This window comes from Rhamphochromis longiceps, linkage group LG1, assembly GCF_057381845.1.
Source record: "Rhamphochromis longiceps isolate RC_006_pf linkage group LG1, R_longiceps_female_GT1.1, whole genome shotgun sequence".
Taxonomy (NCBI): domain Eukaryota; kingdom Metazoa; phylum Chordata; class Actinopteri; order Cichliformes; family Cichlidae; genus Rhamphochromis; species Rhamphochromis longiceps.
Window position 1 is genome coordinate 32,777,746 of NC_140557.1, and position 72,089 is coordinate 32,849,834.

General features: G+C 40.4%; 1 protein-coding gene across 1 annotated transcript; it reads left to right on the forward strand.

The window, feature by feature from the left end:
* The first annotated feature begins 27,119 nt into the window (after positions 1-27,119).
* Positions 27,120-45,625, forward strand: lingo1b (leucine rich repeat and Ig domain containing 1b). The gene is made up of 2 exons (XM_085412000.1): positions 27,120-27,358; positions 42,132-45,625. Exons 1-2 carry the CDS (start codon positions 27,347-27,349, stop codon positions 43,989-43,991), a joined length of 1,872 nt encoding a protein of 623 aa, XP_085268126.1. The 5' UTR covers positions 27,120-27,346; the 3' UTR covers positions 43,992-45,625.
* Positions 45,626-72,089: the final 26,464 nt, after the last annotated feature.

The window sequence follows — 72,089 nt, forward strand, 5'->3', positions numbered from 1 at the left end:
GTACGGTACAAAAAAAGTCTTTTTATGTTGCCACAATGATTTCTTTATATTTGCAAACCACAAAATCACTCCTGACGCCAACCAATTTCGAGTGTTTTTCCTACAACCTGTGCTGCTTGGAATCCCGGGGATTCCAGCTGACTATGTTGCCTGAACTAAATAATTAAAAAGGTTACTGTGGAGCTCTGTAAGCCATGCAATATATTATTATAAGTGTATATTTTTCATCTTGCACTTTCTCCAATCTTGTAATATTGCCTACGTGCAAAATTCCAGTCATAAACACTCAGAGAGCAATATTGCAACACAAATCTTACACAAGCAAATTTAAAAATTCTGGCTACAAAGTAAAAGTAAATGTTAATATACCTCCGCCTCTTAATCCCACTGAGGTCACTGTTGAAATAATGATGAAAACTGGAATCTTTGAACTACTAATTGCTCAAAAATCAATGTGTGCTTTAGGTTTGTGTATCACTCTGTGAAACTTTTTAGACCTTCCTAGACGAAAGAATGAATGCTCAAACGTTTTCTGTGATTTGGCTAAAAGTTAAAGGAGTTATAGTTGGAAATAGAGTAAGACTATACTTAGGAGAAAATTCAGCCACAAATGCAAAGTGTTCTAGGTTTTGTTTTGTCTTTTTAAAATAAAAGCACTTTGAGCGGCAGACGTGTGTGAGTTTAGATCTTCAAATTAAACATAAAGTACAGGAAGACCTTATCTACCCACACCACTGAGCCTTGGGACTACGTCCTATTTAGCTGAATTCTGAGCAAATTGTTGAAAAATGCAACAGATTCTGTTAGACTAACCAGCTGAATGGGCAAATGGGTTAAGCTCCTTGCTAAAGAGCATTTAATGTTAATATTGGTTCTTCAGGGATTGCACATTATAATAGCTTTTTTAGGGGTCCACATTTCCCCCATCCAGAAACCCCATCCTTTTGCCTTCTGGTCACAAGCCTTATTCTTTACCTTCAGGCTACAGCAGTCCCAGCAGGCAGCATTTCCACTTGTCTTGCTATAACATATCCAAGGGCGGCGATATTGACTGACAGTTGCTTCAGTAAATCAAAATATCCCTCTTCTAAACTGGCTAAAATAATGGTCTGTCAGCAGTGCTGTTGCTTTTACTGAAGACTGTTTACTTTCTGAAGGAGTGCCTCGTTGCTCTTCTTCTCTCCCCACACATGAATATTAACCTCAAAAATACAAGTTAGCAAGTACTGCAATCTCCATAGTCCATTATGTATGTTTACAGAGAGTTTGCAACGAGGAGAGAGCAAAAAAATCAGCATTCCCTTGCATAAATTTCCATCCTCAACATCTACAGTGCCATTCAACATTTTGTGTGGAAAAGGAAAGAGAAAACAAAAAGAGAGAGAGGAGTCTGGCAGCAAAGCTGAAGCTTAAGGCAGTTCCCTGTCAGTTGGTTCTCTCTCTCAGTGCAGGAGTATGGAAATGTGCTTTCACAGAACTGGTGCTGAAATAAGTTCTGAACATCTTGTCTGAAATGTTTAGTTTGTCAGCACATGTTAACAACAAATGAATGGAGATAGCGGAATACACAGCCTTAATCTCAGTAAAGCCAAACAGCCATTGTTGGTTATACTACTAATAAACAAAAGGTAATACAGCTTCCTGTATGTTACAGTACAAAAAGCACCCAAACAAACAAACAAACAAACAAATAGAGCAGCGCTCTATTAACCCTTAACATCAAAATCCAAGAGGAGGATCAGAGAAGTTCCCGCTGTGTGTTGGATCTGAAGACTGAAGTATAAGGAAGAATAACATGTTGTAACTGATTACCGTGCCTTAGAAAATGCTGCAGAGAGCCTTGAGACTCTTTGTAGTTCTTGCTGTTTTTACATTCGGGTAAAATGACAAACGAAACAAGCCCAGTGTAGCCATTTGGTTTCTAAATGCTCCTGCAAGTTTCAGCTTGCTTTAAGTTTTTGAAGTTTTTCTCCACCTGTCTGCCTCAGCGTTTTTTGCTTCGTGCTAAGAAGCAAGAATAAAAAAATGTCTCCGTTTTCCAGGAAATTCTGCAGTGATTTCTTCAGAGACTTTCAGAGAGCCATGCTTCACAGGCCATTTGTATAGCGGACCAACATTTCAAAATCAGTTGACTGCCACTGTAAGAACAGCTCGTCGACAGCTTATAGTCAGAGTAGACTGGATGCAGACCTCTGAATCTAGCCACTCCAGTGAGTTGACTGATTTGTCTGGCATGTGACACGAAACAGCTGTTTGTCAGTTTAAAAAGCAAATGGCTCAGTGACTGCTCTAGCACTAAAGATTAGCCAATTGGAGCCATGGGCAGGACTAACACTGTTGTCAAGCTGTGCACCAAGAGAGATAACAAAAGAAAAAAAAGAAGACAGCATAGTTTACTTTTTCATTCTCCTAAAACAAAGACAAAACCAGTATGTTGGCAAGGCTTAAATTGACATTGGAACGAGGCGGATACGTTGGTCTACAGTGATTGTTTAAAAGAAATCAAATCCCCTCTCCTGCGGAAATCAAGTCAAGACAATGTCAGATTATAGATTGAATCAGAGTGTAATAAGTCTGATATCAGGCGGGAAAGAAGGAGACGAAAAAAATCTGCTGGCACAACCAGACGTAACACAATGCAACAACCACAACAATTTAATTATGTCAACATTTTTTCGGCCTTTTTAAGGAATATCTCAATTCATTTAAATGGCTGCTGCTGAGGAGAAAAGTAAAAATGCACAATGAGTATGAAAAGGAAATGAATCAGGTAGAAAAGGTAATGAATGCCAAGCAAGAGACGAATCAGGTTCTTAACGCACTAAGACTCCCCTCTGCAAAACAAACAAACACAGAGTATTAACCAATAAATATCTTATTTTTCAGGAAATCTCACAATATTTTGAAGATATTGTTTAAGCCAGTCAAAGATGCCAAGGCTGAGATACCAAACATGCCAACCTGAATCATAGTTTTCCCTATGACTCAGGTTGGCATGCCCCTACAAAATTTCTGATGCAATAAGGTAGCCCGTGCATCTTTGTTTTGAATATTTCAGTCAGTATGAAGGTTCTTGGAATAACCTACGGTAACATTTAGTGTATTATAAAGAAGCATGTTGGTTCAGACTGGTTCTCTTTAGACATATGAACCACTAGGGAATTATGGTCATTGGGTGTGAAGGTAACTGGATAAAGAAGCCTGGTGATGGGAGAAAAATGTCTGAGCTCTGTGTATTATTTCTCCAACTTTAGGATGTTGTCACTGAGGGGAAAATAGTCTTCGAGGCAACAGTCTCACAGCATCTGTGCTAATAGCTGCAGGACAGCTAAAGAGAGACAAACTGTCTATACAGGACACAAAACAGGCTACAAAAGTATAAAAACTGAAGTCAGTAGCAAGACACCCACCATCAACAGCAAGGCGCCAGAACAGCCACCCACATTTAAAGCTGGTAAACTGGCAGGACACCAACATGACACTGTAGCAAGATGCCAGGACACCCACTTTAAGCAGTAAGACAGTAGGACATTCATGTTTAGTAACAATGCAGCCACGGATTTGTATTACTGTACTGACAAAGGACAGGATATTTTAAAATCATGCACAATTCAAGCCAATAAGGAGAACCTTAGTTATTGTAGTCCAGCTTTGTTTGCTCCGGTGCTTTGTTTTGTTCCAGCAAGACCTCCCAGAGCAGAGCCTTGGCCTTAAACCATGGTGATGCTGCCACTGGAGAGGAGCATTTGTGGGGGGGATTGTGCCTTGGTTTATTGCGATTCTGCGAGGTTGTTAGCCAGAGAGCTGCTTACCCCGCATCCTCAGAGTGAAGGGAGAGGGGGAAAATGGCTAAAAGAATTTCCTTTAAATTATTCACCCATGTGATCATTGTGCGAAGACTATTATTAAGTTAATTAAGTATAATCAAGTATAATTAAGTACTGATTATACTTTACATTTTAGAGCTTTAGCTGATAATACTACTTTGAGCAGCAGCAGAACACTAACATCAGCACATTACATGCATTTAATTTTCAGTACTTGGTATAGTGTGGGCAAAACTTTATAATAATAATAGATGGAAGTAAAGTTAGCGCTGAAGGAAAGACTACGAGAAGAAATAAAAAGAACATTTTACTTGCATGCAGGAATGTTGTCATAAGATGGAATGAAAGAGACTGAGATGAGAGATATACAATTTGCATGTTTCAACTAAAACAGTACTCACTTTGTCCAAAGCCTTTTGGTCTTAGGAGTATATATATATATATATATATATATATATATATATATATATATATATATATATATATATATATATATATATATATATATATATATATATATATATATGGTTGGTTAGCACTGTTGCCGCACAGCAAGAAGGTCCTGAGTTCAATTCCAACATCAGGCCGGGGTCTTTCTGTGTGGAGTTTGCATGTTCTCCCCGTGTTTGCGTGGGTTCTCTCCGGGTACTCCGGCTTCCTCCCACCGTCCAAAGACATGCAGCTTGTGGGGATAGGTTAATTGGATAACCCAAATTGTCACTAGGTGTGAATGTGCAAATGAATGTGAGTGCGAACGGTTGTTTGTCCCTGTGTGTTAGCCTTGCGACAGACTGGCGACCTGTCCAGGGTGTACCCCGCCCCTCGCCCTATGACAGCTGGGATAGGCTCCAGCGCCCCCCGCGACTCTGAAAAGGATAAGCGGAAGTGAATGGATGGATATATATATATATATATATATATATATATATATATATATATCCCACTCCTGGCACCCCATAGAGGATCGCAAGTTCGATTCCTGCCTGGGGCGTCTGTATCCAGTAAGGGTCCTAAGGCTAGACCCCCTATGCTAAGCAAGCCTACCGCAGACATGAGCGAGACAGATAAATATGAAGGCATGCCGGCTCGGACGTCGCCCGGATCAACAAGGTCCGCGTCAGGTGTTGAGGAACCAGGGCACCCTGACGAAAAGTGGGCTACTGGAACAAGAAGGCATCGGTGGGCAAGGGACGAAAACAGGGCGTTGTTGGAATGCTACTACGCAAGTAACCCTGGCGGAAGGGGCTACATGAATAGGCTGAGGGACCTATGGATTCTTCGATACCCAACATCCACAATGACGGCGAAACAACTAGTAGCTCAGTGTTCCAACATTCGAAAGAAGGGACTGCTCTCACAGCTAGAGATTGACAAGGTACAACACAAATGCTACGGCAAGGAGGAGTCAGGACGCCAGGTCAGGGGGGCGATATCATCACCCCCACCCGAGATTGGGTACATAGCCCCAAGTGCGATAGGAGAAGGATCGTTAAGTGCGAGAGGAACTGACCTGAAAGATAGGATCATGGCCAAGCTTGAAACCTGGATCCCCCGTAGCCGGTTACCAAGATTACGTGAAGTACCCTCAGAAGGTCTGCTAGATGATGTTAATGCAGCACTACGGACGATACCTGTGGTGGCTAACCAACCGGACATCGTGGTGGTAGATAAACAGAAGAAGACGGCCGTAGTGATCGATGTAGCGGTTCCGAATGACAGCAATATCAGGAAGAAGGAACACGAGAAGCTGGAGAAATACCAAGGGCTCAGAGAAGAGCTCGAGAGGATGTGGAGGGTGAAGGTAACGGTGGTCCCCGTGGTAATCGGAGCACTAGGTGCGGTGACTCCCAAGCTAGGCGAGTGGCTCCAGCAGATCCCGGGAACAACATCGGAGATCTCTGTCCAGAAGAGCGCAGTCCTGGGAACAGCTAAGATACTGCGCAGGACCCTCAAGCTCCCAGGCCTCTGGTAGAGGACCCGAGCTTGAAGGATAAACCGCCCGCAGGGGCGTGCTGGGTGTTTTTTTTTTTTTTTTTTTTTTATATATATATATATCACTTTGGTGTACCGCTGGTCTGTTAAACGTGCTATACGTGCTATACAAATAAAGTTGTATTGTATATATATGCAGCTCTATAAATGTATCGATTTCTCAGTTGTGTAGCATTATCAGAGGTGTACTGTGTGAGTTTTATTTTGATTGGTTTTTTAGCATTACATGAACATTTCTGGGACTGATTTATTTGTCTACCATTTTACTATCTCTCATTCTCAGTGGAATAGACTCTGACCTTTACAAGAAGTCTAGACAAGACAAATATTGGGCTATAAAGGACTGTGTAGAATTAGTCTTCATGAACACCATTGGTTTGAAATGATTGTAATGTGTCGTCTGATTCTTGGAAGTGTGGTATAGTCATTATTTTTTGTGCAAAGTTTACAAAAACTACTGATCATCTCACATTCTTGATGAGTGTTAATCTCCAAAACTCATCACAATTTTTCCATTAATAAAAAAGCATCGCCCAGATTGTGTTTATTCCCCCATATTTCATGTAGATAAAAACCTTTCAGTTTGCACATAATGACAGCATTTTCAATTTCAAATTGAAAATAGGGGGGGGGGGGGGAAATCCCATCTGTCACACTCCAAAATATAAATTGGATACACAGAGAATTGTGCGAGATTGGATTTGTGAATGCATATGATATTGATTTGAACACCTAGTTTGTGATGAAATGAAATGTCCCTCTTGGTAGAGCTCTTGCTGTAAAAAAATAAAAACAATAAAATAAAATAAAATAATAACAAAACTTCACATTCCTTCTGAGTAATTGCGGTGATATCTTCACTCCACTGTGCCATCACATGGGTGGGTGTTCGTAATACACTACTCTGGAGAGGAGGGCACAGTGAAGTACAGGAATACAAACTGAGCTGTCTGGAGCGGAAGGATTAACGATGCTCATAATTCAGAGGCAAGCGGCTTTTTGAATTTACTGGTGGATTTTTACTGCCACCTTCAGGTCGAAGCTTTAACTGCAAATAATGCCTGGACTTGTACCTTAGAAAGAGTATTCAACTACCACTACAAAAAATGAGGGTGAAACTGTACAAATTTAAATAAAAATGGTAACAATATCAACCGTGCTATTTACTTTATTAATATTGCTCTTATTGTTTGTGCATTCTTGTTTATTTATTCATTTATTTATTAAAATACTGTGAGGCATCTTTAAGATTTCATGCAGTTGCTTCTGTTACACAGCTGCTGCCTGACCTGGATATACAAAATGCTGCAGAGTGCCCTATTAACACCATTTTGTTGTTATGTCAGCCATATTCAAAAATAAATTCAAGTTTGTTTTAAATGCTTATTTTGTAGTCTAATTATTTGCAAATTACAATCTATATCTATCTATCTATCTATCTATCTATCTATCTATCTATCTATCTATCTATCTATCTATCTATCTATCTATCTATCTATATATATATATATATATATATATATATATATATATATATATATATACATAAATGGTCTCATTTGCTTAAACACAAACTGATTAGATGCAATTTCGGACCACAGTCATGGAGCAACATGGACAGGAGGAATCATTGGGATTACACTTGAACGGCCTGTTTAAAGCCCATGCATACATAATGAGCAATGAAATGGGCAAATGAGAAAAGAAAGGGTCAAAAAATGTGACCCAACGGCTGTTGTCTGCAGGAAGAAAAGGTACCACAGGGGGACGCACAGCTAATAAAGGATTCACATAAATAACCGCAGGAAGAGCTCGGGCTGCAACATAAACACAGGCCTCCAGTCAGTCAACCGCAGCACTAGCCGGGAGGACATAAACATGCAGGTTTATCGGTGCATCTCTGAAGCAGCTGCACCACTTGACAAAATGATAAAGACTGACAAAGTGCAGCTGCGCCGCCAGTAGGGAAGATAAAAGACTCCGCCGATGGGAGCCAACAGTTATAACCAGCAGAACCGAGTTAATATGCTGAGGTGATTTTAACTTGTGATTGTTTTTGTCAGATTCTGTTGTTGATGGTAGCACGGGGGGAGCGCCGAGTGTGTCTACTGGGAGCTTTCTTCAAAGACAAACTGAAAGAAACCAAAACCACTGGGAACATGAAGGCTCTCTCCTGAATAAGTATTTCGACAGGTGATGGATGCTAAATGACCAGCAGCTTCTCGGGATGCATGAGAAATAGATTTTACAGTGTCTATCTGTATGTTTGTCCAGACTGAAAAAATGATGCCAAGTACTGCGTTTAATAACACACTTAATATCATTTCTTTACTTCAGCTGTTTTCAACCTTTTCTGGTAAAAATTAAAAGTGCTTTACAGATCTATCTATCTATCTATCTATCTATCTATCTATCTATCTATCTATCTATCTATCTATCTATCTATCTATCTATCTATCTATCTATCTATCTATCTATCTATCTATCTATCTATCTATCTACATATATATATATATATATATATATATATATATATATATGTGTGTGTGTGTGTGTGTATTTAATTACACAGGAACTACACTTATTTATGGGTCTTACGAGGCAAATAGTGAAAATACAACAGAGGGATTAAAAACATATTCACATAATGAATAAATGAAGGAGAAAAACACAAACAATTGCAGCAGCACAATTCATTTGCCACACCAATCGTCATGCTTCGGTACTAGAATGGCATGTAAACCAAATTCACATGTTTTTTTTGGTTATTTTGAGTATTATATTTATATAATCGACTCTGTATGACAAGGTTTGTTGCCACAGGCGAGAAGCTCGGATTTCTCATTAAAGAAAAGGAAAGGACACACCAACATAATTCTGACTGTTATCTGACTGTCTTGACAACCTACTGCTGTGTGGCTATGGCAGGTCTGACTAAATCTGGGCTTGGCCCTCCAGGGTCCCACATAGCTGAATTGTTCAGAAAGCATGCAGTTGCCTACCATGGTTCTCCTGAGGAATCACGGGCCCATTTTCTGATGTGGGGGGAGGAATACTTAGAGCAAGTATCCCAAAGCAGTTGTCACATAATTCAGTTGGTGTAAGATACTGATGGTGGCTTGCAGCTCTACCTCAACCATGCCTTTTTCAAGAGTGATGAAGCATTACAAAAGCCCTTCGTTCCAACTAAGTAGACAGAAAAGAAGTCAGCAGTCCTGTCCTACTTCATCAACGCACTCAGCTTTGTTAAATCTTGGTTTAGCTCATGGATCAGTAGTCACACCTTGCAGGGCATTTGAGGTGCCTTTTCTTACTACTACATGATTAAGCAGCGTGCTTTCTAAGACAAAGACTATAGTCATTTGAGCACAGTACTTTGTATTTTAGGTAGTACGAAGAAATATCCTCCTGAGAACCGAGGAAAAAAATCTTTGTGATTTGTGTGTCCGATAGGCTGTTTCTCAGGAGGAGTAAAAAACCTCTAATAATTAGCTTGAATTGATCAATTAATTTAATACAAAATATGATAAACATAAAAAGAAAAATTAAAAAATGAATGTACAATGTTTTTGGCAGACAGGATTTTTCAGGCTTCTTGGGGAACTTACCACAGTTTCTTTGCTGATTTAGACTGCCTCAACATCTTCTGTCTTCTCATGTCCATGATACTGAGATCAGCAACTATCCATGCCATCTGTTGCAGGACGCCTTGTTCTTCTTGTCACTGTAGTTCCTTAAGATTCTGGCTGTATGTTTTTTAGTTGTTATCGTGCTGCATAATTCATTTGAATAGATTAGATGTCTCCCTGATGGTACAGTGGTAAAACTAAGTCAATATGTGAAATGCCTCGAACACTTACACTGCCATACTATAATCTACTGGCTCTGTTTTGGTGGAAAAGATTTGTCACAAGTGTAGCCACCAACTCACTGTACATTCTCATTTATGTATTTAACATTATTTATTTATTTATTTTAGCTTAGCAGAGTGTACTTTTGTCCACACTGCAGTGTGATAAGAAGCTACTAACCAGATAAGGAGCATTTTGCAGATGCCATAGGTTTTCCTCTAGCACCTCCATTAGGTGGTCATTTGTAGTTTTAAGTGAAAAATATTCATAGATTTCAATCACATTATCAGCATAGAGCCTGAGAGCAAAACTGCAGCAATAACATGCTGACCTAAACTGGACACACCATATCCTGTCACTGCAGCAACCAAAACCATCCAGTTTAAACTACAAATATTTTGAAAAAGATATGAAGCAACAGTATGGAGCTCTTACAGTCCATATATAGCACATGCTACAATTCAGTAACAGGGCTTGACTTACACACCATATTATATACAACATGTATCTTGTGGATAATACCACCTTTTCCACTGCTGCAATGACGAAAACCAGCACATGCCTGTATTTTGAAAATGACAATGGCCATTTGGAGGGTGAAAGACAAAAGATATTTATGTAATTTTGCCTCTGTACGGCACTACACTGGATTTGAAATCAGACAAGATGTGACTGTGCTGTGTGATATGAAGTGTAGACTTTCAGCTCTTTTTGCATTAACTGCTAAAAAATTGCTGCCACAACTTCTGCCAATCAACAAGGTTTTGACAGTGAAAATATGATTACTTCTAAACAGTGTTGGTCAAGTTACTTGAAAAAAGTAATCAGTAACTAATTACTGATTTCTTCCCCCAAAAAGTAATCATGTTACTTTACTGATTACTTATTTTCATAAGTAATTAGTTACTTAGTTACTTTTTAAAAAAATGATTTACAACCTGAATAGGTAATAAAGCAATAGCTCTTTCAGCCCAATTCACTTTTTTCTACATAATCCATCATATAAAATGTAATCAAATGAAAAAGTCTTTTTTGAAACTAGCTTTATTAGTTTTAATCTTTTAACTTTATGCATGAAACAAACATTAAATTATATTCAACCGTCTCTGACTAGAAGAAATTTGTTTAACATTTAAACCTATTTTCTGCACATTCCTGCACATAAAATAAAATATTTTTTTGTGTTTACACTCACTCTTTCAAATAAATGCACATAAAACACAGCAGAAAATCAATAAAATCAAAGACTCAGTGGTCCTGTTGCTCTATTTTCACCTGTATAGCAGGAGTGGGGCAGGCGGGGGTTTGCCCTGGTGCAGGTTTGTCATAGCGGTCAGTGGAAGGATCTGGGAGTTTCACATTCCCGTGGCAGCGTGTCGGTGCTTGCTTGAAAGTTTAGGGGTTTTTTTGCTGTAAAAAGAAGTTTTCTTCCCACGCAGTGAACAGTGGATGCTAATGTTTTTGTCACTTTTTATGAAATCAAACTCAAAGTAAGTTCAGTACTTCCACGCGTTAAACACTGTGCGCTCATACTCTCACTCGTTATATTATCCGTTGTTGATCTGCACACAGCTGTTGCCAACGTCGCACTCGCTTACAGTTTTTCTCCATTGGTTTGGCTCGTTTCTTGAAACAGAAATTACATTCTCAAAACTCTAAGATCATTTGGCAAAACACTCTTACAGTTTAGCACAACACTATAGCTCACCTGCAAAAGCTCATATCTCTTCCAAAACTGTTCACTCAGGCTTCAATCTAAATCCCTTTCGCATTTAAACAGTCAGTGTCTCCAAAATGGCAAAGATCCTTCTCAATAGCTTTGGCTCATTTCTGGACACAGATCGGACATTCCCATCATTCGTGATGCTTTTGTCAAAATAAACCTGGATGGTTGATCACAACAACATGATCCACCTGCAAAAGCTCATATCTCTCCTAAAACAGTTCACTCGTGTCAAAACGACATTTCTTTCTAATCTGAATAGTCAGTGCCCCCAAAATGCATCGTCCCTTTGGCATTGTGTGAGTGCTGCCATACAAAATGTTTAGATGTTTTGTCACTATGGCAGAGGACCAACAATATACAACAGAAAAGAGTAGCCTCCAAGGTTTGACATCACAGATTGCACTCACACTACCAAGGAAATTATAACCATTTTTTATTCACAGGCAAAGAAAGTTTCATACATATGTAAAAAAACCTGGGACATCCACTGTGGCCAGGTGGCCAATAATATTACGGCCACGTCTTCGGCCCTTGACCAGGTTGAAGCCAGCTTCATCCACGAACACCAGGATGTGAGGGGTCTCATGTCCTTCCAATGACATTATTCTCTAAAATAGAGTAAAGACCATAAAATCAGTCATACAGAAGAGTCATATACTACAGTTAGACAATTACATGTTCTCCCCCACAGGTTCAATATACTACAGGCCACTACTCCAGTGGTTCTAAACTAGTGATAGGCCTATTTGATAGAAAGGGGAGTGGGAAATACTGATGACTTACTGAGATGTTACAGTGAAACCTACAGTATTAGATAGATTTGATTGGGAGACAATAAAATAAGGATTGTAATGAGAATTGTATCATACAGTAAACTGCAGTTTTCTGTTGAAATTGTTGAAGTCAGATGAAGCAAATACTGATTCTGAAATCAGGTAAAGGAGGTATTGAAACCAAATAAGTGAACTACTGCTTACTGTGATTACAGGTAAGGTTATAATGAGAGACAACCAGTAACTGACTTGCATTTACATACTGGTAGCGCAGCTCCTTCACTCTGTCAGAGTTCCTCTCATATGGTACCCTGTAGATTTGTTTCATTGTCATCTGATGCTTCTTCAAAACCCGGTTTATTGTGGAGATGCTTAATGTGTTTATATTCTGGAATATATGATTGTCCTGAAGGATGGCATCGCGGATCTGTCTCAATGTGATGGCATTATTTGCGGCCTCTTCCCCCTATTCCTCCACCACGCATTCTCAGTCCTCCTCTTCTTCTTCTTCCTCCTCTTCCTTGAGGAAGAACTTCCCCTTGTCCGTTTGCTTGGCCTTGTCTATCCATGTTCAGAGATCAGACTGGCTCTGGTCAAGCTCTATATATCTGTGTTTGGCAGCACACAATCATGGAACACACCTGTGTGTGACACTACCCCTTCGTTAGTCTAGTTTCACCTGACTGTCAACGACTGTCATCAATTTATCAAATATTCAAAGAAATTAATGGTATTATGTTCTTGACCAATTTTGACTATTGAACAGACAGTTGTGCATGCGAGTACTTATACAATGAAATCATGCTGACATGTTTTGGAGGGAATGATCATTAGACTGAGAATCAACTAATCAGTTTAGATCTACAAGATCTATTCATTTGGAAAATGCGCTAAATGTGGGCTAACTGTATAACTGTAGGCTACGTGTACTTAATCATTTGCAAAGATGCACTGAGACAATTGAGACATGTACTAAGGCATTTGCCATTTGATAAAATGAATGAGAAATGCCATTCTGTTATGAACATTTGCCAAGAGGTTTGGAGGTTTGTCCATGTTATTTTGAGAATGTAATTTCTGTTTCAAGAAATGAGCCAAACCAATGGAGAAAAACTGTAAATCATTGTCATGGGACACTCTCGCAAAAAAAATCACGGTTTTAGTAACGCAGTAACACAGCGTGCTTAGGGGAAAGTAACAGTAATCTAATTACCTTTTTTTACTTTACTCGTTACTTGAAAAAGGTAATCGGATTACAGTAACGCCCATCTCTGCTTATAAATAACCAATAGAAACACAGGAAATGGGAGCCTCAGCGAAAACAAACAAGAGAGTAAGGAGACCATGAAAAGCCACTCACTTAGATGCAGGTTTCCTCTAGTACTTTAATTTAGAAAACTAACTACTAGAAACAAATAACGGAAACATAGTGCACGTTCTGATGGAGGTGAGGGAGGAAGACACAGAGACTAAGTTGCCTATTCCCAGCCTCCATGCTCTGCCTTCCCTGGGTTTATATTTAATTCAGTTAATTTCACTTTTATTTGTATGGCACCAAATCAACAAAACAAAAGGTAAGTCCAACATTAAGAAACAAAACAGAGAATCTGAAAACAATAAAATGAATTAGTGCCTGACCAGTGTCAGGCGCTTTTAGATCGTTTAGATCAGCTAAATTCTAATCTGACCTTTCTGTTGTTACCTTGCTGTAATTACATCCACAAAGGTGCCTCTTGAGTGCAGACCTTGCCAGTGATACTCATACAGTATCATGTCAAGACTATCAATAGTGTTCTTGACATTCAATGAATAGGTGACCTCGCTGAATGCCAAGTAATACAGGTTTTTAATAGTGGCAATTTGCAGTTTTTGACGATATTATTTCATCTAGCTATCTATTTATTTTTGAATAGCATTTTCCACACACAAATGATATGCTATTGCTGATGTCACAGGCAACAAAAGCTAAATGGTAAATGGGCTGGTTCTACTCCGCGAGACCAATGCAAAGCTTGAGGTCACAGATTGCTCTGAATGTTCACATAATAGGCAAACAATGAAAGGATTATTTTTTAAAGATCATGCTCACCATATGGTGCTAGTGCTGTTCATGGCTTCCTATCTTTTACAAGCAAGTGAAGCAGTGAAGTCTCTGTTAAAGTCCCTGTGTTTGGATACTTCAGATGTAAAGGCAAAGGAGACCATGTTACAGTGGGGCAAAAAAGTATTTAGGCAACCACCTATTGTGCAAGTTCTCCCACTTAAAAAGATGAGAGAGGCCTATAATTTTCATCATAGATATGCCTCAGTGATGAGGGACAGAATGAGAAGAAAAACGTCCAGAAAATGACATTGTCTGATTTTTAAAGAATTTATTTGCAAATTATGGTGGAAAATAAGTATTTGGTAACCTACAAACAAGCAAGATTTCTGGCTCTACTGTTTGAACTCATCACTATAAAAGACACCTGTCCACAACCTCAACCAAGCTGGGAAGACTGAATCTGCAATAGGTAAGCACCTTGGTGTGAAGAAATCAAGGTGGGAGAAATTATTAGAAAATGGAAGACATACAAGACCACTGATAATCTCCCTCAAATTCAGGCTCTATGCAAGATCTCACCCTGTGGGGTCAAAATGATCACAAGAACGGTGAGCAAAAACCCCAGAACAACATGGAGGGGCCTAGTGAATGACCTGCAGAGAGCTGGGACCAAAGTAACAAAGGCTGCCATTAGTAACACACTACGCCGCCAGGGACTCAAGTCCTGCAGTGCTAGACGTGTCCTCCTGCTTAAGCCAGTACATGTCCAGGCCCATCTCAAGTTTGCTAGAGAGCATTTGGATGATCCAGAAGAATATTGGGAGAATATCATATGATCAGATGAAAACAAAATAGAACTTTTTGATAAAAACTCTTCTTGTCGTGTTTGGAGGGGAAAGAATGCCATACCTACTGTGAAGCATGGGGGTGAAAACATCATGCTTTGGGGCTGTTTTTCTGCAAAGGGACCAGGATGACCGATCCGTGGAAAGGAAAGAATGAATGGGGCCATGTATCGTGAGATTTTGAGTGAAAACCTTCCATCAGCAAGGGCATTGAAGATTAAACGTGGCTGGGTCTTTCAGCATGACAATGGAGTGACACATCAGTGTCCAATGTATTGGTTTATGTGCAAGTATACCATCAACACTGACACAAATACAAGAAAAGACCCTTTGAATAGCACACTATGCGTGAAGGGGTTAAAAATCAGACAGTTTGATTTTCTGGATTTTGTTTTTTCTCTTTTTGTCTCTCATAGTTGAGGTATACCTATAATGAAAGGCCTCTCTCATCTTTTTAAGTGGGAAAACTTGCACAGTTGGTGGCTGACTAAATACTTTTTTGCCCCACTGTATGTGGATGCAGGTTGAGTGAAGAGTTTATTCTGTTTTAGTTGGTGGTGGCAGATTAGTGGACATGAAGACTGGAGTAGTGTCAGAGGGAGGCAGAAATGCAAATAGGAAGGACCCTGCTGATTGGCAGACTCAAACTCTGAACCTTCCTGCTATGAAAGAATGGGTCCTGACCACTGCACCACTGGGCCTCCCAGTTTAAAGAGCCTGAGGAATCTAATTGGAGATGGCTTTTAGGTATGTAGACTGTTTGCCAAGTAAGTGAAGATGGTAGCTGTGTCATACAAAACTACTATTTCTTCAAAAGAAGAAAAAGAAGTCCTTACATAGATGGCAGAGCTCCTTAAGTCAGTTTAGGATTACATGAAAACAGAAACAATAGAAGACAAAAGCTATGGCAGTTTTTCCAAGTTGTTTTAAGACTACCTAACAAAACGTGACCGCATACCAAGCAGAATTGCATATTAATTTGATACTTGTACTTGCTGTTTCTGGACACTATGCAAAGGTTTCAGAAATAAAAAAGTTTAAAAAGTTCATTGCTAAGTTTGAAAGATTACCACATTTCCTTAAGAGCTAACAAAAGTCATTTAACACAGCAGCACAAAATGGACATTTTATTGTGTACACCAGCGGTCCCCAACCCCTGGGCCTCGGTCCGTGAGTCGTTTGGTACCGGGCCGCGAGAGTTGAGGCTCAGGTGTGAAATGTATGGTTTTCAGGGTTTTTATCGGTTTTCAGCGTTATTTTGTTATCGTTTTTATCGTTAACTCGGTTTTCCTGGGTCTTTTTACGTGTGTTATGAATAAATCTTCTTATTTTCGGTACCGATACTAGTTTTATTTTGTTGTATTTATCCGCGACACCTTAAAGGCCGGTCCGTGAAAATATTGTCGGGCATAAACCGGTCTGTGGCGCAAAAAAGGTTGGAGACCGCTGGTGTACACCAGCTCATGAAAACAAATATCTAATCATCCAATTGCATGGCAGCAACTTAGTGCATTAAGGCAGCGGTCCCCAACCTTTTTTGCGCCACGGACCGGTTTATGCCCGACAATATTTTCACGGACCGGCCTTTAAGGTGTCGCGGATAAATACAACAAAATAAAACTAGTACCGGTACCGAAAAAAAGAAGATTTATTCATAACACACGTGAAAAGACCCAGGAAAACCGAGTTAACGATAAAAACGATAACAAAATAACGCTGAAAACCGATAAAAACCTTGAAAACTATACATTTCACACCTGAGCCTCAACTCTCCCGGCCCGGTACCAAACGACTCACGGACTGGTACCGGTCCGAGGCCCGGGGGTTGGGGACCGCTGCATTAAGGCATGAAGGCATGGACTTACTTGCTGAAGGTCAGTTTAGAAGAAAGGTGATTTAAGTGACTTTGAATGTGGCATGTTTTTTGTGCCCGGTGGGCTGGTCTAAGTATTTCAGACACTGCTGATCTACTGGGATTTTCCCACATGGCCATTTCTAGGGCTTGCAGAGAATGGTCTGAAAAAAAAAGAAGAAAATATTCAGGGAGCGACAGTTTGCGGGAAAAAAAATGCCCTGTTGATGCCAGAGGCCAGAGGAGAATGGCCAGACTGCTTCAAGCTGATAGGAAGGATTAGAGTTCACACGGGCTCACCAAAATTGGACAATAAAACGTCATCTGATCTTATAAGACTCGACCTCTGCTGCGATATTCAGATGGTAGGGTCAGAATTTGGCATAAACAACATGAAAGCATGGATCCATCCTGCCATGTGTCAGCTGTTAAGGCTGGTGCTGGGCGTGTCATAGTGTGGGGATATCTTCATATCACACTGAGTGAGTATTGTTTCTGACATATATGAGTGGACAGCATTTATTTTTACGTTGTGACTAGTAATCTTTTTGTTTTTTACAACCTCTGTAATGAAGTGTTGTGATTCACCAGTTTGTAGAAATTTATAGAACATGAAGACATGAAAATATGGAACAACAAGGTAAACTTTCATAGCCCATCTTTGGGGGGAGTTGTACTATGACAACAGTAGCTAATGTTACCCAGCAGCCTAGTTTGTGCAGATGGATACTCTGAGCACAGCAGTTTTCTTTTCCTAAAGCTTTATGAAGTCTCCTTCATATCTTGACCTTGATGCTTTCCACTGATGTCAAAGAAAATGATTAGAAAAAGAAATAACAAAGTTGTTGGGGGGAGTTTTTTAGTGACTTTTTGACTGTAACCTTACACCACCTAAGTTAGCTTGTTGATTCACTCAGCATTCAAATGGTTTCCCGGCTCAGAGCGTAGGGGCACCTTCAAACCTGAAAACAATGAGCAGCATTTTTCTCTGTTTTCTGAATTGAAACAGTGTACACCAGTGTGCAACAGTATGCAGTTAGCTTAGAAGCAGGCTTTCACTTCTTTGGCAAGCTTTTCAGCAGTGTCATCCAATCCCCAGTAATGTGTACATAAATCTTGCAATATTTAAACGGCAGCGTGCACAGTGAATCAGCTGGCATCTGGGCAACACATGGCTAACATGACACAGTGTTCAATGCACCATGAACATACACATGCACAAAATACACGTAGTATGCAATTTCAATTGTCCTCACCTGCTTGATGAAACTAGATATAATGAAATTAATTAATAATTGCCCTTTGGGGATAAATAAAGTGTTTTTTAAATAATAATATATTGTATAGCAGTTTTCGAGACCCTCAAAGCACTTTACAATTCCACTATTCATTCACTCACTGGTGGAGGCAAGCAACAGTTGTAGCCACAGCTGACGTGGGGCAGACTGACAGAAGCGAGGCTGCCATATCGCACCATCGGCCCCTCTGGCCATCACCAGTAGGCGGTAGGTGAAGTGTTTTGCCCAAGGACACAATCACCAAGACAGACAGAGCTGGGGATCAAACCGGCAACCTTCCGGTTACAAGATGAGCTTCCCAACCCCCTGAACCACGGTCGCCCACGCGTATGAATTTGAAGTGTGAATATTACACTAACTGCTCCATAGTTATTTCATGTGTTATCACAAAGCAACTGCTGTTGACATTGTTGATTTTGGACATGATTTGGAGCGTATTCGAAGGAAAACAACTAGATGGTAGCCAAGATGCTTTGAGAACTGATACTGCACACTTAAAGATGTTTAGATTAAGGCCTCAGTTCCCCTGCAAAAATTCCTAACCTTACCTGTAAAAATGACAAACTGAGCATTTACCATACAGAAGGTGGCATTCCCAATCACCAATGTATTTCTGTTGATCTTTCCACAGTTTATCTAATCACAAAAAAACACTGTGCCGCTGCAGCACCTCATCTCCTCTATCTCGCGTAGACACCGACACATAGCTTCACACACTACAAACATCTCATCATCTGACTCTGTGTGAGAAGCTAAAACAGCATCCGCTCTCTGGAGAGTCCCATGTCAGCGCAACAAATTTGTATGCACAGCAAACAGTGAAGAAGACTGTGCCAAATCAATACAAATTATGTGTTTAATAATGTTTCTGTGAGCAAAACACATTAAAATAAATATACACGCTCATTAACATGTTAAAACCAGCTATTGCTTTTAAGCCGTGTTATTTATTCAGTATACAATGAATGCCTGAGTGAATGTGAGTGTGAATGGTTGTCTGTCCCTGTGTGTTAGCCCTGCGACAGACTGGCGACCTGTCCAGGGTGTACCCCGCCTCTCGCCCTATGACAGCTGGGATAGGCTCCAGCGCCCCCCGCGACCCTGAAAAGGATAAGCGGAAGCGAATGGATGGATATATATATATTTTGTCAAGTTTCTATTAATATATCTGCCCTCTCCTGGACAGTGACCTCACACATTGTACCTGAAGTCCTCTAAGGTCCTTCTCCCAGTTTTGGGGTTAAATTCCATAATGTTCCTTTTAGTTTTGTCTCTCATATAAAGATATTATTTTTTCACATCTGTTCCTGTTGTTCCTTCACTCTACAGAGGTACTTCTTCCCTCAGGGCACTGGCATTATCACATCTATCTGACGTGCCCTTTTCTTATCCTTGTCAACAACTGTTAGCTGGTTAGCCAGCTGCTTGTCTTGAGGTCCCACAGGATCTTAATTCTCCTGCTGAACTACTTTCAATGGTGTCTTCCATTGGGACTTAGGGAGTTCTAACCCATATTCCACACAGATGTTCCTGTACGCTATCCCAGCAACTCAGTTATGCTTGTCAGTATATGTTGTCCCAGCTTGCATCTTGCATTTAAACATAGAACCCACTTGAAAAAATAGAAAAAATAGTGAACTGAGAGCATAATTTTACTAGAGAAAACTAATACTAGAGAAATACGCTGAAGCTGTACATTTTCTTTCATGTTAAGCAAGGTCACAGGAAATGGTGCATGACTGTCAAGCATGGATGGAAGACTCAGTTCACTGCTTACACAGTTGCAGACACACAATCACGCCTGTGCTCACTGGCATTCTCTCTAATTCCAAGGACAGGTGCTCTTCTTTCTTCGTACTGCCTCGCTGTAGAAAATGAAAAACAAAAAAAACCAAATCTTCAGCAGATATGTCATGCTCATGCAGCACACACATAGGCTGTTCTTAGACATGATCCCACTGTAGTCAGCACCATGCCAGAGGAATTTGGCCTGTTTTTGCTGTTCTGAGGGTTATTCACTGAACAAAAGTGCACGTGTCCTGGCATACATTTCTTAGCTGTTATTATATCAGCAGCTTTTGTTTTTGTCTCCGGCTGTGCAGCTGGTATGATTGTTTCAAATGATAGGACTAACAATGACAAAGTCATTGCTGGATAAAATGTGTGAGTAACGCCCTCTGAATATCTTGTTATTAATGCGTATGCTAAGTACTTTCAGCGTTGTATTCATGTAAATACAAACAATAATGAATGGTGGACAGTAAGGGTCTCGGTTTTAGGTTGGAGACAGCTGCAGATAAACGGACTTATTCATAGAAACAAGCATCTACATGCACAAGAAAACATAAATGAGACACAAAATTAGAAAAAGCTGTTCTGTAATTGTCATTACTGCTGTGATCCACAATGTGGTGCTCTTTCATAAGGTGAAGCAGCTCATTACTTCTCTCAGTAGGATCCCCTTGATTTATAAAGGTACTGGCATTGTAATTTTTAAATATATACTCAGTTGTTTTCACAGCTAATGTTAGTTGAAAACAATTTTCTCAGCTAATCATACCTGAAAAAGAAACCCTGCTTATCTCCCATGATTATGGATATTACTTGTGTACACAAACCATTCATGCCCATCATATTAACATATTAAGAGCAATATGTTTTGGGATGTGGGTCGTTATATATGTCGTTATATAAAAAGACAAATGTCTTTTGGTTTTCATTTTAGTCCTTGTAGATGACTCATTGATTGTACCACTAACTTAATGAGAGGCTGCTATAAATTAAATCAAGCTGTGGCCTGTGTGATTTACAGTACCTTGTTTAGTGAGTCACTGTGGATTTTGCTATGATAATGGTTTGCACTTTATCATAATGATTTGATAAACCATAAAGAAAAAGCAGAAGGATAATGGGAAATATTGTTCCTGTGGGAAGATTCACATCAGCTGTGTTACTTGGATGCTTTAACCTGGACGCTCTCTGCCGTGATGCTTTCACAATCCCCACCCAGCTATTTATTCTGATCATTAGTCCTCAGTATATATGTTCCCCGATCAAAAATGCAAGCTAATGACAAATTTACTCTCATGGCCTTTGTGGCAACGCTGTGACAACCCTCATCAAACAGAAATGTGTCACATCCACTGAGTTCAAAATGCATCCATCTATGCAGACAAACTGTCAGAGCTAAAAAATGTTCTGCTGATCTTATAAAGACAACAGAATGTTTAATGCGCGCAAACCTTAAGTGATAAAGCGGACTCTTTATTGATCGTCACTTTGTATTTGACTGTCTTGAGAAACGCTTAATTGAACACTGGGAAACATTAGCCTCCTTACTTCATGCATATGTGACTGCCAATCATCCATCTTCCTTTTATAGTGGTGCATCGTTGCCATTCTTCACACATTCTTAGTCACCATCTGTCAAAAAATGAATAATTGAGCATAATATCTTCTGCTGTTTAACATTTGCTTTACTTGTAGACTGACATTCCTTCGAGGGGTTGTCCTTGTGGTTTTTTTTATCTGTGCTTTGATACTATTAATGAACCACAATGAGAGGAGCTGCACTGGTGTTGTAAGCAGGTCAGATTTGTGTTCTGCAATGAGCGTTTATGCACTGATTGAACAGTTAGTCCTACTCCTACTCTGCAGCTCTGCACTCATATGTTGGCACATGTCTGTTAACGACATTTTATTCACCAGCATTTACTTAGCAACCTGACTTGTTCTGCTGGGAAAATGTGACTTTCAAATTTATGTCCACTAGCATCATCGCTATCAGCTGCTGATTTCAGCATGTCACTATTCCAGTTTTGTAGAAAATAAACATGAATGTGATGATGAGGAATAACCTAAAACAACAAGATTCTCACAAAAAGTGTCAGGTTTCCTCTTCTGTAATTTCTTATGGCATGTGTTTAAAGATAACGGTGACTTTAATTCCAAGAATTAAAAGTAGGTAAGTAAGTAAATAAAGGTAAGTAATTATTAAAAGTAATTAAAGACATGTAATTAATCCATATTCTAAACTGCCCTTTAAAAGAATATTGGTATCACTTTAAAAATAAGTGTTTTGCCACATCTAACTTATGCTGAAAGATTTTGTTGATGACTAAAAAGCTCTGCATTACAAAACTGACATGATTGATGTGGTAATGGTGCAGAGCTGCTTATTTACACACCATCAAACATGAAACAAGAGTAGCATTCATTCTCAGTCATGCACCTGACCACTTAGCAAGTGCTGGCACCGTGTCCACTCGCTTCTAACGTTTTCTGTAGGGTAAGAATGATAGACGTTTATGTCAGCAGGATAAAATATCACCTTGCTAACGATACAGTCAATTAGCTTATCAAAGGTTAATAATGAGTTAAGAATTACCCCAGATTTTTTTTGGCAAACGGTTGAAGGCTTTTAATGGTCACGATGATGAGGATGGGGAAGCTAAATATGCCAAACTCTGACTGGCTCTCATTAAAGCTTGGGAGAAAGTCTTTGATGTTTTCAGACTCAGTCACTTCAGTCAATATTAGAAGTAAATATCCCTCCTGCTGTTTCTATTGGATGCTTCTTGTATATTAATTTGTGCGCGCACACACACACACACACACACAGATATATATATATATATATATATATATATATATATATATATATATATATATATATATATATATATATATATATATATATATATATATAAAATATATATAAACACAGCTTTAAAGCTGCAAACAGAGGATGCCTGTTTCTTCTCTCAGGCCTCACATTTAACTTCTTGTTCACTGAGGCTCAGCGTTTAACTCATGGCCTACCACTTTCTAATCATCATGACTGAACATGACATAAATGAGTCAGTGTGACTCTTAAGGCGTTCAGGCCTCCACATATGCGGCGCTGATTGCTAGCAGCAGAAGTCTCTTCACAGCTGACCACTCACGCTCTCTGAATAACTTGGTCCCTCGTTAGGATGTGATAGTTTTCCAGCAGAGGGAAACTTAGGGGCAAACTGCTGCATGCATTTGGAGACCTCGTTACGTAGGTCTAAAAATGCATCCGCACAGTCGTCATGATTTGGCATTAAATCCTCACTAATAAGTCTAATTGGAGAAAACTACCCTCAAACACTTTTAACACCAACCGACAGTTATTTTTTATTGCATTATGTCGTTGACTGGAGATGTAATAAAAATGTAGACTAAGTTATGTCACATTGACCTATTTCCAGTGATTGCTATAAATTTATAAACTACTTCAGCTCTTACAGGATGAAATTGGAAAAAAGAAATCCCCTCCTTCTTCATGTTGAAATGTGTTAACAAGATATTCCTCTTTTATGGCTGCTAAAAAAAAGAGACTTTGTGATATTAATATCAATGCAAATAGCAGCCCGGATTCCCAAAATGTTCCGCCACCTAAGTGTTGATGCAATGAAACTTAGCTACTCCTCTTAAATGAAACATTAACAATAATCCCAGATTTTTTTAAGGCTTTGTGGTATGGCTCAAGAGGAGGCAGTTAACTTGTAATTGGATGAGAAGTAGAAAGAGCCTTCCAGGTTGTATTTTCACCGTGTTTTGTAGATTTACCCATTCAACCGATCATGCATGTGTAATGTACTGACAAGTACTCGTCTTCACACGTAGCATAGTGTTACAAACAAATTGACAACAAATTGCTGCAGATGTGTGGAACTAGTTTTAAATGCAACTCAAGAATAATGTCTCTCATAAGTATTTTATTAACAAACTGACAATAGTCTCTCTAAGAGCATGTTTATGCAAATATAGTAGCATGAAAGCACAGATTTCATAGTTTTATTCAGTGATTCCCTTATTTGCAAAAACACATTATATCATTTTCTTATTGCCGCTGTAGCTTTTATGGTAAAGTCAACTATTTAACATGCTCATGCATAAACCCCAGAGCCCACAAAGCCTTGGTGCATGTGTTTACAAGCTTACAGCACAGCGGTTTTGTGTTTCTACGCAGTATTCACAGTTTGTGAATTAAATATGCAGGGTTAAAAAGCATCAGCTCATCACTTTGCAACAAGCCCTCAGAGACAGAGTCCTGCACTACTGTTGGTATTTTGGCCAAAATGTGAACTGTAGATCATCTAACACCTAGAAGAACACCTAAAGAAAAGAAGGTCAGTGACACTCATTACAAAAGTGAAAATCGCAAAACAGTGTGGGAAAGAAAATCCCGATCATCACACCGGTTTAAAAGCTAATCTTTGGACTCACTGCTCGCTGAAGGGTTATCCTAAAACAGCATCTGTCCAATCGGCAACCAAAGGCATAGCAGACCTGTACTTACACACATAGCAAACGGTGCTTCTTGTAGAAACAGCTTGAAAGGTGGTCTTTTTTCAGGTTTACCAAAAATAAAAGCACCAGAACAAAAGTGTACTATGGCAACACTGGTTGGTCCTCATAGTGCAGAAAAAGCTGTTTCTTTAGTAACACTGAAAGTGAAAGAATACTGTTCACAAGGTATCCAGGCTTCCAAGCTGCTGTTATGTTCATGGATGTTGACTTTTTGCCAGGAACCTGCAGCTTTGGCCTCAGTCTTTTAGCACAGCATTGTGCATACAGACATCCAACCATGTCAACACCCCAATTTTACTGGGTTAACAAATTCAGTTAGCTAAAGACCCTATTAAATTAAACAGCTAGCCGACTGTAGCAAATCAAGTCTACCATCAAGGCACTAAACATCCTGACAGTTATTGTCCTCCATTTGAAATAAAGAACCCATTTTTTTCTCTGCAAAAATATTAGTTTCAACTGTGCAATCTGCCACAGTTATCACTGTTAACTTAAGGTAACTTAAGGTAAAGCTTGAAAGATGTAGCAGTATTAAGGGTGGGGTTTAAGCAAATGGCCACTGGTTTATCCCTACCCTCCTTAGGGAACCGGCCAGTCTGCCAGGCAACACCACAGACAGACACTAATGCAACTGCAAGCTAAAGGAAAGCAATGGCAACATTTTTTCCTATGAAATTAATGTGCTGCCAACAGACGGTACTACAGCCAAGTAGCTTATACAGTAACTTTGTGTCCTGCACCCCTTTAGAAGGATATTGCATTTATACAGATATTAATTTGTGTAGCAGAATCCTCCACACACACATCTCTCTCTCTCTGTATATATATATATATATATATATATATATATATATATATATATATATATATATATATATATATATATATATATATATATATATATATATATATATATATATATATATATACATACATACACACACACAATTATTTTATTGTCTCAGGAACACTACTGTCTCTCACTAATTATAGACTGTGAGCAACACAGTTCTTCTGCTAGGAGACAAGAATTCATAGCAGCATTGAATAGAAATGCAGATGTCATCAATCAGCTGTCCAATCTTTTTTTAAGTGGCCATAGTGGATGTCACACTGATCAAACTATAAAAAAAAATGAAATTCATTCACCCTCCCTCCATGTCTGGTGGCTCTTATCCCAGATGTCATCCAAATTTCTTCAGCACCACCTTTCATTTGGTTTTATTTCTTATGTGGGACATAAGTCATTTCTTTTAGATTAGCTGCTAGTTGGCAAAATGAGCCATAAATTTATTTTATGTTGTATTGGTGCGGAGTGCGTCGCCTTTTCCAACTGTCTAAATAATTCTCTCTCCCTTCCGTATGCTTTATTGTACGGCCGAGATGTACCACCGTTGGCTGTCTACAGCTCCGTGTACTGCTGTTTGTCTAACAGATTTAAAGCAAAAGGGAGGTTGAGGCTCTGTTTTGAATCCACCGGCTGGCTAGGGTGGTGTCCTTGTGTGTGCATGGGCTCTCTTGGGTAATTTGCCTGCTTCCCACAGTCCAAAAACATGTTAGGGTTAACTGGTTGTTCTAAATCGGCCATAGGTGTGAATGTGAGTGCGAATCTCTGTGTTAGCACTTGCGACCTGTTCAGGATGTACAGTGACAGCTAGGATGGGCTCCAGCCTGACCCGAACAGAAAATTCAAGTATTTGAATGGAAACTATATCCTTTTCATACAGAATCAATGTATACAATAAATCATAAGTCTCCTTTTCTAACACTTACAGCATTTGTCACACGGTTCATTCAGTAGGAGCCCTTCATGTCCACCACCACTCCACTATATCCTGAGCCTTCTAATCTCCCGTAAACACTCCCTGACTGTGGAGCCTCCTTGGCACTGCCAGCATGTGTGTGCCAGCTCCATATACCCATTAGCACCGTTAAGCCGTTGCTTCTTACCCCCAACTCTCAGTGCTCACAGCAAAGGTGAGTTTGTCTGATGATTACCTCACTTTGCATTGTGGGTGGCAATAATCCTCGACTTTGGCAAGGAATCCTGAAAACAGAAACTTATCCATCCCTATCCTCAAAAGTCTTAAGTTGCCTGTCATTACAGGAGAGATTTGCATATACTGCTAAAAATGAACTCCTATGTCCCTGTATTTTCCCCCTCCTCCCCTTCATAACCAAAGCCTTCCTTTCCCCCCTTATTTTCATCCATATTTTTAAATATATATATTAACACTTCTCCCTCTCCAGCCTCCTCTTCTGTCACTACTACTCTGAATTTCTGCCTCTCACGCACCACCCTGTAATTCAGTTAACCAGATCATTCCGATCGTTCCATAAATAGGAAAAGTATGGTAAACAAAAATCAAAAGGAGATGCTGCCAGTGCAATCAGAGAACATTTCTCTCCATTTCTTTTCAACTCCCCTCACTGCCTGTGCTCTGAGCCTCTCATTCTCCCAGAGCACTGCAGCTCCTCCTTCCACCTCTCTCATCAGCTGCCCCTCCCTCTTCCTCTCTGTCTCTGCTAGGTGCAGCATGTATGTGAGCGTGTGTGAGCCAGCAGAGCTGCCTGTGTGTTTACATGTCAGCCTATCAGTGCTGCCGGATTTAGCGCATCTGGAGAGGACGGAGGCATTTTCTCAAATGCCCCTCAGACAAGGGATTCACATCTCGGCATATATCCCTCTTTGCCATTTGAATCTAGCCTGTCTTGAATCCTGCATCCCTGTCTCCATGCTTTTGGAGGCATTTTGAATTTCCTTGGCAACATGGAGCTGCCTGAATTAGAATTCTCTGCATGACAGTCCTGGTAAGTACTCTGTCTCTATGGTGGGCTTTGAGCACTGAGTCATTGGATCAGATTTATTATGGTGCAGTGGTGGGGCCAGAGGATCGCCAGGGAGCAAATTAATGTCAAGAATAAAACTGTGTATCATATGCAAATGTGGCGGGGGATATAAAGAATAAGAATTTTACTCTTAGGAGAACTCCAATTGTTATTTGTGCTTTGTCATTCAGATGGATTTCATTTTGCTGTTTTTCTGTTCAATCTGGGTTTGTACTGAGGGAACACACACACATATGGTGTGTGCTTATAACATCTCACTGTTCAATATGAAGCTCAGATATCTCCCATGGTGTGTGTATATGAATGTGTAGTGCACACTGAACACATTATACTCTGAGAGTTTGGATGGATCCATAAAAAAACAAAACCCCAAATCCAACTCATATATCCTGGCTTCCTGGCTCTTTAGAGCCCAAATAAAGGTGTGAATCTGAGCAATAGAGTGTGTGTTGTGCTCTGCCAGGTTGGTTTCTTGCTGCTTCCTAGTCTGCTCATTTGCATTCGTGTTCCTTCAAATGCCAATAAACTCATCCAGACTGACACTTACACATTCTCGGCAGCAGTTTGCTGTTGGCCATTTCCAGTGGCAAAAGAGGGATCCTATGCAGGTGCTTGATTTGCCACAGGTTACATTCAGCAGATGGATGGCGGGCAGTGTTGATGGAGAGGGTGGGCGTGGGATATGTGTGTGTGTGTGTGTGTGTGTGTGTGTGTGTGTGTGGGGGGGGGGGGGGGGGGGTGACTTTGTTTGATTATTTATGCAGGTCAAATGAACGATCGCTCAGTTTTAATTTTTATTGCCTGTTATATTTGCATCTTCGTAATCATGGCTGCAACGCTTCAGCAGGCAGACAGCAATGGTATGGGTGGGGGGGGGGGGGGGGGGGGACTCTTCCTCTCTGTTCTCAACAGTGCTAACAACCTCTCCAAGCCACAGACCCCCGACAATCTCTGAGTGATGGGCTGATAGGCTCTGCTCTTCACGTCAACATTTTATGAGCTAGACAAAGCTTTTAATTGGGTCCCTGTAATCAGGTTAGAGTGGCTGATTTGACTCTCTACTTTTGAGGTTGGGGGTGGGGGTTGATATTTATGCTTGTCACTGTGTGCACGTCCGCAGCTTCAAAGTATTCAAGCCTAATTTGATGAAGTGAAATAAGCGAGGCACGTTTAGGACTGAGATGTCTGATTATAGCTGGTGAACAGCTGGGTGATTGAATCTGTCACTGCTATTGTTCACACAGTTATTCAGCAATCCACGCCACATATTGTCAGTATCAGCTTGTTTTGTTTGCCAGAGTATGTAACTCTGTGTGACTGTGCTGTGAAATACACAGATTGCGTATCATATACGTTTACATTCTATCTGTATAGCAACACTTTAGTATTGTCCTGGATTCCAGTGAAATTAACAGTGATTGACAAATTTGCACATTTCAGAACTTTTTTGTAATACCTCAGTGCCTAAATTGTGAAGCCCAGATATGAAACAGCTGTAACTGTTAACTCTGTAGGCACCTGCGTGTGTCAGACTTGCTATTCAAACCATCTGAGTAATGGCCCAGGCTTTAATGAGAGACTCAATATTTCAGCCATAAAAAAATGGTAACACGACAAACCAGTGGAAGCCAGTCGCACTGAAATAATGTGTGGTTCATTTCATATTAGATGCTAGCTAAGCATCCAAAGCAACAGTTAAAGCAGAAAACAATTAGCTGCTTCCTTCGCTTTAGGAGTCTAAAAAGATAAGGCACCAGAAAGACATTTCCAGACAGTTTCCTTACTAAGTGAAAAAAAAGCTTTTATTTACTAGGATGGTGAAAATGGAAGGACTATGACGTGACTAAGAAAACAATACGACTGCAGGCAAACCTCTTTGTAACTAAATAATAAGGATTTGATGGTTGCAAGGGATAATAATGTGACACCAATCCTCAAATCAGTAACTATTTTAAGCATTGTTTACAGTGTAGCTGCCATTAACAGGTTGTATTGATCAGATCAGTCATTTCATTTAGTTGTTCATATTAACTGTAAACTACATTCCTGTCTCTGAGCGTTAAAGGCAGCGACAGAGTACCTGACAGACGTATGCATGCATATGACTTAATAGAAAAGACACATAGGCTCTGAGATGCTCGTCGCTCTATCACAGCCACAGGGAACTTGGACTTACTGAGCAGGGTACATTCAGTAGATATTTAAAATTATTGGTATGAGATCAAAAAATGTGGATAGAATTTTTGGATCTTCTTCTCAAACTTGCAATGTTACTCTGTGTATCAATACATGCACAGAATTGTTATAATTAAAACATGATGCATGCACAAAGAGGACTCTAAACTTGCTTTATGGTGACATCTCAATAAAAACACAATAAAGTGCTACCAAGAAACAATGCTTCTAAAATTCTCCAGCATTATCTGATTTACTTCTGGCAAAATAGCTGGCCGGATTCCTTTCAGGGGCGATGTTTTAGTGCGTGAATGAAGCACTACCACACTGGTCATGCAGAAGGGTGGATAGAGTAGATGGTGGAATCCAACACCTTGACTCCAGGGACCACGGTTTTGATTAGTTTTAGCCAACAAAGGCACTTTGGTTGCAGTGAAGTCAGAGGCAAACAAGCCAAAATAATCATTTAGACCTACAAGTTGGCATATTTTATTGGTAATATGTATAAATGTTTTCAGGGGAACATGTTACTGATCTGCAGCACCTCCTTAAAATTATGATCTCATACAAGTACACAGCTTCAAGGGAGAGATATCTTATGTTTGTTTGCGATCCACAACAAATACATGTGTAATGAGCATATTTTCTTCTTTTCCGACTATTTCTCCTTCCCAGGCAGCTACTGATATATTAGATTGGGCAGTACTGGCTACCCTTACAACCCCTAAAATTGCCTTAATAAAGACAAGAGCAGCACACATGCTACAATCTGCTCCATTCCAAACAAAATATAACCCAATAAGCACAATCAAAGAGACTCTGCTTTTTCACACTGCTTTGTTCCACGTTATCACATGTTTAATAATCTGCGATGTAGTCATGTGTATATAATCCTGAAAACAGCTATTTTTCTGACAGTAAGATCAAGAGCAGATCATCAAAGCTAAGCTGTTTGTTGTGTAGTGAATTTACAGTTTTCCCCATTTCAAATAAAATACTAAAGAAGCTGAGAAAACATATGTAGGATAAAGTTACAATTAAGCTATATTTGCAAGCACATTCAAAAGGGACCATTATGATTAAGTGAATGCCACAAATGGCCTCACACTTCGTGAATGGTTACATTTTTATTTAAAGCCTCTGTATGGTCACTGATGCCTCATTTCTTTCTGATCTTTGATACTGGGTTCAAACGAAAGCCTGTTTCACTACAGCTAAAATCAGGGCACTCCTCCACATAACAGTTCATTTGTGATGTCCCAGAAAACAGCCAGAAAACATCTAGGGTGTTACTATTAAAACATTTTCTAAAGCAAGATCCGTGGTGAATGAAGATGCTGCTGCATAATGAGCACCATCAGCTACACTGAAAACGAAATTGCAGAAGTGATTGGGGTGAAGACTGTCAGACTACGTGTTTATACAGTGTCTGCTGGATGGAGAGGTGACAGACAAAGGCAGATCTCTCACAGGATAGTCAAATTTGCGTTCTACAAATATATTCAGAAGGTCACAGTTCTGCTGCTCTGCAGCAGCCTTCTTCATTTAAATTTGATAATAACAGCTTTATGCAAAATATGAGCCAGTCAGGGGCCAGTAGGATGGAGAACGGAGGTTGTTTCATCTTCTTGCATATTGGCAGCCTCAAGCCCAAGTATAACATGGCTTACAACGATATGAAGTCGGAATTAATGGAATTGATCACAGAGAAAATCAGTTGTCTTTTTTCCTACATTGTAAACAGGACAGTGGATTACTGATCTATATTTCTGTAATCTTAGAATTGTAAGGACTAGGGCAGTGAACAGATAAGCCTCTGGAATCTTAAGGCACTCTAACTTCATATTTGTACTGTATCCACTTGCCCAAGTGATTTTGTGAGAAAATCTCTCAAAATCTCTCATTGTGCCTTCTATGATGGCCTATAAGAGGCTTGTCTGCTGTAAAATGCCTTTAGCATGGCACCTAGCCCTTTCTTTTCAGTTTCATCCCAAACATCTTATATTCCCAAATGGTGGGTAGGGGATAAAGGTTTGTGTAATTTCGAGCTCATGCTACTTGACTTTCAGGATGAATGGGTGTTAATGAAGAAAGAACCTCTTTTGTAGTACTACTGTTAGACTGCCGCTGAACCAAGAAACCCATCTGCATGGCAATACCATGTAATAGGTTAAGTATATTGTAGATTTCTTTCCTGGAAAGGATCTTTTTTTAAAGTCAGCCTTCGCTGTGGATCTCGCTGATTTTGCTATTAAGCCAGAAAAAGTCAAACAAGATGTGATTAGCTCTTAACGTTATTAAATAATCAGTTGTGAGACCAAAAATGAAATTAGCAATTAAAATAATGTGATAAAAAATATAAGGAAAATGTCTTTAAGTAGCAAATTAAATCTCTCTTAAATGACATTTTCCATATTAGCACAAAATCAAATGACACTGTAAAATGAGAACGAACAGCGCTGTATGCAGCTTTCATTCTCTTTCAGTTAATTGTATTGGTTCATCAGCCTGTCTGCCTGTGTCCCTCTGGCTCTCACTGGCCTGCCCATAAAGCTGTAGGCAGCTGTTCACAGCTCTAAAGCTTCTAGCACAGAAGTTCCCACACACTGATTTTAAGGTACCTGACCAGAGTATCATTTGGAGAGTAGAGTGCTAGGTAAAGCCAGTCAGACATATAGGTACCCAAAGACACTTATTAAAAAAGGGCAAGCCAACTCCAGAATGAAGGTACGTAATGGACCATTTAGAAGTAAAGAATCCAGATGCATACAGAATGAGTAAGTAACCATGGGTCAGCCTTGGGCAATGTGGTATTGGCTCACATTACTCATAGGAACACCAAAGTACTTGAAGGCTCTTGAGCTATGACTTTTTGTTTTCAAGTCTACTTTCTGAATCCAATGGCTGCTTCAGACAGCAGCTGTATTTATAACTGACCGTAAACTAGCAATTCTGCAAAACAGTTTTTTTGTTTTGTTTTGTTTTGTTTTTCCAACAAAGCAAAATTCAAATCAACCCCTCTAGCAATTGCAGTGTTGGAAGTTAATATATTACATTTCCGCCTGTTCTCATGGATATGGAGAAATGAGCTGTTACGTTTTTTGGTGTGCATGATTTTGTAAACAATCCATTTCAAAAGGAAACATTTCGCGACAGGACCATCAACACAGCATCATGAGTCAACATGCCAACCAAAAATACAAAGTTTTACAAAATGTGACAATTGCTGTATTTTAAGCCCTATTTTATTCTAAAACTAACCAAATGGTAATTTTTGATGTCTAACACTAACAACATGTGAAATGTTTGATTTGAACTTGGATTGTCTAAAGTCAAGAAAACTTGCTCCTCTATCATCAGCCTTCAGCATGCAAATCCATATTTTTTCTTGTCTTGTAATCAGTACACACTGCATGACGGTGGACTCATGAAAAATCATTTTTAAGGACACAATATAATGTAGGAAAATCAATAGATTAAAGGAACTCACAAACTGCTGTGAGACTAGGGTGTACAATAACAGTTGATTACAATTCTGTGTATTTATGATTGCCATCCCGATCTCATGTTTTATGTCTTTAATCAGCTATTTCAAATGAAATTCTAAATCTATATCATGTGTTTCAGCCAAGTCATTTTTTCCATAACCGATCATGACCCAGTTATTTTTAGTTTTCCTATAAACAGCCCTGCTCCCTTCTTGTACACACTCTAGTGTAGGAGTTTAACATTTTGGGAAATGTCTAATGGTAATATTTAAAAGCAAAGTCTGACACCACTGTTGCAATATCAGTCAGATTAATGCAAACCTTGAGGTTAACAGAAACCAAGACAGTAAAATTTAAGCTTTTATTCACACATACCTCAAATAAAAGTCATGCTTGAATAAAAGCATGAAAAAAAGCTTTTATTCAAGCATGACTGACACCCACATGTTTCAGCAGGAGTCTTCTTCAGGGTGTGACATGTAGGTGGAGGTTCAGAACTGAGCGCTTTAGATTTCCCTTTTTGCACATACCTCCAAGCCTGGACTCCAAACAGTAGCTCCTAAATGAAAATAAACAGAACTGAACTCTAATCATTAGTGCTTGTTACACTGTGATGTGTCAAAATGTGGTGTGTGGGGGGCTCAATTCATGTAATTTCATGGGTTCAAATCGGCATTAAGCCGAAAGTGGTTTTATATAAAAATTACCTGACTTGATTCATTATCAAGAAAATACTGGTACCAGTAGACAAAATAGTCTTTATCCGTGGGTGTTTAGCATAAAGAAAGGGTCCACTGAATAGGGTTCACTAAGATCAAAAGTGATAAGGTTAGTCTCGTCCACTGACCACACAGGAGATGACAGAGGCCTTATAGATGATTACTTCCAGACCTGCAGTGTAGTGGATGAACATTTGCAACAATGCAATTTATGCAAACTTGCTGCTGGCCATAACCCTTGGGGTGCCTTTGAGCATAGTGGTGGTCCTGATGAGGTGCTTCAAGGGGCATCCCTTGAAGCAGTAAAGCATACATGATCAAAAGCACCACGCATCAAAGTGAGCACTGTTAAAAGACTGCATGAATTATTGGTTTATTGTGCTGCAAATGGAAAGGTAAATGTTTGCTTTTAGTTTTAGGCTCTCATACTATGTCTGATTTGAGCCAAGTGATGACACAAACAGGATTTAGAAGTGCGCATGTATTAAATATATATTTATTGGCTTGCGACCACCACTACAAGCCACGGTCTGGATAAATTCTGTGTTGGTCAGAGTGTAGTAAAGGTACCCCACAATAGACAGAGTTGGATGGAAAGCCTAGACATCGTTATTTTCTGTTCTATTAGGCACAGTTGCCGGTAGAGAACATGCTGCTGTGATCGCTTTATGTCCCTTGCCATCTTTAAGGCCATTAATCTATAGTGTCACCTGTCAAACTGAAAATTACGGTATTCGTCATGAATGCTTAAGTGTCAGTCCCTGCTCGAATTTGCTGGAGAAACACATTTAGGTTTTAGACTAGTATCAAGGACCCAGAATATCCAAAATTCCACGAAAGTACTCCACGAAACCAGTTGGCTGAGAAAAAGTTCCAGGTGTTACTGTCATGGATTTTGCAGTTGTTTGAGTTCTTATTACTTGTTATGATGGATTATGGGGTAGATCTGGAGTGTAGGTCCCTTTGGAACTTTAAAGTATCACTGCAAGGACTTTTTGTCTCGGGTTTAGCAAGCCGTGGGTGATTTACTGTGCATTACAAAGACATAAAATTGGCTCAGGTTAATACATACTCTAAATACACTTTACTTTTTGCATGAACCGTTGCCTGGAAAAGTTTTGTGCATTTTGATGTCATGCTCAGTGATCACTTTAATTACCTAAACTCCTCCTGGGACAGTCTTTTACCAAAATTTAGCACAGGGGTGAACGTCTTCATTGAAGCAACTTCCGAGGCAAAAATGCCTTTCTGCATGAAAATCTGAGACTGAGAGTACACTTCTGTCAAATATAGAAAGCTCGAGTTTGCTGACCTAGGTGTGTTTCTGCATGTCAACAAGGGTAGTTCCCATGCACTGAACTATTTTGTCGTTCTTTAAGCATTTTTTCCTGGCATGGTGGATAATCAGGCTATGCAGTTTCTTTTTAGGTTTGCAGGGAGTGTTACCTTTGACTTTCTGTGGGGGATTTGTTTTCACAGGATATCTCGTATCTGACTCCTTCTGGAGGATGCTGATTATTTGGCAACATTTACTCTAAAATACTTTTGAGATGTTTATGCTCACCCAGCAAGTATTTCTTCTAATATTATTGCTGGTCAATGAATATCATGTCAGGCTCAGTGCTATCAGCGTATGCTTCCATTTAAACATTCCCATGCTAATCATGAATCACTGAACTTTGGGCTATGTGTAAACTGATTAATTACAATTAATTGTAATTCATTTTGATTTTGTTATTCAATTAATGACAGAAGAACCTTTGGTCTCGATAATTAAAGTATGCGACAGAACACAGAAGGTATCACAAACTGAACTGCAGGTGAAGTTCACAATCGTAAAATACGTCTCTGGATAGTCTAAAAGACATGTCTGCTTTTATCTCCCACAAACACTTCACTTCCACGTAGCCCATAAGCTTATCTTATTTATTTGATTTTTGGTGTCTAAATGTTTGCTTTCAATTTATTGTCAGTTGAACACAAACGCGCCAGTGGAGGCAATCTTTATTTCTTAATCCTATGTGTTTATTTTATTGCTTCTGAGCTGTAGCTTTTTCCTTTTATTCTTGCTGTTCTTTAAACAATTGCAGAATAGCAAAAGTTGTTTGGGATATGTTTGCCACTAAACAAGTTATATATAAAAAGGATGCTAATAAGCAGATTGTTCACAGCAGTAATAAGCAGAATCAAAGCTACAGGTCACCCAACAGTAAAACACTGTTAAGAACACGCACTGAAAAATGAGAGCTGAACAAGATAAATTATGTTTAATTTTAAAATAAACAAAAGTCTTTATTTGGCTTAACTAAATACAGTTTTACATGAGTATGGTTTGAATAAAAGTATATCAAACTTTCACAGAAGAGGACATTAACTCTAATTTAATCACAGTTTCAAACACTTCTACAAAAATGGATCAATAAACAGCACTTCTCTGCTATGTTGAAAATATAGACACGTCATCCGTGTCCATAATGCAGGTGCATCAATAAGTGCAAAAAGCAAAATCATCTATTATATTAAGGAATATAGTCTACAAACTCAAGCTGGTGATTCAAGATGGCAGAAAAAAAAGAAAGAAACTCGAGCAGTCCAAGACTGCAAACAGATCTTTCTTATAAGCGTATCCTTATGGATAAGTTAAGATAGCAGCGAGCTAGAGATAGCTAACCACCACCAAACCTGCATCCAGGTTAGTTAGAGATATTTTGTTGAGAATATACATACACAGACACACACACTCAGAGCCACTATCCAGGATGAAACGACAAAAATCCATGAGTACATCAGTAAGATGGCAACAACTGATCATGTGCTTAGTATCTCAGGCAGCAGAAACCTGAGAAAGAAGAGGAGCAAAAAGAGGAACCATCATGCAAGGAGAGGCCCCTACACAGCATGTACCAGTGGCAGATAGAAGAAGTGGCTGTTGTTAAAAATCCTACCAATAACACTGTCAGTCTGCCCCAGGGCAGCTGTGGCTACAACTGTAGCCTCCACCAGTGTGTGAATGTGAGAGTGACTGAATAGTGGAATTGTAAAGCGCTTTGAGGGCCCCGAAAAGCACTATATAAATGCAATCCATTATTATTATCATTATTATTAATAATACCAAAGTTAAAATGAAAGACATCAGAGAGGCACCGATTATGCATCCCAATATGGCAAAATGTCTCTCTAAAATGTGAAATGTACACAAATGCAGAAGTTGCAGTAAGCTGAAGTAACAACTGAGGGAGATATTTTATTTCAAGCCAACATAAGATATTTTGGGATAGCGTTTGAACAGACATTACTAACACATTTACATGTATATACATATTAGCCAACCAGCTTAATCGTTTCTGGCGATTAAGGACACTGGAATGTACTGTCTTTGTGGCTGTAAATATATTATCTCCCCCGATATCATATTCTGCATTCGTGTCCGTTTCACATTTTTAAGAGGCAAACTGTGAAATGGACATGGTGGACTGGCATGTCCATTACATAGTTTGCCGTGATACTGGGACAGAAGCATCATGGAAGCACAGAAACAAGCTCTAGGCACAAGAACGATAGCGGCTGTGGTCTACCACACCAACCTAATCTCAGGTGTAGGCTGTGCAAAAATGATCCTGAGACTATCCAGCATAAAACAGCAGGGTTTAAGGTGCTAGCAGGCCGGGCATAGATGGAACACCATGACCAAGTGGTTGGCATAGTATACAGGAAGATCTGTGCCGAGTATGCCCTGGAAGTCCTAGGCCTCCTAGGGTGGTTGAGCATGATCGAGCTAAGAGTTTGTGGGACTTCCAAATAGAGACAAACTGACCGGACATAGTAGTGCTGAACAAGCAGAGGAAGAAGGCTGTAGTGATAGATGCAGCTCCAGAAGAGTGCAGTCCTAGGAACAGCAAAGACACTCCACAGGATCCTCAAGCTCTCGTTGAAGACCCAAGCTTATATACTTAAGGATTAGAAACATGGAAACAAACTAGCAAATCTAGCCAAATACATTGATGCTACAACTGACAGTATTTTACCCACCTCTAAAGAAGAAAAAAAGTAGAACAGGTTTAATAACCGTTCTATTTAAAACACTGAAGCATCCTTTCAATGTAAATACTACAACAGACCTTCTAACATTATGCCACACAATAGGTACTTAACAATAACTAAAAACAGCTAAAGGGCATGTATGCACTGATGCATATAGGTCATTTGTCTGTATGCTACTTGGAGACATTCAGTGACCCATTAGCAGTGCACACATTTCTCTCAGTTTTCCCTATATCAAACCACACAGCACCACAAGAGAGGAGATGCAGCGATTCAAGGCAACAAGAGACTAATGGTGAGCCCAGACATGCTTTTGAGAGAAGACTGTGACAGGGTGAGAGGTCCGCAGAGAAAAATGCAAGCAGTCATAAAAGGGCAGAAGAGAAAAGGCTTGTCCACTCATATTCTCCTCCTACACAATGCTTTCAAAAAAAGAATGGAAATAATCAGGGTCACGACAAAGTGTATGTGAAATAGTAGATCAAGCGATAAAATTCTCTCAAAGGAGAGAGCATTTTTTTAAAGCTCACGCTAACATGTAAAGACTATAAACTACAAACAAGGATTGCAGATGAGAGTTTATTTCCCAGCTTTTGTTTCCAGAGTTCCAGCTCAAGGTCAAAACGAGGTGGTGATACAGTGAGTAGATATGGACTGTAAGGCCAGATTACACAGATAGTACCCTTGCCCTTACTACACGCTGAATCATAAATTATGCATGATACTCTGGTTAAAAAGTAAGAAAAAAAAAACACGGCTGCATTCAAGCTTGCTTGTTTTCGATCAGCAGCGACATCGGCATACCTCATCTTCATTCATATTCTCGACAAGATTAAACTCATATTTGGAGCCAAACAGATAATCGCGTTATGTCTTGATAATATTTCACTACAATCTGAGGTTTAGAAATTGACACAGTGGATCAAAGTTAAACATGTGCTTACATTATAAATGGGATTTGGGGGTTTAAATGCAGTGCACTGTAGCTTGTCCATATTAAAACATATTTTGCCAACGTTTTGTAAGAGGCTACGTGCAGTCAATTTGTAAATGCAAGTAATAAGTGTCCATTCTGTCTAGAGATTAACCTATTTTCATTTCATTTATTTATTTATTACTTACAGCTGTTACCAATATCAGTTTTTAGTAATTAAGACTAATAACTGATGTTTTTGCTGCAAAATATTACAGTCTTGTCAAAATGTTGAATAACAGAAAGCCCAAATTAATTCATTTTGACTTTATAGCAGAAACGAGACTAATAATGATTACTTCAGCTGGATATGTGCATGCTGTGCTAACCTGAAGAAGTGTCACTTTCAGCAAATTGCCACTCCTTATGTCCTTTTGTCTGTGCTTTTCTATGTTTTCTTCAAATATTTAGTCAGTTTATCAGCGATTTTAGCTGTGAATGATCATGTATGTTTAAAGCTTGCAAAATTCACATGATGGAACATGTAATGGAAGCGGTTATGTTAATTGATTTGTTCCGTGTCTCTTCCTAAATGACTAAACTATGGCAGAAGAAACGTGAGACTTCCAGTATAGAAGGCTTATCTCTTCTTATCTAGTGGAAACATTTGTTTTTCTTCTTGATCATTTACTGTTCTGACGCTTGTATTGCTCATTAACCACCATGTTTTAAAACAGCGGTCCCCAACCGTTTTTGCCCTACGGGCTGGTTTATGTCTGACAATATTTTCACGGACCAGCCTTTAAGGTGTCGCAGATAAATACAACAAAATAAAATCAGTACTGGTACCAAAATAAGGAAGATTTATTCATAACACATGGGAAGAGACCAAGGGAAACTGAGTTGACGATAAAAGATAATAATGATAAAAACTGATAAAAACCCTGACAACCATAACTTTCACACCCGAGCCTTAACTCTCATGGCCCGGTACCAAACGACTCATGGAGCCGGGCGATCGTGGCTCAAGAGTTGGGAGTTCGCTTGTAATCGTAAGGTTGCTGGTTCGAGCCCCGGCTTGGACAGTCTCGGTCGTTGTGTCCTTGGGCAAGACACTTCATCCGTTGCCTACTGGTGGTGGTCAGAGGGCCCGGTGACGCCAGTGTCTGGCAGCTTCGCCTCTGTCAGTGCGCCCCAGGGTGGCTGTGGCTACAATGTAGCTTGCCATCACCAGTGTGTGAATGGGTGGATGACTGGTTGTGTATGGAGCTTTGGGACTAGTAAAGCGCTATACAAATACAGGCCATTTACCATTTACAGGTCTGTGGCCCGGGGGTTGGGGACCGCTGTTTTAAACTAATTGTTGCACTGTTTTTGGCTAATAATTCTAGAAAAGCATGTTTATCTAAGGGATATCTTGTGCTAGCGTAGCAGCTAGCATAAGCATAGCATATAATATTCCATTATCTGCTTGTGTAGCCCACAAAAATAACAGAATTCCAGTGTGTTGTGCTTCTTGTTCAGTTTGTTTTAGATACCACCTAGAAAAAAACACACAAAAATAATACCACTCTTCATTCAATACTGCAACAACTCAAGTCTAAAAGCACAGATAACATCGTGCATATCTTTGTCATATCAGTGATCAAAATAACAGTATTTGATGCCCTGAGATGAGAATGCACTGCTATACCTGACATCTGCATCGCTATACTTGATGGCTACGTACATTTGTGAAGCCTACCTTCACTCGCTCTAGTCTGTGCTCTTTGCCCTTAGCCATCTGTAATGAAAGGCTATTATTTGGGATTCGTAACCAATCAAACAGAACACAGAGTGGTGACTGCAGAAAGAGGCGACTGCACGAAAGCCACTTTAAACGAATTCACTTTATCAAGAATAGTTTTTTAACAGCATAATAGTGGGAAAAAAATATGAATATCAGATCTGATAATTGGATGACCTCTATTTCTGACAGCATGTTTTTTCCCTCTTTTTTTTCTTTCTTTTTTTACAAATCCCCATACATGCTGGACTGGCGCCCATAGCGTCTGACATAAGCAGCCAGCAGAATGAACAATTCTGGAGGAAGTGAAAATGGAGGCTGCAATTATTTTCCCATTGGAACTACTCAGACCACAATCCAAGCCGCCTCAGATCCATGATTTTAATTAAATAAGAGGTGCAATTTGTATTGCTACGCTGAAAAAAGAGCTTCAATAAAAAGTTGAATTTTTTTTTTTTTTTTAAACTGTTACTGCCTGTTAAGCTAGTCGGGCAGGTCCCAAAATTCACTGCACAGAAAATCTGAAGCATTTTCATATTACATTGTTCTGTAGTAAGAACAGGATCTGGAACACTTATTCATCTTCCACATCTTATGACAACATGATGAATATTAAGACACAGACTATTAACCTCTCATAATGAACTATCATACTTTTGAGAAGGAAAAAACCTCACAAAGATATTTCTCTTTAATCATTTGATAATCATGTGAAATTTTATTTCCTACTTCAAATGTATTAGAGTATACTACTACTTTAGGCACTTAGATGCTTTTTCTTCCCCATTCAAATATAAGGGATTAATTATCAACCAAAACAGAGGTGAGGCCACCAATGAAATGAAATGACAAAATCACTTTGAATGAGGCTCTTTGAAGATTGTATCCCACAGATAGAGCTGTGACTTAAATTGTGTGATTGATGTGAGAAGTAGAGCTTGAAAGTTTTACCAAGTTAAAGTGCCCCTGAGTCAAAATCAAATAAGGGTTTAAAGTCCTCTGACAATCCTCCTCTCTCTATCTATCACCACTTGGCAGCAATCTCTGTTTTATATCACTTCAAGGTCAACAGCTTAGCAACAGCATGGGATGTTTGGGGGAGCCATTTAAAGATGTACCACAGCATTTTTGTCTGATTTAAAAAAAAATGTGTCTATGTGGAGAGACAACGTGTCACTAATATTTGCAGTAATTGTCTTCGGCGCACTCTGAAGACAGAAGCACAGCAGGATTGTTACACTGTGTGACCAAGCCCTTTTATTGATTGGATAATTCCATTACTTGTGAGGAAAGTCACTATAATGAAATTATACGCAAGGAAAAGGGGGTAGGCGGCTTATATCTTTGTGAAGCTGTGCAGATAAAATCATACAAGTGAAACTGTGATTTCCACTGACTTTGCAAAAAGGAGACAAAATATGCCCCACATAGTGTGAATGGGATTTCAACACTTCCTTTTCTATATAGGAAAACATTTCAGTGTTACTGTGCTTTCTTTATTTTTAATGAAAAGTTGATAATTACTATAAGACAAATGTAAACTTATGCAAATACACATACCTTTTAATTCCTAAAATCCATTCCCCCCCCCCCCCCTCCCATGTTTCTACAGGTAAGCAGTAGGATGGTGTTTGGAGAGGCAGGAGGGCACAGCTACTTGGTGGCGTGCTGGCAGCCCATCCTGTTCCTGATGCTGGGCACCGTCCTTTCTGGCTCCACCACTGGTTGCCCTTCCAGATGTGACTGCAACGCTCAGGAGCGTTCAGTCGTGTGCCATCGACGGAGACTAGCAAGTCTTCCTGAGGGCATCCCCACTGAAACAAAGCTGTTAGACCTCAGCAAGAACCGCCTGAAGACCCTGGGGCCTGAGGAGTTCATTAATTATCCTCAGCTGGAGGAACTGCAACTTAACGAAAACGCAATTTCTTCTATTGAGCCTGGGGCTTTTGGCAACCTCATGAACCTTCGGACGCTCGGTTTGCGCAACAATGAGCTAAAGCTTATTCAGCTTGGGGTGTTCACAGGCCTGAACAACCTCACCCAGCTGGATATAAGTGAGAACAAAATTGTCATTCTGCTCGATTATATGTTCCAGGAGTTGTACAACCTGAGGGCTTTGGAAGTTGGTGACAATGACCTGGTTTTTATCTCACCCCGATCATTTCACGGACTCAGCAACCTTGAAAGTCTCAATATTGAGGGATACAATCTGGCCTCAGTGCCCACTGATGCCCTTAGCCATTTGCATAACCTGTTGTCACTTCGATTACGCTATCTCAACGTCACTGTCATAAGGGATTACTCCTTTAAGAGGCTATATCGACTAAGAGTACTGGAGATATCTCACATGCCTTCTCTGGATACCATGACCCCAAAATGCTTGTTCGGACTCAATCTCACTTCACTATCCATCACAAATTGTAATCTTACCGTCATCCCCTACCAAGCTATCAGTCACCTGAGATATCTTCGTTTTCTCAATCTGTCTTTCAATCCCATTCGCACTGTGGAAGGGAACCAGCTGTTCAATCTACAGAAGCTCCAGGCTTTTCATTTGGCTGGTGGAAAATTAGTTGCCATTGAGCCCTACTCCTTCAAAGGCCTCAACCACCTCCGTGTACTCAATGTATCCAGCAATGCCTTGAGCACTCTGGAGGAGTCTGTTTTTCACTCAGTTGGAAACCTGGAGACACTGGCATTGTATGACAACCCACTGGCCTGCGACTGTCGTTTGCTCTGGGTCTTCCGTCGGCGATGGAGGCTAAACTTCAACAGGCAACAGCCCATGTGTGCTTCACCAGAGGTTGTGCAAGGAAAAGAGTTTAAGGATTTTCCAGACATACTCCCTCCTGACTACTTCAACTGCAAAAAATCAAAGATCGAGGATTACAAGGTTCAAGAAAGCCACGTAGACGAAGGAACTACAGTTAATTTTGCTTGCCAGGCCGAGGGTGATCCAGTTCCTGTGATAATGTGGCTGTCCCCGAAAAAGGAATACATCACTACCAAAACGATGAGGTCAAGACTTTCTGTCTCTAATGACGGTACTTTGGAGGTGCGTTACGCCCAAATCCAGGACAATGGCACTTATACGTGCATTGCAAGCAATGCGGCAGGCAACGACACCAAAGCTGCTCACCTTTTTGTGCATAGCTACTCCCCGAATTGGCCCCACCAACCAAACAAGACATTTGCCTTCATTTCCAACCAGCCTAGTGATGAAGGTGCTAATGTGACCCGGGCCACAGTTCCATTTCCATTTGATGTAAAGACACTTATTATTGCAACCACCATGGGATTTATCTCTTTCCTTGGAGTGGTCCTCTTCTGTCTTGTAATATTGTTCCTCTGGAGTAGAGGGAAAGACAATACAAAGTCAAGTATAGAGGCTGAATATGTGCCACGTAAAGAGGAAACAGAGGAGGCCAGCCCAACTGAGGCACCGGTGCAGTTCAACATGAAAATCATGTGAACCTCAAAAGGACATCATGTAAGCTTACAAACTGCAGTCGAGATGCATACTATACTTGCTTCAAATATGTACTCTCTTTATGAGTGATAGAAATTGCACAGCAGAAACGCATCTTGACTATATACCCTAGACTTTTTTCTTTTTTTTTACTTCAGGGACTGAATCTTTCAAAACAAAATACGTGTTGAATTTGAAATATTCTAATTTCTGTAAATTTGTATTGGCAATACGCAATCAGTATGTTAACATGCACTCATTAATTTTGTGTGTCTAACAAAATTGAGGCAATATTTTAAACAAAGCACATGGACTACAGTTTACAAGATAGAGGGATTACTATCTGGAAGGATTGGGAGATTAGCCTGCAGGTCCTTCTATCAGCAGAAAAAGGACTTGTTGTTAGCATCTTGCTCCTGTTTGTTGATTTCTGCTTTCATGGATAAACAAAGCACAGTAACCCATTATTAGAGCCCAGGTTCTCCTTCTTACAGGGCAAAGTTGAAAGCTGCTTCCTTTTGTCCCATCACTAGCAGCTGACAAGTAAGACGTGGATATTTTTAATTTTAGAGATCCAGAAAAAACAGAAGAAAGTGAGAATAGTTAACACTGCTAAATTTGACAGATAAAGAAGCAAGTCATTTTTACACACAGTAAGTATTAAAAAAATCAGAAGGTCATATCAGGACAAAGACGTTGTAGTTTTACCAGAAAGCACATTTTTATATCCTGTTTCTGTGAAATTTAAACATCATTAAGAATCAGTTGGCAGGTTAGAGACAGAGGAAGTAAGTGTTCTTCACCACCTGCTGTGTGTCAGTGAGCTGTGGCCTTTTAACTATTTTCCAAAATCATTAATTTGTGTTTTGAAGTTTTCCCTGTGTTCTCTGCTATGTTTTTCCTTTTAGAAGCCACGTCTAAACACTTCAAATGCTAGGCTGCGTCGCAATGAATTGTCACAGACAAGTCATTTTTGTGAACTGGCTCATTTTTACTGTGTCAGAAAGTTTCAATACCTGGTGTGTTTCCTTTACCAGGTGATGGTCAAATTAGAAGTGTGCATGTTAACACACTGAATAAGAAAAATAAGCCACAGTTTGTGCTCCTTTCAGCCAATAAAAGGAAGTTTGTCATTAAATGTATTGACTTGTTGCGGTATACATATTTTTTCCTGTATTTTATTCTTCCTTGTACATTACGCTATGGCACAATATGAATGCTTTTGATGGCTGGGTTTTGAACATATTAAAATCTAAAGAGCAGATTAAATAACCAGTTTTTAATTTAACTAAACTGAAAAAGAAGGGTATTTGACGACTGTCTTCACATTACTCTAATAACAATTTATCATCAAATGTTAAAAAGTTTATTGGTTTACATATTTGGCAGCTTAAGAGTCATGAACATTTGATCCAAGTCCTGAGATTTTATTGTCACCTTAGATATGAAAAGCGGTGGCATTATTAATTTGTTGCCTTAAGTACCCATTTTCCAGCATGCAGCTGAACAATATTCAGTATTTTGGTACAAAATGGAGCTTTGTGCCTCATAAGGATTTTACATTGTCTAATTACGTTCACAGTTGACGTCTGCTCTGAAGATAATGTGTTCATTAACTCTTAATATACTTGACTGAACAGATGGACAGATGGAAATTCTATTAAAATAAAGAACATTTTATACTATGGAGTGTTTATTTTATCCTCATGTACTATGAATGAATTCAAATGAGTTATATCCTATGCTACAAACAATCTTTACAGAGTCTCTGTAGGAGGCACACAGTAGAGCACTTTTAGATAACAGAATACAACTTCATTTTTAGGTGTTTGATGTTGGTGGGTGCCAAAAGCCCATAAAATCTTACAGTGCATTAAGAACTAGTGCCATATCATGGCCTATAAATTTCTAGTTTTCACAGACATGGTATATGTAATTGTGCACTGCTAATTAAAAGGCATGCCACAGCAAGATCATGTTTAAAATGGGATACCCTATTAAACCATGGTATTCAATTTCTGTCATCCCAGCTCACTCTCTTCAAGCAGACTTTTGCCTTTTTGAACTTCATGCTAAGGTTTACTGTTAGCATGACTATGCGGCAAAGTTCCAAGTCATACGATGCACAGCTACACGAAGCGCACTGAAGAAGTTTACTTTGATCAAAAGTCGCAGTTCTAAATGTTAAGCCGGTCATATTTTTTTCTTTGCATAAGCAGTCATGAGCAATTTTTGATGATTGATAGTCATCACAACAGATGCCCAAAACAGAAATTTATATGAGTGTCAGTTTGACAGAACAATAAAAAACTCAAAACCTGAAAACATCAAGTTTTGTCCGATCTGATCAAAATGACAACCACTTCAAAGTCCACGAGCATCTTTTGTTTGCTTGTGGAGGGGTTAGTAAAAAAATACAGTGGTTTAAATTGATAATGACATGAAATAAAAATTCCACTCATGTGATGCATCTTCAAAAATTTAAAGAGGGTATGTGCTTTATTCATTTATGATCATAATGATATCCAGGCAGATGGAAAAAGTTCAGACAAAGGTGCTAAAGGTTACTGAGTAGAGTGATATTTTCTGAAGAACTGAGAGTGGTAACAAACTGAACTCTAACTTTCATGGTTAAAAAATACAGATTACGCTTTGCCTTTGTAATGCTGATGAGGATAAAGAAGACTAAGGTTAAAATGAGGCTTTGGCAACACAACCATCAGCCCTGCTTGTTCCCTGTAGTGGCAGTGCTTTCCTTTTATGACATCTATGCATGTCACTGCAGCAGTTCCAGGGCAGTCGGGATTAAAATACTTAATAAGAAAGCATCTCAATAACTTCTCCTTCCATTACCACTTCTGTAAGGAGGGATTACGCTTGAAATAAAAGTGCAGCATTTCCTGAAGGCGCATATTTAAGATGATAATTCTTGTTGATAATCGTTGCCATTCGCACAGCAGTGCATATCATTAATGGGAACGTTACAGTGCTTTAAAAGCTTGTTATGAGATAAAAAATGAACATATATTTTTATGCTGCATCTGTGCAACAGATAATAAGCATTTGACTTGCTTCACGAAACTCAGCAATACCTGTTCGCTATAAGGCAGCAATACTCATAAAAGCAGAAAGGAATTTCAAGGACGCACAAAGCATCCCAAGATACAATAGCTTTGTTGAATTCCTCTTGATCTCAGCAGAACCCCCCCCCCTCCCCCCCCTCCCCCAAAAAAAAAAACCTCACTGTTCAACACCAGTTTAAAATAGTGTGTCTGTGATGGAGCCCATTTTCTTCATTTCTGATGGGCTGACACCAAAATTGGCCATCTACTATGATTGATGAAGATTTTATTCCACTTTCACAGTCTATTGCAGCTGCACTAGGAACATGACAGCTACTGGAAGCTGTCCAGTAGCTGGTTTGAAAGAGCGTTTAAAGGACAGAATTTTATTTATACCTCAATTTCAAGCAAGAGAAACTTGCAGGCCCGACTTTATAGAATTACAACTCCACTGTGGCTTATAAAGAGACAAGTAGTAAACAGGCAGACATTGCTGGACCAAGTAATCACTGAAACTTAAAATCGACTCACAAATTGTGGAGAAGCAGAGAAAAATGGATGATATGGCTGAGTAAACTGTGAATGAATGATTTAAAGAAAACAGTATTAGGGATGCACCAATCCAGTTCACTACACAAAGTTTTTCCAGTACTGACTGAAATAGCTGCAGCAGGTGGATATAGTCAATGTTATTCTATGCTTATTCTATAAACTGTCAGCGGGGCACTCGTACACTTGATAGAAGCAAAGCTAATATAGCAAGAAGAGAGCAAACAGAAAAGGGTCAACAAAGTGGAGGTATATATCGTGCTTGTTATGTCAAAAAGTTCTGCTTGCTTGCTTGCAATTGTTTGTTAAATTATCACAACACAAGTGCAAATAGAGGACCAAGCTAGCTGAGAATGATGGGAAAACGGTCTGCTATCTCTCTCGCTCATTGCTGCTTCTCTGTTACTCTCTCACTTTTGAATTTTAGGTTTATCACATGCTGGGAAGCTTTCATTGCACCTGCAGCAACATAATAAGTTGCTCCTCCATCATCTCAATTAACATAATCTACACTTCAGCTGTCGATCATCTGCTGTGCTCCTGGTGTGTGGGGAGGGATATAAATAGGGAAAAAAAAAAAACAGGGTGAAACAGAGAGCAGAGGAAGAGAAGAGGGAGCCTAGCAACTCTCAATGACAGCAAAACAACAAGAAAATCTTTTTTAATAAAAAGTTATTAGTTTACTATTTGAAGCCAGTGTTTAAGTCAAGCCTGATGTGACCTCACACACTAAACAACAGTCATTTCCTCCTCACGGTGATGAATACAGCTAATTAATTTAATACTGGTATTGAATTGGTACTTTGTGTGGTCGTGGTATAAGAATGTGCCGTACTCTGGAAAACAGGTCTAGTGAAATCTCAGAGTTTGTTATCCCTCGGATGAGGGGAAACTCAGAGTCAGTTATCTTAACAGAATGTGACCCTAACCTGGTGTCTCTCAGGTTTTCTTCAGCTAACTCTGACTCAGACTAACTCTGAAAATGTAAAGTTTGGATCTAAATCACCTAAATTATTCTTATTCTTTTTTTCTTTTGGCATCTGAACATCACGGCATACATACTGTCACACACATGTTCCTTGGTCCACTGGATTAAAATGCCATCTCTGCTTTTCATTTACCTCTTGCAATGGTCAATCAAGATATTGGAGCTCCATTCGTTCACACATAACTCTGGGTGAATGTACTCAGAGCTGACTGAACCAACTCTGATCAGCCTTTCTAAATCAAAAAACCCAGTGTGTCTCTGTTATTCCATTCAGAGTTTAAAATCAGCATCAAGTTTGATGAACTCACTTTCTATAACAGGGCTCTGGACTCTAAAAACTGCATGACTGAATGTCAGTTTATCATCAGTAATGTGAAACTTATGTGTATTTATTTTATAATCTTAATAAGTCATCCATATCTGAAGTAAACTCTAGATTAAAATCTAATCATTCTCAACCAACCCGATGTAAAAGTTTAGCGTTATGAAACCCTGTTTCTGGAGAAGTGTTGTGCTCATCGATGAAGGCTGCAGTTATGTAAAAGAAAAAAAAATGTCCCCATTGCTTGTAGGAGAGGAGATTAAGATTAATAACATATTCAACAAAATAACCTAAGGGGAGAAAAGTAAAGCCACTTCACACTGAATAAAAAAGGAAAAATGTACACAGTCACTGACAAAACATTTTAAATTTGACAGGTAAGAAGGGAGTTAAACCTGACGGGTGGTTATGAGCCTCCTAAAAACAAACTGCATTTAAAATAAACCTAAAATCAAGTCATGGTTATAAGGGATCTTTAATTTGTCATTCCTGTATCATTTAATAGTAATACTAATGTCCATTCAGCCTTGTGTCTAATTTCTGTATACAGTTACAATGAGCCATGACATAGTCATTACCTGCCAAATGTTCTGGATAACTCGTCCGAAAATCACAGCAAGTCACGTGGGAACGAGACAGGTGGAAGAACACATGGATACACAGAACAAAGCAAAACGTTCACTGGAACTTAGTAAAAGCTGGACAAAGGATAAAGGAAAGAGAAAACTACGCACACGCTGAGGGCTGATAGGGAACTAGACAGCTGGGGAGTGACCATAGCTAAAAACTATTACCACTGTTCCCTGTAAGCTGCACGCGTGCACAATTGCACACAACTGACATGTTCTCCACACACAGAAAGTCTGCGCTGCGTAAAAAAAAAAAAATCCAACCTGAATTGAAAATAAAATAAACACATAACAATTCATTATGTGCTATTTTGCAATGTGAGTCAGTGAGTGACCGGCGACTGGCTGCTCCAGCCAATGATGCGATTCGCATATGTATTAATGCAGCTAATCGACGTCATTGACAGGCTATGACAGCATCCTTATTCGCCGCAACCGGTGTTTTAGCTAGCAAAATAGTGTGGCCGATTAGGAGTGAAAAATAAGGTGAAATGTAAGTTCTTAATCCGATTTATGCTCATCGAGTGTCATTTATTTACAATTTTCATTGATCATTAAATACTGTCACTAGTTTGAGTAGTAGAGATGCAAATAATCATGTCATTATATACTGTATTTTGCAGAAAAGTGTTACAGGACTCTCTCCCAGACCACAGTAGTGCAAAGCCAGAGCTTCGCACACTGGCTCATACTCATAATACAAGTTTCAAAACTGGAGTTTATAGTTGGCTTGGTTTGGTTGGTAATTCATGTTTTGCCATAGTTAAAATTAAATATTTAGACTTCCAATAATGACCTACACAGATTTGTCATTTTTACTTTTTACTTAACTAAAAGTATTCTAACAGAAATTTAAATGCTGTAATTTGATTCTTTTGATAAACCATGTAACTTGGATAGATGCGATGCAGTGCTCACATCTGATGTTGCTCACAGTGGTCCAATCATAATAAATGCAAAACTAGAACAACAATGGAAACATAAACCAAAATGCAGTCTCAAAAAGTAACAACTTATTACTTGGAAAGCCATTAGGAAAAAAGTAATTGAATCAGAATCCAAAACTTCAAGCACAAGGCGAAAAAATCCAATCAGAAACCCTAATATATTTAACAACAACCCTACACTCAAATACACAAAACCCACAAAACCATGAAAAAGTGTGTATGTGTTGACGAGAAGAGCATTGGCTAGTAACAAAATATCTATTTCAAATAATTTGATATAGAGATTATTTCCAAAATAATGTGTAGCCACATATTGATGGCAAGATATTGTTAAAATATTGCGAGCACAATGAGCTGACTGCATTATTGACCATATTGTACCTTTTGCTTGATAAATGTTTAGCGACCACAGGTCTAGCCAACATAATTGGACAAATAAATTACTGATCAATTAAAACTGAGCAGAGACAATTTACTCTGCACACGATAAAATGATGTCTCTTTACAACAAATCTGAAGCAAAGGTTATCTGAGGAGAATTTACATCCCTCACACAGGCTGACTTAATAGCACAAAGATATCTCATTGGTTAATATTGTATACAGGGGTTGGCTGCACAGCTGGAATCCCAAGCTGCTTTGGAACCACAGAGCATGCATCCTGATAAACAACATCAGGAATTCAACTATTTGTCTGGAAACTTTTGCAACTTCTGAGATGTTTATAAATAAAGTAATAGTATGGTTTCTGCGCAGCCTACCAAAAATGTGCCAAATTCTGTACTGTGAAAAAGTCTTGAGCTAACCCTCATGTCTTTGTATTTTATCAGGAAATTTGAACATAGATGTGTCAGTTTGTTGAAATGTGCAAAGACACGTGGAATTACACAAGGAAAAAACCGTTTTTACAATCGTAACAATCCTTTGAATATTGACTGCCTTTTGTTTTATTTTCTGTCAAAATGATCTCACACTCCCTCAGTAATGTTGAGGTCCGGGCTCTGAGGAGGCCAATACATGACTCTAAGTGTTCAACTGTATGTTTTTCTTCTCGGGTAATCAAATGCTTTCCAGACAAAATCAAAATGATGATATGTACTGATGGTACTTTCTGAATTGATAACTCCATCAGTTCTGACAAGATCCTAACACCACTGTCTGAAATGACACCCCAAACCAAACTGTGACATAGCCTCCACCATGTTTTACAGATGGCTGTAGTCACACACTGTTATGCTGTTTTATCTTGATGATGATTTGAAGCAAAAAAAAATGTGATTCTTATTTTCTAAAATCTGCTGGCACTGATTTTCAGTCGAGTTTTTTTGTATAATTTGGCATACCCCAGTCTTTTCTCCTTGTTTTCAATCATTAAGAATGGTCTTTTGGCAGCCACCCTTCCACTGGGATCATTTCTGATGAGGCATCCCCAAACACCAGACGGATCAACTGAAGAGCCACACGCATCATTCAGGTCTTGTGTCATTTCTGGATCTTTTCCTATTTCTTAAGCAAATGACCTTCAGCTAAGGTTTGTCTGCTGTAGATTGTTGTTGGCCCTGACACTTATTTCATCCTATACTTCACTAGTATGCTAAAATGTTTTAATGACCCACCACACACCATGCTGAGATATGATATATTCAATTTCCAGCTAATACTCTTTGGAAATTACCTTGTTGGTGCAAAAAATACTATTTTTGCATGTCAAACTGTGTTAACTGTTAGAATTTTTCAAGTGTCCTAAGAAAAACTGGAAAAAGCAGCCAAAAGAATGTCCAAAGAAAGAAAAGGCCCAGAGGAATGTTGCCCAACATCAGTTTTAAAGATAAAGAAGAAAGTCTGGCTCCTTGCAAGCAAAATATAAAGAAATGAGGGGTGCCTCAAGGCTGTTACACAGTACTGTATGTGTATTTAATTATGCTAGTTCACAGTCCTTTAACTGTCTACTAAGAGTGTATTTAGAATGTATTGTTCATTTTACCTTACACAAAATAACAAAGGTAGGCTGTTGTGAGCCTTGAATGTTTAAGATGTACTTAGAGTGCGGTTGCTTTTTGTGGTCAATGCACTTTATTATATTCTCCACTCAAATATGCTCTTACTTCATCTAAGCACCCAGTGTGCTTAAAATGGCATCTACATTACCATATAGATAATATAATTTGAGACTTTGCCATCAGCCTGTGAATGCAGTGTGACAGCTTTGGATGGAATCCCATCTCAGCCAAAGGCATTTCGTTTTAATACAGAGGTGAATATATAACGCTCTTCTTTATTGGTGAAAGAAACAAAACCCATGCCAAAGCAGCATTAACCAGGTCAAATTATTATATATTTTTTTTCAGGAAGACTGAATATTTTAAAATGCACATTTTTTAAGGTTGAGGTTTTTCCACAGCTTTGCGTTTGCTTAAAAGCCAAGAAGTCCCCAAGCAAAAATCTGTGGCATATAAGACACCAAGGAATAAAAATTTGATCTGAGAGAAGCAGAGTGTGTGTGGGAGTTTGAGGAGGTTGGGCTGCATGTGGACTAATCTGTTATGACATAGGAATGGCCGACTCCGGTTACTTTCGTTTCACACCTCTTTCTGGTTTTAAAGCATAATATTTTGGCATAGGAGCAACATTTTTTAAGCAGTATGTTTTGTTTTCTGTATTTACTGACATAAACACGGCTGAAGCACTTTCCCACACAAGATAAATAAATACATAAATAAACTGATATATGAGTGCATGCTACTTATGGCACTACAGAGCCCACTGATGTGCCTTTGTTTATCTTCCGTTCACTTTATTAAATATGCTTTCTACTCATTAACTGACTGTCCTCTTGATGCATAGAGTCATAATGTGGCATTCATTTTTGCCATTTAGTGTCAGGTTGGTAAGATGCCCATATTTCATTCATCACTAAAGAATGGTTTAAGTGTTTTCTTTTGAACTCGGCATTTAATATGAGCAGGATATTTTTAATAAGTAATGTTGAAATATGAGACATATTGGTCATTGTTGTTTCATCTAATCATTCATGGGGTATGTGCTATAGAAAATAACATGGTATATAGTCAATGCAATGTCAAAAAAGCTAGAAGTGAACAGTGACATGTTTTTCAATGCTCAGATAAGAAACTAGCAGTTCAGGGTGACAGGGGACATGTTCTCTATTCAGTTGTGTTTTAATGCTTATTTGAAGATAAACACTGTAAAATTATAGTATTATAGTAATAACAGGAATCAATGTGTATCAGGATTCATAACAGAAAAAAATGTTAAAAATTATTGGATTGTTGCCATGTTAATCTTTGTGTGTGTGTGTGTACAGATCAAAATCTAATTAAAATTCAACTGCGGTAGAAGGTGGCCTTATAACTGTGTTTGACATTTCTGTAGGGCACTGATATTTTAAAGTTTTTTCGATTTCCAAACACATTTTTAGTTAAATCAGTGGTTGCTCAATGAGACTGAAATAATCCTGTTTTGGTCTCTATGTAACAAATGTGTTTACAATTCAATTTATTTCTTCTTCACACTGTGGAAATTATGTCACTATGACAAAACCTGCCTTTCTGTTAAGCAATTAAACCATGAGATATCTTGTGCATAACATGAATCATATATATCTATCTATATATGGGAGTGAGACAAAACATTATTTTGAGCATGCAGTTTACTTAAAACAACGCTTAAACTGAAATAGGCTGTTTTACACCTGCTCAAAATTTTTGTATTTTCTGCCATTTTTCAAGTGGTCTTAAACTTTTGAATTCAACCTGATCACATATATAACTTTGTCTGGCACTAATTACTTCTAACATTCTTGCTGCTCAGCAAGTAATTCTTTTATAATGAGCTTCCAGTCCAAGATCCACAGCCCTGTACGTGCAAATATGTTTTTCCAAAGTGTATCCAAGGTTGATGGGCTTCACTAGTGTGACTTAAGTCAAGTCAATAGCTGCTGAGGAATACTTTGGTATACAGAGGAGTTCAAATCAATGACTGTAAAGTGCCCGGGTACTGTGGAGGTTTCTTTTTGTTTAGGGAGGAACATATTTGTTGAATTATCATTGGACAACATATAGGCCAGTAATGATTGTGGATTTAAGCTTTCATTATTTAATATTGGGAACCTGACATTTATCTACTTATGTGTATTTTTATCTAAACAATTAGCAATGAGGGCTGTTGATCAGTTCAACAACAGTGCAGATCTTTTTTCTTTTGTCATGTAAGTTCTTCCCAAACGGGACACTCAAAGAACATTTTAAGTTAATTTTGCAGCAAGTCGACCAGGCTGGAGTTGACAGACTGCCTCTGTCTGTGTGACCATATTCCCAAAATCACAGTGATAGAATTCATTAATCATTAGCAGCCTGCAGGCATCTGACCCACACCCAATATGCCTACTGCGAAGCCTGTTAAACTGAGCCAGTCAGCTAGTGCTTTCACACATCAGTGCCGAGATTACTGGGTTACACAAATATAGATGTGCCAAAAGGAATAAAATGGTGTTATTAGGTTTTCAGGTTTGCTCATGTTGAACATCTTTTTTTCTCAGACTCACGGTTGCAGACCAATCCCTCACTTCCTCTTTGGCACATGGTGATGTGTGGCACAATTTGTAATATGAGTGGCCCATCTCAGAGCAGCAGAGCAAGGTCCGTTAGGGAGCAAACCATTTTTAATGGAACTAAAATGCCCTCAAGCAGGCTTTATAATTGAACAATTGGAGAATGATATAAATGATAACACTTAATAAAAGGAGAAACAGTTCTTTACATGTAAATACTATGTATATCTTTTAAGAGATGTTTGTTTGTGCACACATATATCATTTGACATTCCAGTTCCCTGTGTAAAAGGTTTAACAAAATCAAGAGTTATTACAGTGCAGGTAGATGCATACCTGCTTTTTGTTGCTATGATACTGAACTGTAGACACTGAGGAGACTGTCTTGCAAAAACATCTCTGGAGTTTTCAAACTAACTAAGTAACGTGTGTGTGTGTGTGTGTGTGTGTGTGTGTGTGTGTGTGTGTGTGTGTGTGTGTGTGTGTGTGTGTGTGGCATGAACAATGAGTTTAAAACTGTTACAGGATTGCAAGTTGTGGTTCCCAAACAAGATCAAAAACACTACTCTGGTACTGGGCAATTTTGGTTTTATTGCTTTAACGGCGCTGCCAGGATATGATAGGGTTATTGATCAATCCCTGTGAGTCAAAAATGGCTTCACTCAAAATCTCAGCTAGTGAAATATGTGTCTAAAAAAGTCTGTAGCGCTCTACAAAATGGTATCACATATAATCCTAAACCCAACAGTCATTCCTCATCATGAATAGTGAGCAGCATTGCAGGGTGTTAATAAATGTAAAGGATGTTTCATAATGTAAATATGTAAATGTTCAAGATCACAGGGAAGCTGGAGCGCATCTTTGTAGCATAAGCCTGCATGCTACCTAACCTACATTTATCTGGATTATGAGAGAAAATCAGAGCTACTAAAGAAAACAACACAAAGACTGACAGTTTAGCATTCAGTACTGCGAGGACCACAAGCTTCTGATAAGGAATGATTTAGTGAGAGCTACTTGCTTATATATGTTTACATAACTGACACTACCAGATTTTTAGCACTGAGACAAAAACACATTTTTTTATATAGTATGCTTGGGGATCATGGTATTACCTTACTTCCATACTTTAAATTTTTTGTAGGGCATTGCTGAAAAAGCCCATTTTGATAAAAACAAATAAACATATAGGAATTGTTCAAGCCAAGAAGGATAGTGGGCAGGCTTTGCAAACCTGAAAAATACAAGTGCCATACAAAAGAACTGATCAATAACAGATTAGTAATCAAACCGGCAAACTGATTTTCTCACACATGTATAAGAAGAAAGTTATTCTTCTTAAGGAGTGAAAGCTTTTTCAAAATATGACTTTGATCATTGTCCGGTTGCTACAAATTAATAATGATATTCATTGTCGTTATGTATATTTTTTTGTGCAGTTGGAGGACTGAAGTCAGTGACACCCACCTGTAAGATAAACTTGTAGATTCCACCAACTTTATGAATAGTTCATAATCATCTGTCTGCCTCTGGCTGTCTCTCCGTCCGTGATTTTATTTCTTTATAATTTTTTGCCATCAAACAAAGGTTTGCTTCCATCTACTATCTTTTTTTTTTGTATGTCATCAACAACTCAATGCAAAAAAAAAAAGTTCTGTTCAGTTTAGACAGGTTTGTCAATAAGCCCTGTACTTTTGCACTTGTAGTGTAGGTAACCTTGACTCTTAGCACTGATAAAGCTCAGCCCTAGGGGTGTAGATATATGTCACTACTGATAATGGCCATAGTACTTGAACATTACACAGTCATACAATGTTACACGTTACTCTTTGTATGATTTCTGTTTTTGTACATCAACATGGTCTCTCCACTTATTGTATTGTGTTTCGATTGTATTTCATTTGCCAAAAAACAGACAAAACACATAAAAAACCAAATATTTTTACCTCTGTTTTAAATGATCTAAAGGTGTTAGTGGTTTTTTTGGTCACAAAAATCATAACATGTAACAAAATTTTATATAGTGACACCCTTAACAACATATTGTCACGGTACTGGGTCTATTTCAGACTTGATTATATTATTTGATTATTGTTGTTCATAGTTTTGGTTTTCTTTAGTGATTGTAGTCCTTCCTCCCTTAGTAGTTATCTTAGCCTGTGTTTAGTCTCTGTTCTCATGTTTACTCTATGCTTTTCCTGTATCCCATGTTTCATGTCTAGTCACCCGTGTCGCTATGTTCCCAATGTCTCCCCAGTTACTGTGTTAAGCTTAGGTGTCCTGAGTCTGAGTTTCGGTCTGTGTGTTTCCTGTTTTATTTTGTTAGTCTTTGTCCAACATCAGTGTATCTAGTTTTGCTTTCCCTTGTCTCATTATGTCTGATTAGTCCCAGCTGGGTTCCTCCAGTTCCCCATCCTCTCATGATCCTTCCTGTGTATTTTAGTCCCCAGTCTTCCCCACACTTTTTGCCACGTCGTACCCTCTCCATGCTGTGTGTTGTCTCTGTGCTCCCTGTATCCTAGTAGTTTTCGTTTCCAACTTTGCTAATTTCCTAGCGTTAATTCTTAGTTTCCAGTTTTTCACAAGTTTCAGCAATAAAGTTGCTGTTTTAAGTTACGTTTACATGTTCGAGTCCTGCATTTTGGTCCTTTCTCCTGCCTGTCACACAGCAAATCATGATACATATATGGTTACCCTACAGAACTGGGAGTTAATTATTGACCTCTAATATTGTTAATACTGTCTGTCCCCAACTATTTATTCCTTTGGTGTCATGGTCCTGTGGCCATGACTCAGTGACTTTGTGTTTATGTTCTTTATTGTTATTACTTTCATTATTATTCGTGGCTGTTTTGGGATGGTTTGTGTTTGGGATTTTAGATACTGGGTTCTGGGTTTGTGCTCCCTCTATTGGTCCCTGGTGTTAGTGTTCCCCTGTCTCGTCAGGTTAATCAGGTCCAGCTGTTTCCCCCACCTGTGTGTGATTTCCCAGTGTCTCTCTGTGTACTTATAGTGTGTGTTTTCCTCTGCTCCTCGTCGCGTCATCTGTGTTCATACCCTGTGAAATCCCCTGCGTGCTCTCCCTGCTGTTCTCCCTTCATGTTCAGGTTTGCCACTCCTTTGTGTAGTTTCGCCCAGTTTAGTTCATCCTTAGTTCTGTTTTGCCATCTCCACTTTATGTTTGGTATTATCAATAAATCGCCTTCACATCTGAGTAAGTGCTGCATTTGAGTCCTCCTTTCCACTCTTCACACGGCCGCTGCCCCGGACCGTGACAGTACGACGCGACCACAAGATGGACCCAGCAGCGCTTAATCCGTCCAGGGAGCTACGGGAGAATCTCATCGATGCCACACAGGAGCTCATCGACCTGTGGCTGGAAAACCCGGGTGGCACGTCCCAGCGCGCTATAGAGAGGCGGCTACAGCGTCTGGTGACCGGTCTCCCATGGCTTCTGGGCTTGCTTTGTTCGTGGGAGCGGGAGTTTCTCCTTTTGGACCTTGGACTTCACCCCCCGTCTGCATTCACTTTCGAGCAGCCCGATGCGGTGAGTGAGCGGGAGGCATTGGCTTCCCCAGATTCCTGGACTTTGTTTTCTGGGGCTATTCAGAGCGGGATGGGAGACTGTACGGGTCGCTTACCTACTTTCGTGGTAACGGATCCTTCCCAAGTGGGCGTGTACAAACCCTCTGGAAAACCGACAGACTCTGTCTCTGCCGCTCCCTCCGAGCCAGGACTGTATCGCCATTCTCCGGCTCAGTTCTGTGTCCAGCCACAAGCTTCCAGGTCTGCAGCTCAACCGTTAGCCTCCCTACGGACACAATTACCTGTTCCGCCACCGCTCCAGTTAGCCACTCAGTCACCACCACCGCTAGCATCGCCGCAACCCATAGTTCAGTTAATGGCTGAGTCACAATTTTCACACTGCTTTTCCACCACTGTTTCTGAGCAGGGAGACAAACTGTTTCACAACGGACCTGTTCCTCAAAAGCTGGCAACATTAGAGACTGTTGCTCACTCCGGGGCTTCCCCAGAGGCTGGGTTACTGCCCTCAGCTTACTCTGGACCCCTGGAGGCCAAGATGCCAGCTGTGAACTGCACCGGGCTGTCAGAGGCCCACGTGCCTGCTGGTTTTGTTTCATGTGTGCCAGAGGCCCACGTGCCTACTGGTTTTGTTTCATGTGTGCCAGAGGCCCACGTGCCTGCTGGTTTTGTTTCATGTGTGCCAGAGGCCCACGTGCCTACTGGTTTTGTTTCATGTGTGCCAGAGGCCCACGTGCCTGCTGGTTTTGTTTCATGTGTGCCAGAGGCCCACGTGCCTACTGGTTTTGTTTCATGTGTGCCAGAGGCCCACGTGCCTACTGGTTTTGTTTTGTGTGTGCCGGGGTCCCCGGTGCCCGCTGGTTCTGCGGCTGTTTTCGCTGGGGGGCCCGAGGAGCCCGTCCAGCCTCCTGCTTCGCTCGCTGGGGGGCCCGAGGAGCCCGTCCGGCCTCCTGCTTCGCCTGCTGGGGGGCCCGAGGAGCCCGTCCAGCCTCCTGCTTCGCCTGCTTGGGGCCCGAGAAGCCCGTCCAGCCTCCTGCTTCGCCTGCTGGGGGGCCCGAGGAGCCCGTCCAGCCTCATGCCACACCGACTGCCACGTCGGCTGGGGGGCCCGAGGAGCCCGTCCGGCCTCATGCCACACCGGCTGCCACGTCGGCTGGGGGGCCCGAGGAGCCCGTCCGGCCTCATGCCACACCGGCTGCCACGTCGGCTGGGGGGCCCGAGGAGCCTGTCCGGCCTCCTGTGGCTGCTTCTCCACCTGTGGCTGCTTCTCCACCTGTGGCTGCAGTGCCGCCTCCTGCAGTACCACCACCGGCAGTGCTACCGCCTGCTACGGCCACACCTCAGCCTGAGGACGCATCCTCACCTGGCCCGGCTTCATCCTCGCCTGGCCCGGCTTCAGCTTCAGCCTCGCCTGGTCCGGCTTCATCCTCGCCTGGCCCGGCTTCAGCTTCGCCTGGTCCAGCTTCATCCTCAGCTTCAGCCTCACCTGGTCCAGCTTCATCCTCAGCTTCAGCCTCGCCTGGTCCAGCTTCATCCTCACCTGGCCCAGCTTCAGCGTCAGCTTCGCCTGGTCCAGCTTCATCCTCACCTGGCCCCGCTTCAGCTCCAGCGTCAGCCTCGCCTGGTCCAGTTTCAGCGTCAGCTTCAGCCTTGCCTGGTCCGGTTTTAGCGTCAGCTTCAGCCTCGCCTGGTCTGGCTTCAGCTTCTGCTTCAGCCTCGCCCGGTCCGGCTTCAGCTTCTGCTTCATCCTCGCCCGGCCCGGCTTCAGCTACAGCTTCATCCTCGCCCGGCCCAGCTTCACCCTCGTCTGGTCCAGCCTTCGTGTCTGCATCCTCGTCTGGTCCAGCCTTCGTGCCCGCATCCTCGTCTGGTCCAGCCTTCGTGCCCGCATCATCGCCTGCAGCAGCGTCTTCCGCATCATCGCCTGCAGCAGCGTCTTCATCATCTTCGCCTGCTGCAGCCCTGGCTTCCGTGCCTTCAGCCTCGCCTGGCCCGGCCTCGTTTGGGTCTGGAGCTAAACGGCCGTTTTCTAGACCGCTGGCTAGGCTACTGGCTGGGCGCCGTCGCCTGACTGGCCGCCGTTGCCTTCCGCACGGCCGACCCCCGGACCCTCTTCGCCTGCGTGGCCGCCGTTGCCTTCCGCACGGCCGGCCCCCGGATCGCCGTTGCCTTCTGCACGGCCGGCCTCCTGAACTGTCCCATCCTGGCCTCCTGTGTTATCGGGCCCCAGGCCGGCCACCTGAACTGTGTTTCGGACTCTGCTCCCCTGTGAGTTTTGTGTACCTTTTTTTGGGACTCTGGGGCCTCCATCTTTGGTCATGGCCCGGTCCCTCCGTCCTGGGCCCCCTGCCGCCCGCCCGGATCTGGTGGTGTGTTTCTGTGGCTGTTCTTTATTGTTATTACTTTCATTATTATTCGTGGCTGTTTTGGGATGGTTTGTGTTTGGGATTTTAGATACTGGGTTCTGGGTTTGTGCTCCCTCTATTGGTCCCTGGTGTTAGTGTTCCCCTGTCTCGTCAGGTTAATCAGGTCCAGCTGTTTCCCCCACCTGTGTGTGATTTCCCAGTGTCTCTCTGTGTACTTATAGTGTGTGTTTTCCTCTGCTCCTCGTCGCATCGTCTGTGTTCATACCCTGTGAAATCCCCTGCGTGCTCTCCCTGCTGTTCTCCCTTCATGTTCAGGTTTGCCACTCCTTTGTGTAGTTTCGCCCAGTTTAGTTCATCCTTAGTTCTGTTTTGCCATCTCCACTTTATGTTTGGTATTATCAATAAATCGCCTTCACATCTGAGTAAGTGCTGCATTTGAGTCCTCCTTTCCACTCTTCACACGGCCGCTGCCAAACAGTCTTTCCAGGTGTGACGTTAGACATACTCAAAGCAAGTAGTAATACAAATTGCAAAATAAACAGGAAATGCAATGTTTACTATAGAGTTCAACAGCTTGCATAGCCAGGTACTTGAATCGAGGTTTGTAGTTAGATAGGATGCATTAAGAATTAAAAGCCCTGAATTGTTTTTTCCCAGTGACTTCAACAACAGATGGTGGGGAATATGGAATCACCTTGACATGACAGGTTTTTTTTGGACTGAAAACATCTGTCAAACGGCCCAACAGTGATCCTCTCTTAAACGAAACAACTTGAGGAACAGCCTACTAAGCTTGAAATTAAAATAATAAATCTCGCTTTTAAATAGGGCAAGGCTGCCTTGGAAAGTTAACAGCAACTTCTGACTACGAGTCCCTGGGTATTTTATTAAAGGTTTGGCAGGAAGCAGGAAGCTAATGGACCAAATTCATTGAATTAATGGTTTATCCCTAACCCCCAAAATTTCTAGATTGTGCCTGGCTCTTTTAGAAAGCTGGAACTGCCAGGCAAGATATGCCGTTGAGAGCAGAAAGACAGTGTGATAAATTTGCACTCATGACAAAGGAAATACTCAGCAGTATATCTATTACAGTTTCACAAGACTCTTTGCTACCAAGATTATTGACTGCCAAATTTTCATACTTAAAAATGGAAATTCACCGTTTATATATTATCAGTAGATAAGGAATGGGAAAAAAAAGATTCTCGTCACCAACATTTTTATCAGTGCACATATGCAAGTACTATTCAAATCTGTTATTTGACTGTGTTGAAGGGGGATTTGGCTGGTGAGAAACCTTATGATCTGTGACGGACTGGACACCTGCTTAGGACCTACCATGCCTTTTGCCATATGACAGTTGAGACATACTAAATCGGAAAAGCGATTAAGAAAATGGATGGATGGATTGATGGATGGATAGGAAACCTGGGATCTGTAGCAGTGCAGTAGAGGGAAATGACTCATTTAGACATACGTCACAAAAAACTGTGCTGCTTGCTCTGAGGTTTACTGGTCTTTGTGGATTTCTCTAACAGCCTTCTGCAATATATAGGCAGATGTTTCATGAGCTATCATGGCTGATTTCCAACATCCATTCAGTATAAATGTAGTATAGCAATAACAGCAGGTGATACTAAAGTGCATCATAAGTCTGCCCTGCATCACTCCAGCAGTTTGCTACTGTAAACATTTCCATAGTACTTCAAATTATCCTGTTGTTGTTCAAACTGTCAAGTAGCCTAGATAGATAGATAGATAGATAGATAGATAGATAGATAGATAGATAGATAGATAGATAGATAGATAGATAGATAGATAGATAGATAGATAGATAGATAGATAGATAGATAGATTTAAACAGTTGAAGTGACAAATGTTTCGCTCGCCACCTTCTATAGCATACAGCCCCAACTTCACCAACATCTTCACACATAGATCATTAAGGTAATGAGAAGAATAAAAGGGACGTGACTAAATAGACAGGTAGAACCATATATTGCTTTCTAATTATTTTCTAGTTCTCAGTGGCTTCAGCTAACAGGAATGAGATGCTTTAGCACACACAAAAAAAAACCCCTCACTTTATTACAGCTGCCTATAAGATTTAATTATTCATTGGTTTATGTTGCCAGAATGTCTTTGCAAAGCTTGCTTATTTGTCAAAAATGTCACCAACTCTAAATTGCTTTAATGCCCTCACAATATTTTGCCACTTGGAGGATTTCTTTCATTGAGCTTTTAGTGCACTTGGAGGGAAATATCAATTTTTACCACAAAGTCACTTCTTTGAAAGTTACAGAAGATAACACACTAAAAATGTCTGCAGCAAATTTCTTCCAGTTCATGTTCATGTTTCATTTCCAAAACAATGCTTCACAGCAAGAAGGTCCTGGGTTAAAATCCCACCTGGGGCCTGAGTTTGCATTTTTCAGTTCTCTCTCTTGCTTTTACAGTCCAATTTAGAAACACCAATTAGATTAAATGGCAAGTCTAATCTGACCGTAGGTGGGGATGAGAGTAATTCATAATTCTGTATTGAATATATCAGAAGAAAATGGATGTTGGATGATGGAAAATGGAGCTATATTCACACTGTCTCTACTTCTTGACAGAAAATGCCAAAGTGCTACATGAAGATAATGATTATCAGACATCTAACAATACATGTAAATTGATATTTTACATGATGTCTTGGTCAACACCTTTTTATGGTCTGTATGTTGTCCTAATGCCTTTTTACATCCCTTGGACAGCTTTGTAAATTGCCTTGTTAACAGGTACTATGCATTTAAAGCCGCGTTGCACTAAGCGATCTAAAACCAATGCAACAATAATCTCGGCTTGTTTGTTTGTGTTTTGTTTGTTTAAACCACTCACGGTAGTGAGTAGACTTATTAACAACTTCTCATTTACACATCCAGTTTCAGAGCAGCACTTATTCATTTACAGTTCTACAGCTAGGTGAATATAATCTTCTCTCTCTCTCTCTTACGCTATGTTTTTGGTCTCCACTGTTTCCCCAGGGAAATCTTGGTCTCTTTAGCTGCTAAATGCTCCACTATGTTCACCAGCTCATCACCGCCTGCATCTGTCTGCTTCTTGGTGCTGAGTAAGTGCTGTGCAGTGGGGGGTTTTTAAGCTTTGTTGCCAAAAAAACAGCTGCTTGAAAACAATACAATTAAAGGAGGGAGAGTCAAAAAATAGAGAAGCAGGCTGGACACCTCAGTGGTAAGCTAAAACTTACTGTGAAGACTAGGGAGGACATCTTTTATTAATTTATGCCGTGGTGACACATTGTTAGCTTTAGTTTTACCATAAAATTTTAAGTATTTCTCTTTTTTTGTAAATGGTTATGAAAATAAACATTCAGTTTAAAATTATACAGTTGTACTCTGATTATGATGACAGTTCTGCAGTGGAAATGTGCAATGCCTTACCATTTTCATGTCTTTATGTTAACAATTTCTTAATTAGAACACTAGCTGAGTTACTGATTATTGATATGATGATGTTATTGTTTGTTACGGTGGGGTTTTGCACAGTGTGAAATTAAGACGCGTGAGATATGTGCTTCTGTTTTCTCAAAAAAACAGCAACAAAGAAACAAGAACAGCAAAACATTGCTAGCAGTAAGAAACAGTATAATCACTACTACAAAGAAGCTGTCACCATGTCATTGTAGTCCCTTCTTCCTACTTTGAGATTTGCCAGTCAAAGACTTTAATAACCGTAGCATCAACTGACAACAAAATAAAAAAAATGAAGCTATATTATTTAGTAATATCACAATCCAGAGCATTAGACAGATACTGGAAAACAAAAGTCTTGGAGGAACTGGAGGAAAGTCCTGAAAATATTTTCTGCCTTACTAGTAAAACATGAAATAAGGTCAAACAAATTTTGTAAGGTTATCCTGTTAACAGGTGCTGTGCCATCACCCTTATTTACATAAGAGTAGGTGTGCGAAAACAATGCCATTATAATCAAATGACAAAAAGAAAGAAAAGAAAAGAAAAAAGAAGAAGTTAAGTTAACCAAACTAAATTAAACTTCAAGAGAAAAGAGGAAAAAAAATGCTGCAACCTCACAGCAAGCTGCCACATCCCTTCTCCTTCTATACAATGGGTGCTTTTCATTATGCTGACATGTCTCCTCACTTCCCCCACTCATGTCTCTTCCTCATGTCTTAGCTGCTCCCTGTGAGGATGTGAGGGATCCATTAAAAAGACAAAAGGAGAAATCCCTGGATTGTCTTCAGTTTTATGTATAGATCACTGTTAAATGTTCTGATTATTTAGAGCATTAATTTAATTCTTGTTAATTCTGAGTGTGTTAATTGTATAAAAAAGAACACAAAATAAAAAATATAACTGCTGCTTGTTGTGATGCTGTGATTAATACATTTTCCAAAATATTAAACACGCAATGTATCTACTATAATAAATAAAATGGGATTATAATGCATGCCACCATTGAACTGCATTCGCTTATACTTTCTGTGCCTTCCTATTCAAAACACTATAAACCATTAAGCCGTGTCATATATATTGAGTTGTTTATGTGTTGTACATTAGATACATGGGTGCTTCCTCACATAAGCTACTCCAGAAGCCTCCTCTCCTCTTGCAACTTGTCTGCTCGAGCACGTTTATGGGATTGGAAGAGCGTCCATGATGCCGGAGGGGGAACGATTTCTGGGTCATGCGAGGAAAGAGGATGCGAGGCAGCAAAAGTCATGAAAAGCGCTCAATCACTGACCTTACACCTCCTTGGCCTCACCTGGTTGGCCTTATCACCTGCACAGGCCTCATTTAGAAAACAGTGCATAGGATCCATACTTATAAAGTAGGGGTGCATATGCGCACCTGCGGGCAATGTTCCCTTTTAAATCCAAATGAGTATGTGTGGCTCAGCCTCAGACTTTGCCCTTTAAACACACACATTCAACTGTAAGCGTTCAATACAAAGCACTTCATGAATGTTGATGAACAGACGTGAGTCTGATGGTCAGTGGTTCTTTAAAATGTAATGTGCAGAAGTCTTGAGCCACCTCTCGTTTCTTTAGATTTTCCCTTTTCTTTCTTTTTTCTTCTCAGCAGGAATTCTGACGATCTTTTTCTTCATCACTCATTTGTGACTATTTTAAGAACAGTGTCTTTCTTTCTTTGTTAAGCCATTTAACACTGACCTATGAATCATTCGAAGTATAAAAGAGGCACCTAACAAGGGATGAACCAGTGCTGTGTCATAACAACACAGTGACAGAAAACTTGGCAAAGAACCCATTTCAAATCGTTGCTTTAGCCACATGTTTGCGAGAAAAGCAATGCACTGGAAATCAGTGGCAACAGATCTGATGGAGTGATAAAGACAAATTAGAATGTTTTTCTTTCAAATGATTATCAGTATGCATAGAGGAGATTGAGAGAGAGGCCTTCTATTAAACACAGTGAAGGCTCGGTTGTGGTTTAGGATCAGTAATGTTGGGCATCTTGTCAAAATTGAGGGAATTATCATAGCAAAAAAGTACTTAGAGATTTGGATGCAATGACAATGCAGTGAAGGTATGTCTGGACAGATAAAATCTCAGTGGAACACCATCAGTCATGCATGGGTTTTCAGAGGCCTGCATGACTTCATGCATTAGCATTACGCATTAATATTACTGAAGCGGTGTGGGATCATTTTGACAGAAAATTGAATAAAAGGCAGCCAACATCCAGAGAAGAGCTTTGAAAATTCTTCAAGATGTCTGGAAAACTATTCCTGAAGACTACTTAAAGAAAATAAAGAGACTGGAGAAGGCAGATTGTGAGTAGAAGTCTGCTTGTTCTGCATGCCTGACAATACAGCTGCATTTAAACCATGATTCTTGGAGATATTAGAGGTTTATGAAAACTATTTGTGTATTACTCTTTAATATAATGCCCAAAATATTGTTCGGGATGATTATTGTATCCTTCCTAATGTGCTTTCTTTACTTTTACAATCAGGGAAAAGTAAGTCACACTGTGCTGAATCTTGATACAATTTTAATATTTCAGCTGTGAGTCAGTAACATACAGCCCAGCCCTTTCATCTGTGCTTCAGGCAGCAGAGAATGTGATGGTGGCAGCAGTGATGAAATGCTGAGCAGAACTGGATTTCAGATTTTAGTGAATAAAAGCTTCTAAATATTCTATTATATGTTTAATTATCATTAAGCCTATAATAATATATTATTATATATAATTAAATGTGAATATATATATAGAGATAAATTTGATCTGTATAGTCTGGTTTAAATTATCCACCTCACCATCTGTGTTGGCAGAGCTTTGTCACAGTTTTGCACCTTCTCCTGTCAAGTTTCTTTATTAAATCCCAACTTTTGTGTGGGAAGTGGCCTTTGCATCTTTTCTGTGTGCACAACAACAATAAATTAGGCTCCTGGTAAAGGAGGGACATAAATCACAAAGAGTGTGAATAAATGACAAATGTATTACCTGGTTTCTTCTGATTTATTGTAGAAATATGTGCATATTTACGTCAAAATGAGAGAATAAAAAGTGCCAGCCATAGTCTCTGAGGTGGAAGAAAATTCCACTGGTATAGCTACTGCAAAACTGTTGATGCGCAAAAGAAACTTAAAATTGTCAACTATTTGAAAAAGGCTGCAAAGGGATTCTGAGATTGCAGAAATTAGATATCACTTATGTTCCATGGGTTAAGAGATTAAGCAGAGCATATTTACCAGACAGTCACAAAGGTTAGAAAGAAATAGACACAGTTAATGTGTACTAGGTACTTTTAGAGCTGCAGACACTTATGGACACCTTTAACAAAAGAAGCCCAGAGCAACAAAGACATACCTGCAGAATCAATGCGTAATTGTTCTTTCCAGCTTGAACTGAGCTCTCGGGATAGATTTGTTTTCAGGGGAGGAAGATCTGTTATCCCCGACACATTCCTGGAAGACATCCTTCAACGTATATATTCTTCACATCTGAGCGATGGTGAATGCACCTATTGGCAAGGAACGAATGTAACACACACAGACATTTATTGCAAAAATGTGACACTGCTTGCTGTCAAGATTGCAAAGAGGCCATGGGCTAAAATAGCACATAACTGCTCAGATCTGATAACTTTGGACTATTATTCCAATTTTTGTGAAATATCACCTCTCAAATATGAGGTACTGCTTTGTGAGACAAGGATTCCAGATATTGTGATTTGTGCTCAAGATCCCAAAGACTTTCAATAAGATAGAAAAAATTGGAGCTAGAAATGACAAATTACATCCTCGCTCGCTGGGATACCTGCAAAGCATGCCGAAGTGCAATGAGATGTAAACAACTAATGATGACAGGAAATTCGTTGGGCCAGATCTTTACCTACTGATTTTGCATCATGTTATTAATCTCACCTGGAGTCTGAAAAGTCCTGCACAAACACTACTGACATTCTTCAAGATCCACATTTAACAGGCACTTCTGCAAGACTGGTAATCAACCAGACAAAGTAATATAACCATACTGTAAAGAACACGGACACTAAACCAAGGGGATATGATGTCAGTTGAGCCTCTGGAAACACATGCAACTTGGATGAAGGCCAGTGTGATTAAACCTGCTGTCTGGGGACATTCTTAGAAATAAGTGTTGTGCTCTCAGAGGGGTCCTTAATCCAAGGCCAGTCACACAAACACAAAGTGTGGAAAGTCACGAACCGCATGAAACCAGTGTCAAAAAGCTGCACTGGTGACCGGAAGCTTTATACAACACATTGAAATGATTAATTCAGAGACACAAATACCTTAAGAAGCCTGTATGTGCCAGGCAATGTTTGAATAAAATCAGTTCAGAAAACAAAAAGAAGAAAAATGTTGAATTGTAAATACAATTATTTCTTGTTATGTAGAAAATTCCCTGAAATTTATTCAAGGTACTGATCGTGAATGTATTGTATTGTATGTATTGTATGCCCTGATTTCTGACACTGTATCTACACACACACACACACACACACACACACATATATATATATATATATATATATATATATATATATATATATATATATATATATATATACACACATATATATATATACACACATATATATATATATATATATATATATACACACATATATATATATATATATATATATATATACATATATATATATATATATATATATGTGTGTGTGTGTGTGTGTGTGTGTGTGTGTGTGTGTGTGTGTGTGTAGGTATGTGTGTAGAAACTGCCAAGCAAAGACTCACAGCCTTGGCCAGCCGCTTGAGGAGGTACACCAGAGAGATAGAAGGCAGGAGAATAAGCCAGCTGTTCTCCACAGAACCAGCAAAGGTGTACTCTCAGTGGCAAGAGAACAGCACCACCAAGGCTGGAGACGGAGCAATACTGGAAGAGCATATGGGAGAAGGACGCAACCCATAACGGCAATGCTCAGTGGCTAGTGGATCTGAGGGCAGACCACAGCGACCTCCCTGAACAGGGTCCAGTAACCATCACAGTGGCAGATATCCAAGAAAGGGTCTCCAGTATGAAGAGTTGGACAGCACCAGGACCCGACATGGTTCACGCCTACTGGCTAAAGAAGCTGACTGCACTCCACGAGCGTCTGGCAGCACAAATGAACCAGCTGCTAGTTAATGAGAGACACCCGGAATGGCTAACCGAAGGTCGGACGGTCCTGATCCCCAAGGACCCCAAGAAGGGACCGGTCCCCTCCAACTACCGACCAATAACCTGCCTCAGTACTACATGGAAGCTCCTGTCAGGCATCATATCGGCTAAGATGAACAGGCACATGGGTCAATACATGAGCGGGACACAGAAAGGAATTGGCAAGAATACCAGAGGCGCAAAACACCAGCTACTGGTAGACAGAACAGTCAGCCGAGACTGCAAGACCAGACTGACCAACCTGTGCACTGCCTGGATTGATTACAAGAAGGCCTATGACTCAATGCCCCACAGCTGGATACTGGAATGCCTAGAATTGTACAAGATCAATGGGACCCTGAGAGCCTTCATCAGGAACTCAATGGGGATGTGGCGTACAACACTAGAGGCCAACTCCAAGCCCATAGCACAAGTCACCATCAAGTGCGGGATCTACCAAGGAGATGCTCTGTCCCCACTGCTGTTCTGCATAGGCCTGAACCCCCTCAGTGAGATCATTAACAAGGCTGGCTACGGATACCGACTACGGAACGGAGCAGTTGTCAGCCACCTCCTGTACATGGATGACATCAAGCTGTATGCCAAGAGTGAACGAGACATCGATTCACTGATCCACACTACCAGGCTATACAGCAATGACATTGGAATGTCGTTCGGACTGGAGAAGTGTAGTCGGATGGTAACAAAGAGAGGGAAGGTAGTCAGAACTGAGGGGATTGAACTACCAGAAGGCAACATTGCAGACATAGAGGACAGTTACAAGTACCTGGGGATCCCGCTGGCGAATGGGAACCATGAAGAGGCCGCTAGAAAAGCTGCAACCACCAAGTACCTGCAGAGGGTCAGGCAAGTCCTGAGGAGTCAGCTGAATGGTAAGAACAAGATCCGGGCCATCAACACGTACGCCCTGCCCGTGATCAGGTACCCTGCTGGGGTAATGGGCTGGCCAAAGGAGGAGATAGAAGCCACTGACATAAAGACAAGAAAGCTCCTACCATGCATGGAGGGTTTCACCCCAAGTCCAGCACCCCGAGGCTGTACGCTAAGCGGAAGGAAGGGGGCCGGGGACTGGTGAGTGTCAGCACCACAGTCCAGGATGAGACAACGAACATCCAAGAATACATTGGGAAGATGGCCCCAACTGACCGAGTGCTCAGTGAATACCTCAGGCAGCAGAAACCCAAGAAAGAGGAGGGAGACGAGGAACCATCATGGAGGGACAGGCCCCTGCACGGTATGTACCACCGGCAGATAGAGGAGGTGGCTGATATCCAGAAATCCTACCAGTGGCTGGACAAAGCTGGACTGAAAGACAGCACAGAGGCACTAATCATGGCAGCACAAGAACAAGCTCTGAGCACAAGATCCATAGAGGCTGGGGTCTATCACACCAGGCAAGACCCCAGGTGCAGGCTGTGTAAAGATGCCCCAGAGACAATCCAGCACATAACAGCAGGGTGCAAGATGCTAGCAGGCAAGGCATACATGGAACGCCATAACCAAGTGGCCGGCATAGTGTACAGGAACATCTGTGCCGAGTATAATCTGGAAGTCCATCCATCCATCCTCATCCGCTTTGTCCGGGGCCGGGTCGCGGGGGCAGCAGCCTAAGCAAAGAGGCCCAGACCTCCCTCTCCCCAGCCACCTCCTCCAGCTTATCCGGGGGAATACCAAGGCGTTCCCAGGCCAGCCGAGAGATATAATCTCTCCAGCGTGTCCTGGGTCTGCCCCGGGGCCTCCTCCCGGTGGGACATGCCTGGAACACCTCACCCAGGAGGCGCCCAGGGGGCATCCTTGTCAGATGCCCGAACCACCTCAGCTGGCTCCTTTCGATGTGGAGCAGCAGCTGCTCTACTCTGAGCCCCTCCCGGATGGCCGAACTTCTCACCCTATCTCTAAGGGAGAGGCCAGCCACCCTTCGGAGGAAGCTCATTTCTGCCGCTTGTTCTTTCGGTCACTACCCACAGCTCGTGGCCATAGGTGAGGGTAGGGACGTAGATCGACCAGTAAATTGAGAGCTTCGCTTTTACACTCAGCTCCCTCTTCACCACGACGGACCGGTGCAGCGTCCGCATTACTGCAGCTGCAGCCCCAATCCGTCTGTCGATCTCCGGCTCCCTTCTCCCATCACTCGCGAACAAGACCCCGAGATACTTGAACTCCTCCACTTGGGGCAGGAACTCATCCCCGACCCGGAGTGGGCACTCCACCCTTTTCCGGCTGAGAACGATGGCTTCAAATTTGGAGGTGCTGATCCTCATTCCCGCTGCTTCACACTCGGCTGCGAACCGTTCCAGTGCGAGCTGGAGGCCCTCACCCGATGAAGCCAACAGAACCACATCATCTGCAAAAATCAGAGATGAGATTCTGAGGCCACCAAAGCGAAAGCCCTCCGCCACTTGGCTGCGCCTAGAAATCCTGTCCATAAAAATT